Source organism: Euleptes europaea, chromosome 1 (genome assembly GCF_029931775.1).
Source record: "Euleptes europaea isolate rEulEur1 chromosome 1, rEulEur1.hap1, whole genome shotgun sequence".
In the NCBI taxonomy this organism is placed as follows: Eukaryota; Metazoa; Chordata; class Lepidosauria; order Squamata; family Sphaerodactylidae; genus Euleptes; species Euleptes europaea.
In genome coordinates, this window is record NC_079312.1 from 6,394,135 (window position 1) to 6,464,751 (window position 70,617).

Sequence of the window (70,617 nt, forward strand, 5' to 3'; positions counted from 1 at the left end):
GCCTTTCCCAGGCATCGGCTGCGCTGCTCCCTCTTTAGGATCCCTCCTTGGAGGCAAGAAGGAGCATCAGCTGGGGTGGAAAAGGGGGGGGGCGAATCCTGCCTTCCCTTTGCTGCCCTTTGGCAGGGAACTCGGAGTGGGGCTCGCAGGGGCGAAAGGAAGATGCAGCCTCTGGCGGGGCGAAGCAAGGAGGTGCATTTTGGAGAGAGACAGCCTAAGGGTTAAACGGAAGGAGTCCCCATTCCTAGAGCGGCGTCAACCAAGAAGACCACCTGACTCGGGGCAGGCACTTCCGGCCCCGTTGTGCCGCGTGCCTGGGGAGAGGAAGAGAGGCGGGAAGCGCCGGTGGGGACTTTTTAAAAAGAGCTGGTGAGCAATGAGAGAATATTTCCTTTGCAAAAACCTTCCCTGGTTTTGACAGTGGAACAGCCCAGGAAAGGGGGGGGGGCGCTTGAGGCGTTGCAAAGACCCCCTGCAACAACAACAACAACCCCCCCCCCCAAAAAAAACCACCCCATATGATTTAACCAGGCGGGGCCCCATGTCCCCCGGCGTCTTCCCGCTTTCCCCCTCCGGACGCTCCTGTGTCCCCTGCAGGCAGAGCCCAGCTCGTCCTCAGGGCTCCGCCGGCTCCACCGGGCTGTGGGTTTCTCTGGGCCTCTTCGGCTGCAGGCTGCAAACTCTCTGGGGATTTTGTTCCCACCCTTCCCCTCCCTCAGCGGCCCTGGCTAAAGGGCGACCCTTGGTTTCCGGCAACCTGCCTCCCCTCTTGCAGCGTGGGGCGCCTGGGAGGATCCGGTGAGCCCTTCCGGATGAGCCACCAAGGTCTCGAAAGTCGCCTTTGGGGTTTCCTGAAATGAGCCGCAAAGCCTCCCTTTGCATCCTTGTAGGACAAAACTTTATGTGGAGACTTTTCATGCCGGCTCTCCAGGGAACCTGCCTGAGGGGGCGTGAAAAGTAAAATAGGACCATTAGCCTACAATGTTAATATTCATTCATGAAAGTCCAGCATACCCCCTGCCACAGCATAAGAACATAAATCTTGGAGCCGCTTAAAATGGGTAACAGTTTCCAGACCAGAAGTACCCTATCTTGAAAAGGCGCCCTTCAAAATTCTTGTTTTTATTTTGCATGCAGCGCTCTTCAAACTTGCTAGCGTATTTAGATTTCTTGTCTGCGCAGTGAGTCAAAAGGTAGAAAACCTCTTGGGGGCGGGGTGGCCCTTCATAGTTGAAAACAAGGCCTTCCTTCCTCTTCTCCGCATCCTCCGCAAATGCCCTGGTTTCCATGATCTTTCCATGATGCTTGGCTCTTCTCCAGTTGTCTGCCGCAGGATCGGGACCATCCACACCTCTGGGACTCTAAGTGGCTCCACCCTACTTCTTACTCCCTGTTCCCAACTTTGCAACGGCTGTGTAAATTGGCCTCGTGCTCCCATGGGTGGAGGGAGGGTTCCTCTGGTTGGGGAATGACTGCAGGAATCTTTCCTTTATGCTTTATTGACACTTGTATTAAGCAGCAGATAACCTTTTTAAGGAGGTCTTTTTGTTTTTTTGTTTTTGCCTTTTCTAATTTGTTTATTTTTTAACATATTATAAAACATACAACTAAAGGCATACACTACGTCACAATTCTGCCTGTCAATACATCTCTAGGACAAGTTACTGTTTATGAATAACTGGAATGGGTTTATAATCTTTCTCACTTAATCTGTTATAAAACTATTAGATGCTTACACAATATAATATTGATTGGTTAAAACTGCATTGACTTGTTCTTCACAATTTACCATTAAAACCCCTTAGTGTTATACTCTACCCATATATATATATATATATATATATATATATATATATATATATATATATATATATATATATCTCCCCATATATTTATCCTTATACTTGCTGATGTCAAAAGTTAGCTTATATGGAATTTAAAAAGTAAATTCTGTTGTGGGGAGGGAAAGGGAAGGAGACTGTAACCTGATATGATTCTCCTTAAAGTGGTACAGAAAATCGGCATATAAAAACCAACTCTTCTTCTTCTAACAATACAGTGCAGCTGTGAAGAGCACATATATGATCCATTCTCCATCAGCTGCACTGGCTCCAGATGGTATACTGGATCAAGGTCATGGTGCTGGTGCTTATGTTTAAAGCCCTGTGTGTCCTGGGACCCTCATATTTATGGGACTGCCTTTCACAATAGACGCTTCAGACTGCTTTAAACTCGTAAAGAGATAATCTGCTAGTGGTCCCTTACTTGGGGCAGTCACTTCTGGCTCCGTTGTGCCGCGTGCCTGGGGAGAGGAGGAAAGCGCCGGGGGACTTTTCAAAAGAACTGGTAAGCAATAAGAGAATAGTTCCTTTGCAAAAACCTTCCCTGGTTTTGACAATGGAATAGCCCGGGGGGGGGGGCATTTGAGATGTTGCAAAGACCCCCTGCAAAAACAACAACAACCCCCCAAAAAAACCATATGATTAACCAGCGGGGCTCCATTTCCCCAGCTTTTCCCCCCTGCAGGCAGAGCCAAGCTCTTCCTTAATGCTCCGCCGGCTCCACTGTGCTGTCGGTTTCTGTACCTCTTCGGCTGCAGTCTGCAAAGGATTTTGTTCCGACCCTTCCCATCCGCCGGGCGTGGTGGTGGTGCAGGGTGGGCACTCGTGTACTCTGCTATGGCTCTTTCTTCCTGAAGAAGTTGAAGCAAATCTTTTCTGGGCGCCTTCTGTGGTTTTGGCGCTCCTCAGCGGCCTCGGCTAAAGCGCGATCCTTTGTTTCTGGCAACCTGCCTCTCTTGCAGCGTGGGGCGCCTGGGAGGATCCGATGATCCCTTCTGGATGAGCCACCAAGTTCTGGAAAGTCGCCCTTGGGGTTTCCTGAAACCAGCCGCAAAGCCTCACTTTGCATTCTTGTAGGACAAAACTTTATGTAGAGAATTTTAATGCTGGTTCTCCAAGGAACCTGCCTGAGGGGGCGTGAAAAGTAAAATATGATAATTAACCTGAAATATTAATATTCATTAATTAAAGTCCAGCATACCCCCTGCCACAGCATAAGAACATAGATCTTGGAGCCGCTTAAAATGGATAACAGTTTCCAGACCAGAAGTACCCTATAATTAAAAGGCGCCCTTCAAAATTCTTGTTTTTATTTTGCATACAGTGCTCTTCAAACTTGTTAGCAGTAGAAAAGAGCAAGAGTCTAGTAGCACCTTAAAGATGAGCGGTGGCTCACGAAAGCTCATACCCTGCCAGAAAATATTTTTGTTAGTCTTTAAGGTGCTACTGGACTCTTGCTCTTTTCTACTGCTGCAGGTAGACTAACACGGCTACCCACTGTAAACAAACTTGTTAGCGTGTTTAGATTTCTTGTCTGCACAGTGAGTCAAAAGGTAGAAAACCTCTTGGGGGCGGGGTGGCCCTTCATAGTTGAAAACAAGGCCTTCCTTCCTCTTCTCCGCATCCTCCGCAAATGCCCTGGCTTCCATGATCTTTCCATGATGCTTGGCTCTTCTCCAGTTGTCTGCCGCAGGATCGGGGCCATCCAGCACCTCTGGGACTCAAGTGGCTCCACCCTACTTCTTACTCCCTGTTCCCAACTTTGCAATGGCTGTGTAAATTGGCCTCCTGCTCCCATGGGGGGGGGGAGGGTTTCTCTGGTTGGGGAATGCTGCAGGAATCTTTCCATTATGCTTTACCAACACTTGTATTAAGCAGCAGATAACCTTTTTAAGGAGGCCTTTCTGTTTTGTTTTGTTGCCTTTTCTAATTTGTTTATTTTTTAACCTATAAAACATACAACAACATACAACTGAAGGCATTCAAACCACACAACGTAACAATTCTGCCTGTCAATATATCTCTAGGACAAGTTACTGTTTATGAATAACTGGAATGGGTTTATAATCTTTCTCACTTAATCTGTTATAAAACTATTAGATGCTTACACAACATAATATTGATTGGTTAAAACTGCATTGACTTGTTATATATTTATCCATATATTTGCTGATACCAAAAGTTAGCTTATATGGAATTTAAAAAGCAGGTTCAATCAATCAATCAATCTTTATTAAAACAGTCAAAGACCAGCACGGCTCTTCACAATTTACCATTAAAACCCTTAGTGTTATGCTCTACCCACAGGTTAACACAAATAGTAAAATAGTAAAAAAATAAAATAAAAAAAATTATCCATATATTTGCGAATATAAAAAGTAATCTACCGGTATATGGAATTTAAAAAGTAGATTTAAAAATGATGACATGCTTGCATATATCATAACTTTATATTGTTATTTCGGATTATAGCTTTCTACTTAGTTGAATTATTTTGCAATGTATTCGTAATATAGTTTCCAGTAAAATCTTCAGTAAAATTTGTAAAATCTTCTCTCGGTTTTTTATTAGCTATGTTCGTCAGCTTGGCCAGCTTGATCTCTGGAGGGCGGAAGGTCAAAAAAAAAAAGGGAAGCTGGGGAGTCATTACTATTTCAGGCAAGTGCCCTCTTGCTGTTCTCTTAGGTCTGATCGTCATCTGTTTTTAATGTTTTTAAATCTCATTTAAATCTCATTTAAATGTTTTTAAATCTCATTTAAATCTCATTTGGGCCCCCAGTGGGGGCCCAAAGTGGCCTGCCATGTTCTGCCCTTCTCCCCTTTCTCCTCACAAGACGCCTGCAAGGTATGTCAGCCTGAGAGGGTGTGACTGGCCCGAGGACACCCAGGTAGCTTTTGAGGCAGGGTGGGGATTCAAACCTACGTCCCCCAGACCTAATCTGACAGTCTAACCACGTCACTTCTTGCTCCCTCCTGCTCTTTATTCACTCATTTCAGTGTTTGTCTAACGTAGCAAAATAAAGCAAAAGTTCAGAAGACTAACACCCTTGATTCTAGTATGAGCTTTCATAATTCAGAGCTCCTTTCTTCAGATGCAGATGACACATGTGTGTGTGTGTCAGCCCTTGGCCCACAGAACCAGAAATCACCACAAAGTCGTATAGAGTCCAAACAGGTGGATTTTACTGATCAAATAGGCATACAGTGCAAACGAATAAAATGACAGCTATGAAAGGCTCACTAGCTGGGAGATATTATAAGGCAGGAAAGGCGGGAGATTACACGCAGGAATACAGTTTCCCAGGAGCTGAGTTCCCAGGCTTAGGCTTAGGCATGCGACCTTGGGGGGCAGACAATACAGCACAGAGACAGAGGCAATAACGGAACCGAGATAGCAGCCTGACATTCTGCTCCCCTCAAGGCCCCCTCCCAGTTCGCAAGGGGGCTGGCCTGTTCGGGTAAGCAATGTGAAAGGCGTCAATGAGGTCGGGGGCGGAGACATCTCGTGCGCGCACCCATTCGTCATAGGCAGGGGGGAAATGTTTCCAACGAACTAGATACTGGAGAGTACCATGGTGAATACGGGAGTCAAGGATCCTGGAGACTTCGAAGTGTTCTTCCCCCCCCACCATGATGGGTTGCGCAGGCGGTGGGTCCGGATGCCAACGTGGAGAAGCAATATGGGGTTTGAGGAGGCTTATGTGGAAAACTGGATGCACACGCCTCAAAGATTTGGGGAGAGCCAGTTCCACTGTGACAGGGTTTATGACCCGAGTAATGGGGAAAGGGCCAATGAATTTGGCGCTGAGTTTATGGCATGGTTGGGTGGACCGGAGGTTTTTGGTGGAAAGGTAAACCAAAGCACCCACTTGCAGATCACCCCCGGGGGAGCGATGTTTGTCAGCTTGCGCTTTGTATTTACGTTTGGCCCGGTCGAGGTTGCTAACGAGCCAGGGCCAAGTGGTACGGAGGGCGTGTGCCCAGGAGGCAATGTCGGGGTTCTCCTCCCCCTCTACATCATCTGTAGGAACGATGGGACTGAAATCTTGACCATACACAGCAAAAAACGGGCTAAAACCCGTGGATTGATGCATGGCATTATTGTAGGCATATTCTGCTAAAGGTAGCAGTTCCACCCAGTTATCCTGGTGGTAGTTAACATAACAACGCAAATAACATTCGAGTACAGCATTGACACGTTCAGTTTGACCATCGGTTTGAGGATGGTATGCACTAGACAATCCCTGTTCCACCCCCACCAACTTGAGGAAAGCTTTCCAAAACTTAGAAACGAAACCACTTCCGCGGTCACAAATTATTTTACGCGGAAACGAATGTAAACGAAATATATGCGTCACGAAGAGGCGGGCTAGTTTCTGAGCAGAGGGGATCCCTGCACATGGAATCAAATGTATTTGCTTAGAAAACAAATCAGCAACAACCCACAACACAGTTTTACCCCCACTGAGAGGGAGATCAGTCATGAAGTCCATAGCGATCACTTCCCAAGGTTTGCTGGGCGTTTCAAGAGGTTGTAGCAGTCCCGGGGGTTTGCCCTGCGATCGTTTCGCAGCGGCACAAACGGGACAGCTGCGGATGAAGGAGTCAATGTCGGAACGCATTCCCCCCCACCAGAACTGTCTGCGCAATAAGTGAAGGGTCTTCAGAAACCCAAAGTGCCCAGCTGTTTTGGCTCCATGAGCTAAATGTAAAACGTCCTTCCGGAGAGCTTTGGGTACATACAATTTCGAGTCTTTGTACCAGGACCCCCCTTGTTCCAAAACACCAGGAGGTAGGGTATGAGCGGAACGTTCTAAAAGGCACTGGTCCCGAAGGACAGTTAAAAAGGATTCGGAGATGGGGAGTTTGGAGGGAGCCCCCCCGTCGGTTTTGGAGATCTGAGAAATAGTTATAGGGCTAGTGCTTACGTGTGGCGGCGCGCAGACTGCAGGCGGCTGAGCGGTCGGAGGGGTAGGAGGGGCGGGAACTCCGGTCTGTTGCGGTGGCGGCTGGGCAGCCGGTTGGGCTGACGGAGCTTGCGAGGTGTGTTGATGCTGGGATCGGGTTTGCACAGCCAGCATAGGTAGGGCCCCACGTTGCATAGGGGTGAACAGAGAGTTGGTGGGTCTTTCGAGTTTTACCGGATATTGTGGTAAACGGGAGAGGGCATCCGCGAGAACGTTCTGCTTCCCAGGGACGTGCTTCAGGGTGAAACGGAACTGAGCAAAGAACTCCGCCCACCGTTGTTGTTTCGCCGATAGCTTATGGGACCCCGTGAGGGCAGCTAGATTTTTGTGATCGGTCCAAACTTCAAAGGGTATTTTAGACCCTTCCAAGAATTGCCGCCATAAAGTCAGTGCATGATGAACTGCAGAGGCCTCTTTCTCCCAGATGGGCCAGTTTAATTGAGCGTGCGCAAATTTTTTTGAAAAGTAAGCGCAAGGGTGAAGAAGACCGTCCGGTCCTTGCTGGAGGAGAGCCCCTCCCATGGCTACATCGGAAGCATCGACTTGCACAATGAACATTTGATTTGGGTCTGGGTGCCGTAGCACCGGCTCCGAAGTGAAGAGGTGTTTGAGGGCCAGAAAGGCGGCTTGGCATTGCTCAGTCCATAGGATCTTTGCGGAGGGCAAGGCAGCCGAGCTTACTTTTCCTTTAGTTTTCAGCAGGTCCGTAATGGGTAGAGCCACTTGGGCGAAGTTAGGGATGAATCCCCGATAGAAGTTTGCAAATCCCAGAAATTGCTGTACTTGCTTACGGTTGGTGGGGGGAGTCCAATCGAGGACGGCTTGGACCTTGGCGGGGTCCATGCGAAGACCTTGGTGGGAGATGATGTATCCCAAAAACGTGAGTTTGCTTTGGTGAAATTCACACTTAGCTAGTTTAGCGAACAGTTGATGGTTACGCAGGCGTTGTAGAACTTCTCTGACCAGAGTCACATGCTCGTCCATAGTTTTCGAATAAATGAGAATGTCATCTAAGTAGACCACCACCCCACGATATAGAAGGTCATGTAGGATTTCATTGATGAGTTGCATGAAGACCCCCGGGGCCCCTTTTAATCCGAACGGCATTACAAGGAATTCATACATTCCGAAACAGCTAGAGAAGGCAGTGAGGTGTTCATCTCCTTCGCGGATACGGACTCGGTAGTAGGCTTCCACCAAGTCTAATTTAGAGAACACACGGCCTTCCTGTAATTGTCCCAAAATATCCGATATTAATGGGATAGGATAGGCGTTGGTCTGGGTAACCGCATTGAGCTTTCTGAAGTCAATGCACAGGCGAAGGTCGCCCTCTTTTTTCCGGACGAAAAACGCGGGGGCCGAGTTTGGGGCATTCGAAGGGCGAATGAACCCTCTGGCGAGGTTTTTGTCCAAAAAGTCCCGGAGGACAGTGCGCTCGGGAGCGCTCATAGGGTAAATCTTACTTTTGGTTAATGTGCAGTCCTTTACTACTTCAATCGCACAGTCTGAGGCCCGGTGGGGGGGTAAGGCATCACATTCCTTAAGGTCGAAGACATCTTCAAAGTCCCGGTATACAGCGGGTAGAGCCGGTGGTACTGGGGCAGTAGAGGTTAACGCTGGAACGGGCGGAAATGGCAGAGCAAAGTTTTGCCGATGCTGGTCGCAGGTGGGACTAGCGAAAGAAATAGTGTCTGTTTCCCAATTAATACTGGGACTATGTCCTTTAATCCAGTTAATTCCCAAGACCACTTCAAATCGGATAGGGGCTATAGTGAAGTCTATTTGTTCCCAGTGGGAACCAATTCCCATTGCCACCCCTATGGTGCGATGATCAACTGGACCCCCCTGGAATTGGCTCCCGTCCATTTGAGCAAATTGGACGGGGGCGGGTAAAGCCTCTGAGTCGGCTCTGAGGGCAGCAAACGTGGCTTCGCTTATGAGAGTGCGACAGCAACCGGAGTCAATTAGTGCTTTGACGGGGATTTGTGGACCTCCGTTAAGTTGTTGTAAAACTGCATCTACGTAGACGGTGGAGTCCACTTCTTTGATTTTGGTAGGAGCATTCGGTTTGATAGGAAGATCCTGAGAGGTCTGTGGAGATGCTCCATTCACCACAGACCGGAGCCGTTTTTTGACAAGTCGAGGGGAGATTCCAGGTTTAAGGCTGGAGAAATCCAAGGGTTTTCCTCATCCGAAGAGGGAAAGCTGTCCCCCAATGGGGCACTTGTAATCCGAGACCCGGCGGGGTCGTTGGAAGCAGGCAGGGAGGCTGGGTCCCCGGCATGGAGTGCAGAGGGTGTGGGCCTTCCCGGAGCTGCGCTGCGGGTGGCCGCGGTGCCTCTGCGTGGTGGACGACCTCGGGCGCGGGTTGTCGTGCTGGGACGAAAAAATTCCTGGCGGCGTGGGCAAACGGCTGCAAAGTGGCCCATTTCTCCGCATGTAAGACAGGCACCCCTCTGAAATCGGACTTCACGTTCCTGGAGCGGACGTGAGGGATTTCGTGGGACGAGCAGTGGTGCCTTGGGTTGAGGCTTTTGGGTGCCCTTCTCCTTGTGCTTTTGACGGACGAGAGAAATAAAGCGGCGGCGGCTTTCCACTTCCTCGGCTAATAGGATCCAGCCTTCGAGGGTATCGGGATCGCCCCGCATGTAAGACCAGTTCAGAATGTCAGGATGCAAGGCTTCCCTGAAATGATGGATTAGGGTGGTCTCGGGCCAACCTACAATTTTACTTGCCAGTCGCTGAAATTCATCGGCAAATTCCCGAACTGTAGCAGAGCCTTGTTTTAATTGTAAAAGTTCCGTTTTGGCTCTTTCTCCCAGGAAGGGGTCCTCAAACCTCCTTCTCAGGGCAGTCATGAAGTTGTTGAGGGAACGAATCGCACGAGAGCGGGTGTCAAACTGGAGGACCATCCAGTCAGCCGCTTTGCCTGTCAGGAGGGAAGCTACGTACCGCACCCGGCTATCTTCCGTGGGGAAAAGTTGACCTTGTTCTCGCATATAACTGTCCACTTGATGCAAGAAACAAGGCAAAGTCTCAAGAGATCCGTCATACGTAGTCCTCAATTTGAGTTGCTTCCAAGGGCCGGGCGCGGGCTGACCCGGTTGCACGGGTGGTCCGGGCGGAGGAGCAACAGGAGCTCCAAGAGGCAAGGGTGGAGCAGGCACATTAGCAGGTGGTTGCACGGGTGGTCGGAGCGGAGGAGCAACAGGAGCTCCAGGAGGTAAGGGTGGAGCAGGCACATTAGCGGGTGGTTGTACGGGTACCGCCTGACCCGGTATCGGAACGGGCTGTCTCTGAGCTATCAGGGTTTGTTGTAATTGCCTGTTCTCGTGAAGCATAAGTTCCATTACTTCTTGGAGTTGATCCACACGGTCGGAGAGCTCCCGATTCTGGGCTCGTAAAAGATGAACCTCCTCACTTGGGCCCCCAGTAAGATGAGGCTTACTGGTTCGGAAGCTCGTGGCCCATTGAGAGCTATCCCCATATAAATCCTCGTCTTCAGACTCATCTGAGTCTCGACGTCGGTCAGCCAAACGGCGTGCGCGTTGGGTCGTACGCGACGGGACAAACGCCGGGGAAAAGGTGAGACCTGATAATCCCAGTACATAGTCCTTGGGGCGCGTGTCCACGTTCGCCTGATTCCTTGCTGCAGCCGCCCTGGCTGCTTCCGCCGCCTCTCTCTCTCTTGCGACCCTAGCCGCTTCGGCGGCTTGCTGATCCGCAAGAACTTTGGCGTTCTCAAGTCTTAGGGCAGCCTCTGCCGTAATACGTGGCAAAAGTTCTGTCTCGAGGAGCAAGAGTATGGGGTCAGGTTCCCCGCCCAGCAGAGGTTGTACTCGAACCGCCAGTGCGGATGCCTCGGCTCCAAACGTCGGGGTCAAAACTTGAGCCAAGGTGGCTACCGGGGTGTCTTTTGTACATTCCACAAGGAGAAGAGCGGTGCTAATAGCGACTCGCTTGGCCTCAGCCTGGCAGCTGGCCGCATCCGGGATCAGGGAAAAACCCTCCGGTGGGGCTCCCGCCATGGTAGAAAGAGTTTGTCGAGAAATAAGATTATCCAGAAGTCCAGTTAATATTTGTAAATCCTCAGTCGCCAATCGGGCATCGTCCAGTAATTGATCCAAGTCCTGAAGATCTAAACGAGCATCAGTATCCTCCGATGTTAACATCCAGAGACGTCCTGTAAGAGATTGCCACTGCGCGTGTACCAGTCCCCTCAAGCGGCAAACCTCTCGGTTCGTCCGGAAAAGTTCAGCAATTAAGTCCTGTAACAGAGTAGGGTCCTCTGAGAAGGGCTCCAGGGTAGTAGATCACCTGGAGAGCTGCACAGCTCCCATCCAAGTGGCAGGCGAACCCCCCTGGGCTCCAGCCTGGCTAGGAGAATGGTGAAGATGTGAGATAGCTGTCATAATGTCAGCCCTTGGCCCACAGAACCAGAAATCACCACAAAGTCGTATAGAGTCCAAACAGGTGGATTTTACTGATCAAATAGGCATACAGTGCAAACGAATAAAATGACAGCTATGAAAGGCTCACTAGCTGGGAGATATTATAAGGCAGGAAAGGCGGGAGATTACACGCAGGAATACAGTTTCCCAGGAGCTGAGTTCCCAGGCTTAGGCTTAGGCATGCGACCTTGGGGGGCAGACAATACACAGAGACAGAGGCAATAACGGAACCGAGATAGCAGCCTGACAGTGTGCATAAAATCTCAATGCAAAAATCAGTCTTGGCTTCTCAGGAGGTTACAGATCCAGCACTTGTCTTTATAGAAGAATCCGGCAGTGGAAGAAGGCAATCTGCTAGTGCAAGTGGAGTCTCTTTACAGCAGAAGGGAGGATGAGGAGAGAGCCGGACTCAGCTGTCCCTGAATCAAGAAAAGGCCTTGATGCCACCGAGGCTGGGAGCAGAGCGGAGATATGGGAAGGAGCGGTGCAGAAGACCCAAGAAGAGAACAACGTCCTCTCTCCAGATGTGCATCGCCAGCAATTCAGGCAGTTCTGCTATCAGGAGGACAAGGGGCCCCGAGAGGCCTGCAGCCGACTCCACCATCTTTGCCATCAATGGCTGAAGCCGCAAAAGCACAGCAAGAAGGAGGTGCTGGACCTGGTGATCTTGGAGCAGTTCCTGGCCATCCTGCCCCCGGAGATGGAGAGCTGGGTCAGGGAATGTGGGCCAGAGACCAGTTCGCAGGCGGTGGCCCTAGCAGAAGGCTTCCTCCTGAGCCAGGCAGAGGGCAAGAATCAGGACCAGCAGGTGAGAAGTTTGCATCTAGGTAGTGTGCTGGAGCATAGGCTATGATCAAAGATTCCCGCAAAATCGACAGGGATTGCCGGAACATTTTGGAAACCCTCCTTTGCATGTCTTCCTCTTCCTTTTCTCATCAGCCTCCTCTTTCACCAATCCCTACTTCTGTTTCAGGTGCAGGAGAGGATGGCGCAGGAGCTTTACCACAGACCAGCTTTTCCAGGTAAGACCCAAAGGGGTGTCGTTCCCACTGGATGGCCTCCTTGAGCGTCTTGTGTGGGAAAGATGCTCCACTGCAGCCTCTCAGTTTAGAAATTCCGCTTGAGGGAGTAGAAACCTAGAATCAATTTAAAATCCCTGCAGGATAACAGGACAAATACATTAAAGGAGTTGACGACAGAAACGCCTCCAAACTCAAATGATGATGAATAATGTCAGAAATTGGGAAAATAGTGCATTGGGCCAATAGAAAGAGCTACAAAGTCATAAGCTTTCAGGAGCTCTTAGGCCGTAGTAACTTCCAATACTTTAAATTCAAGACCTTTTTGCTACCCAGTTATCGACAGGGCAAGGAGAGTCTTGAGTTGACAAACCTGAGAAGGGTGGTGGTGGAAGGTGGCAGTTGGTGGTATTAAAACTTTGTTGCATCTAAGTGGGTGTTAAATGCCGGAGTGGGTGAAGTTCTGTCAAAAAAATATCTTGGATCATTCTGTAAATAGCCATGTTTGTCAGTATGACATCCCTGGTCTCCTCATTCTTAGTGAATATGATATTCTGTTGTTGTTATATCAGTGGTTAAGAGCGGTGGCCTGTAATCTGGAGAACTGGGTTTGATTCCCTACTGCTCCACATGAGTGGCGGATTCTAATCTGGTGAACCGGGTTGGCTTCCCCACTGCTACACATGAAGCCAGCTGGGTGACCTTGGGCTAGTCACAGTTCTCTTAGAGCTCTCTCAGTCTCACCTCACAAGGTGTCTGTTGTGGGGAGGGAAAGGGAAGGAGACTGTAAGCTGGTATGATTCTCCTTAAAGTGGTACAGAAAATCGGCATATAAAAACCAACTCTTCTTCTAACAATACAGTGCAGCTATACGGGTCCTCACAGGGACCCTGTGGAGAGCACATATATGATCCATGCTCCATCAGCTGCACTGGCTCCAGATGGTATCCTGGATCAAGGTCACGGTGTTGATGCTTACTTTTAAAGCCCTGTGTGGCCTGGGACCCTCGTATTTATGGGACCGCCTTTCACAATGGACGCTTCGGAGAGCGTTAAACTCGTGAGGAGATAATCTGCTAGGGGTCCCTGGCCCAAAGATGTTCCTGCTGTGCTTAACCAGACCCCTACATGGTGGAACTCTGTCTAGGGAGATCCGAAATCTGAGAGGCCTAACTCAGTTTCTCAGGGCTTGCAAGACAGATATGTTTCACTATGCTTGCAGTTGAGGATAGCAACGGACAGTTCTATGCTAAGGTGGGCTATTCGTTGGGACCACTTCCTGAACCCACCCTGGCTTTCTTTTTCTGGCCTCCTCATCAGTCACTATATTACATCATTCTGATTCAGACTTCGTTATTGTTTTTGTGTGGTTTATTTTGACCCCCGTTTTGTTGTAAAAAATTGTATTTTAATCAGTTTTTACAAGTTGTCATCTGAGATATGGTGCTGTCATCAGGTTTTCTAAATTTGGGGATGTGACATTGTATTATATATATATTTTTTGTATTTAATTTTATATTGGTATTAGTGTGCAGGTTTATATATTGATGTTTTTGCTTATATGTTGTAAGCCAACCTGAGGCTTGTTTTAGGAGGGAAAGAGCGGGATAGAAGTCTAATAATAAACTCCAATAAACCAAATTATTAATAATATGAACGCTATTTTCATTTCTACTCTGCCTTTCTAACTGGGACTCAAGGTGGAGTATCTATATCGAATAAAAATAAACGCAATCAGTAAACATTAGATGAGAAAGTCAGGAAACCAGTGGATTACAAGATATGACAACAGTTTAAGATTCAATAAAAATATTTGAATTTAACAACACAGAATCTTTAGAAGATGGAATAAAGTACTGGAAGATGGAATAGAGTATTTGGGCTAGGATTGTAGACTGGGGGTGAAATCCGGAAGAAGGCGTGCAAATGGAATAAAGGTGATGTGTCAGTAGCATCTACCTCCGTGTCATCTCAGTGCCATGTCAAGAGGGTAACTGCTGGTCCTTCATCAAAAGCAAGGCTGCCTTTTTCTGTGTGAGCTAATAGTCTTGCCGCAAGGAAGGAGATTCTGGGATTTGGTGGCTGCATTTGTGTACTTGTTTACCACTGCCTGTCCATTGCACTGCATTGCAGAGTTCTTCCTTATATCTGTGACTTCTGACCCATCGGACAAACAGACAAATAGTTTTGTATATGATAACAGGACCAAGATTATCTTCTCAGGACCTTGTCTCTTCGGGACCGCCTCTCCTGGTATACCCCCCGATGGACATTATGATCGTCAGATGATAACTTGCTAGGGGGTTCCTAGCCCTAAGAATGTGCGGCTGTCCTCAACAAGAGCCAGGGCTTTTTCAGCCCTGGCTCCGGCCTAGTGGAATGCTCTGCCTAGTACCCTGAGGGCCCTGCGGGAGCTTACAAAGTTCCACAAAGCCTGCAAGACAGAGGTTTTCCTCCAGGCCTATAGTTGAGGATGGCCACGGGTACCACCTTTACTGGCCTCCCTCCCCTCCCATATGTATATTGTATAGTTTTGGAGGGGTGACTGCCTGCTCTACAATCAGCACAAGGGGCACGGCAGGCTCTCTTTTAGTTCTGATTTTTAATTTCAATTATTTAATGGCTTAGGGTTTTATATTAACTGTTATTCAGATGTTTTATGGATGTTATGAATTTTGGTTGGTTTTAGATTGTTACCCACCCTGAGCCTGCTGCGCCCGGGGAGGGCGGGTTAGAAATACGAGCAATAAATAAAATAAAGTTTAGATTTGGCAAAAGTGTGGAGGCAAAAAAGTATGTGAAATAAGGGTGCAGGGACAGTTGTGATCATGAGCCCAGAGAGGGAGAATCTAATCCCCCCCTTATAAAGTATAACGCAAAGTACTTGGAAAGTATAGAACGCCTTCCATTGACCACCTTATCCTTCCAGGTGATGCCATAAAACCAATGATTCCTTCTTTGCCATCTTTTTGTGATGGAGAAAAAGCAGCTTCCGTGCAGCCAGATCAGGTATGTGTGGAACTCTGGATCATGCCCTTGAGTGTCTCCCTACTCCCTCCCTAGGCTGGGCGGAATCACTATCACTTTCCCTCAGCTGCTATCTGTGCTGCTCACTGAATAGAAAATGAAAACATCTGATGAAGGTTTGAACCCTGAAATCAAACATCTAATTATATTCCTTTTGGAATGCCCCTAAGAAGGGGAAAGGTTGTTACATTATCTGTGATGGCAGAGGAGTTTCTTCTTTCTCTTTTCAGGGTCTGGTGACCTTTCAGGAGATATCTGTTCATTTCACCGAGGAGGAGTGGGCCCTGCTGGATCCAGACCAAAGAAGGCTTCACAAGGAAGTCATGGAGGACAATCATGAGAATGTGGCCTCCCTTGGTAAGGCTCTCATTTCCCTTGATTCAGAGATGCTGAAGGCAGAAACCATTCCTCTGACATGAATAGGCCAGGTTAGCCCATTCTCAACAGCCCATGGAAGCTAACCAGGGTCATTCCAGGTGGGTACTTGAATGGGAGATCCCCAAGAAAGTGCACGGTTGCTATGCAGAGGAAGGCAATGGCAAACCACCTCTGTCCCTTTCTTGCCCTGCAAACCCTAGAGCAGGGATGGGGAACGGCCCGTGGGCCGTTTACGGCCCCCGAGGCTATTTTTGGTGGCCCTTGGGAGCTTCAGGGCCCTGCCACAGAAACACAGCACAGCATGGCCCTCCCTGAAGCCGCAGCATGCAGGAATGCTGCGGCCCCTTTAAACCCCCTTCGCCGACTGCCAGCTGTTAATCTGCGAGAGGAGGGAGGAAGGAGAAATATGCTTCCCCCAAGGGAAGGTGAAGCATTCCTGTACGCCGCAGTACAACAGTTTAAACCTCTTTTGCTGCTGAGGGAGGGGGGAGGAAGAGGAAAAAGCCAGCCGCTCCTGGCAGCAGAGCATGCGTGTGGGAGCCGATCAGGTGGAGGACTTTTGTGAACGGGGGGGGGGGGGATGTGGGAAGGCTGAAGCCCAGTCGCATGGAGCCAGCTGTGTGTGTGTGAAGGCATTTCTCTCTTTTCTTCCTTTTTCTGTCTCTCTCCTTTCCTCTTTTTCTATCTCTTTCTCCCCCCTCTCTCTTTCTCTTTTTCTTTTTTTCTCCTTCCTCTTGCTTGCTTGCTTGCCTTCTTGCCTTCCTTCCTTCTTTTCTTCTTTCTTTCCTTCTTTCTTCCTTTCCTTCTTTCCTTCCTTCCTTCTTTCCTTCCCTGCAGATTGACCGCAGGCTGCAAGCTGCACCCCACTGCACCTTGGTTGCTTGGGCCCACTGCTGGCTGCCCTCCCACATGGGAGGAGGGGGAAGACCTGGGGGAGCAGAGGCACCCTCCAAGCCTTCTCTGTGTAGCCTCCATTAGGGTTGCCAACCTCCAGGTGGTGGCTGGAGATCTCCTGCTATTACAACTGATCTCCAGCCAATAGAGATCAGTTCCCATGGAGAAAATGGCCGCTTTGGCCATTGGGCTCTATGGCTATGCAGTCTTCCTCCCCAAACCCCGCCCTCCTCAGGCTCCACCCCCAAAACCTCCCGCCAGTGGTGAAGAGGACCTGGCAACCCTAACTTCTCCCCCCCCCCCCAAGAAAAATACCAGGAGATCTATGCCCGGTATGGCCCTTGAACAATGTTATAAATATGCAAATAGCCCTTGGCAGAAAAAAGGTTCCCCACCCCTGCCCTAGAGGGTTGCCATAACTCAGCTGTGACCTGACAGCACTTTCCACCACCACCACCACCCCCAGGAAGGGCCCTGGGAGGGCTCTTCCAGTGGAGACTCTGGATAATGGAATGCAGGAGATTTCACGGCAGGCCAGGGAGGGGTTCTCTGCATACTTCCTGGACTCCGTTAGAATTAGTGTGGAAGCGAAAGGAAAAATGCATTTGTAAAGAAAAACGACTACGACAGAGGAGGAAGATCCACCCTCACCCCCCCCCAACTGCCCATTGAGGAACTGAGCGACTTCATTGTTCTTCAGGGGGGGAAATCCATTGAAAGGAGGGCAGGAGGGGAATTGGCCGCAATAACAGTTTGTGGGATGTCAATGAGGCCTCCTCTTGGGCCTTTCAGCTCAGCCATGGAAAGGAGCATTTGAAATAATAACAACAATAATAATACTTGTATAGGGCCCTTAATATGCATTTTCCAAAAGTTCGAAAAGACCTTTGCTTGCCTTGAGGACATTACACCCCTCCCCTGGGACTTGAGGAGCATAAGTGTGGGGCAGAGGGGGAAGAAGGATGAATTGGGGCCCTTCTGCTGTGTTCATTCCTGTTACGCCAGTATAAGCTTAGGCATGGTTCCTGATTCAGTTAAAAGAGATGGCAGAGCACTGAAGTCACAAAACAATAACAAAAAAAGAACAGGATTTCAGCAGGTGAGGTTTGGCTCTATTTCCTGATGAGCTTCGCTTGCTGAATTCCTGCCTCTGAGGCTTCTCTGGAATTCAGTTGGGCGGGTGCACTTTTCCCGTTCTAGGCTGGAGGGAAACGGTGGCTCTGTCTACGCTCGAGTCTGGTTTAAACATCTGAATATTTCTTAGAGTTGGAATGTCTGGAAGTCACTGGTCTGTTTCTTTTCCCTGTAGAAGGACTTCTGCTTCTCCAACCTGATTCCATGTCCCAAGTGGAAGAAGCAGGAGATCCACTTATCCAAGATGCTGAAGAAACAGAGAGATCAGCAGGTAGCTGCCTATTTGTGTGGTGGAAGCGGGTAGGACTTCTCTTGGGCTAGATTTCACCAGTTGGGAAACGGAGGGATTTCTCTAGAGGCAACAGCCTGAGAATGGCCAGGAATGCTTTCTCAAGTGTGAAAGAGAAACTTAAAACAGGAACAAAATGCTGGCTAGTTTGTATCTAAGATTGGCAGGAAATATTTATTGTGCTCGGCTTTAATACACATTAATTTATTTGTATGCTGCCTGTTCGCAATCCAATCCAAAGAAAAACAATTTTCTTCAATAAGTACTGGCTTGTAATGATTAAGTCAATTAAACAATTAAAGATTCAACTGTTCACAATATATGCACATCTAGTACGATAAGAATAACCCTTAGATAAGCAAGTAGTACTGCTGTACATAAATCTAACAACAGTGCAGATAATAGTCATAAGAACATAAGAAAGGCCCTGCTGGGTCAGACCAAGGCCCATCAAGTCCAGCAGTCTGTTCACACAGTGGCCAACCAGGTGCCTCTAGGAAGCCACAAACAAGACGAGTGCAGCAGCACCATCCTGCCTGTGTTCCACCGCACCCAAAATAATAGGCATGCTCCTCTGATACCCACAAGTTTTTGTTTTGTTTTTGCTAGTGTGTTCACAAAACAATAGCATAAGATCCTAAATACTGCCTAAAAAACAATCGGTTTAAAAATCCAGGAGCACAAGAATAGCATAAAAAAGCCACAAAGTTGCCTCAAAAATCTCCTGAGAACACTCCTCAAGTTTAAGGAAGACGCTAAAGCAGCTAAAAAGATAAACCCCCAAGTTAAGGGCAGGTTGAAAAGAAATGTTTTCACTGGGCAAGGTCAGCTCCAGGTGAGTTTAAAGGTGGGGAATATTCCCCAGATGAGGGGCACCCCTGGAAATTCCCAGTCTCCAGTCACCACCTGCTTCTGCTCTGCAGGCAGGGCCACAGAACACAGGGCTTGGGAGGCCGAACTTTTCGGGGAGTGGAGAATACGGTAAGCTTTTACTAGTTTGGAGCTCTGATGGGGTCTCCCTATTTCAGGGATAAAGCTGCTCAAAACTCACTGTCCAGTGAACGCAGTCGGTTCTGAGTTCAAATATAGAAAGAGATTTGCTAGAGGTCCCTCTAGTCCAGCCTTCTATTTCACACAGTGGTCAACTTGAGTCCTGGGAAGTTTCACAAATAAAGGAGCAGCTCCAAAGCCTCCCTCTTCAGAGAGACGGCCTCTAAGCATGGATGTTCCGCTGGGCAACCTTGTCTCTGCTGGAACTATCCTCCAAGGAAGCAGAGAGAGACAGCCTCTAAACATGGAAGCTGCACTGGGCTACCTTGTCTCTGCTGGATCTACCCTCCAAGGAAGCATCAACAGCTGATTCATACAGGGCAAGATTTGTCTCCCCTTTAAGTGATTCCAGTTCTTTCACTGTGAAGAGCAGTTAATGATCTTTACTTGATTCCACTTTTGCTTGAAGGTCTTACAAGTAGTTTCTCTTTATTTCAGCGGCTGATGGTTGCCAGAAAAACTCTGAGGGTGAACCACAACACCTCTTATTTGACGAAAAACAGCAGAAGAGAAATGCTGGAACGAAAAGGAAGAGGGTGAAAGATTGCTCTGCTTCTCAGGCTGCTGAATCCCAGGTGTTTGATACACACTGGAGAATCCACACAGGGGAGAAACCTGGTAAATGCTTAGAGCGTAGAAGGAGCTTTGCTCAGAGTTCAAAGCTTACTAGACATCAGTGTATCTACACTGGAAAGAAACCTTATAAATGCTTGCAGTGTGGAAAGAGCTTTACTCGGAATTCAGAGCTTACTATCCATCAGCGTATCCACACAGGGGAGAAACCTTATAAATGCTTGCAGTGTGGAAAGAGCTTTACTCGGAATTCAGAACTTACTAAACATCAGCGTACCCACACTGGGGAGAAACTTTATAAGTGCTTGCAGTGTGGAAAGAGCTTTGCTTGGAGTTCTCTGCTTACTATCCATCAGCATACCCACACTGGGGAGAAACCTTATAAGTGCTTGCAGTGTGGAAAGAGCTTTGCTTCCAGTTCAGAACTTACTAAACATCAGCATACCCACACTGGGGAGAAACCTTATAAGTGCTTGCAGTGTGGAAAGAGCTTTGCTTCAAGTTCAGAACTTACTATCCATCAGCGTACCCACACTGGGGAGAAACCTTATAAGTGCTTGCAGTGTGGAAAGAGCTTTGCTCAGGGTTCACATCTTACTATCCATCAGCGTATCCACACAGGGGAGAAACCTTATAAATGCTTGCAGTGTGGAAAGAGCTTTACTCGGAATTCAGAACTTACTAAACATCAGCGTACCCACACTGGGGAGAAACCTTATAAGTGCTTGCAGTGTGGAAAGAGCTTTGCTTGGAGTTCTCTGCTTACTGTCCATCAGCGTACCCACACTGGGGAGAAACCTTATAAGTGCTTGCAGTGTGGAAAGAGCTTTGCTTCAAGTTCAGAACTTACTAAACATCAGCGTACCCACACTGGGGAGAAACCTTATAAGTGCTTGCAGTGTGGAAAGAGCTTTGCTCAGGGTTCACAGCTTACTATCCATCAGCGTATCCACACAGGGGAGAAACCTTATAAATGCTTGCAGTGTGGAAAGAGCTTTGCTTCAAGTTCAGAACTTACTAAACATCAGCATACCCACACTGGGGAGAAACCTTATAAGTGCTTGCAGTGTGGAAAGAGCTTTGCTTCAAGTTCAGAACTTACTAAACATCAGCGTACTCACACTGGGGAGAAACCTTATAAGTGCTTGCAGTGTGGAAAGAGCTTTGCTCAGGGTTCACAGCTTACTATCCATCAGCGTATCCACACAGGGGAGAAACCTTATAAGTGCTTGCAGTGTGAAAAGAGGTTTGCTCTGGGTTCACAGCTTACTGTACATCAGCGTACCCACACTGGGGAGAAACCTTATAAGTGCTTGCAGTGTGGAAAGAGCTTTGCTCAGGTTTCACAGCTTACTATCCATCAGCGTACCCACACTGGGGAGAAACCTTATAAGTGCTTGCAGTGTGGAAAGAGCTTTGCTCAGGTTTCACAGCTTACTATCCATCAGCGTACCCACACTGGGGAGAAACCTTTTAAATGCTTTCAGTGTAAAAAGGGCTTTGCTCAGAAAGCACATCTTACTGTCCATCAGCGTACCCACACTGGGGAGAAACCTTATAAATGCTTGCAGTGCAGAAAGAACTTTGCTCAGAGTTCAGAGCTTACTATCCATCAGCGTATCCACACTGGGGGGAAACCTTATGAATGCTTGCAGTGTGGAAAGAGCTTTGCTCAGGGTTCACAGCTTACTCGACATCAGCGTATCCACACTGAGGGGAAACCTTATGAATGCTTGCAGTGTGGAAAGAGCTTTGCTGAGAATGCAAAGCTTACTATCCATCAGCGTATCCACAGTGGGGAGAAACCTTTTAAATGCTTTCAGTGTAAAAAGGCCTTTGCTCAGAAAGCACATCTTACTGTCCATCAACGTATCCACACTGGTGAGAAACTTTTTAAATGCTTGCAGTGTGGAAAGAGCTTTGCTGAGAATGCAAAGCTTACTGTCCATCAGCGTACCCACACTGGGGAGAAACCTTATAAGTGCTTGCAGTGTGGAAAGAGCTTTGCTTGGAGTTCTCTGCTTACTGTCCATCAGCGTACCCACACTGGGGAGAAACCTTATAAGTGCTTGCAGTGTGGAAAGAGCTTTGCTTCAAGTTCAGAACTTACTAAACATCAGCGTACCCACACTGGGGAGAAACCTTATAAATGCTTGCAGTGTGGAAAGAGCTTTGCTTCAAGTTCAGAACTTACTAAACATCAGCGTACCCACACTGGGGAGAAACCTTATAAATGCTTGCAGTGTGGAAAGAGCTTTGCTCAGAGTTCAAATCTCACTGTCCATCAATGTATCCACATTGGAGAGAAACCTTATAAAGCAAGGGAAGCAAACCTTGCACACTTGGGAGAAACCTTATAAATGCTTGCACTGTGGAAAGATCTTTGCTCAGAGTTCACAGCTTAATAGACTGTTTTTCCCCTTTGGGTGTCATCACGTTCCGTTTGGATTAAGTTATAGGAGGTAAGTTCTGTTGTAATTTGGGAGCTCTTTCTGTTAGCTGTTATCATGCCGATGCCATCTTGTCTCCCCAGGCTGCCCCAACTAATAATTAGAAAGTTTTGCAGGATTCAGAGAAAGTAGATAACTTGTTCTCCATTTCCTGAAATATGAGAACTGAGGACGCACCTGAAAAAACTGATGGGTTGTATGTAGATTCAGAACAAACGAAAATCCATCATGGGAAGCATAATAAAGGAACTCATTGCCACCCTTAGTAGACATCAGCGTATCCACACTGAGGAGAAATGCTTGCAGTGAGGAAAGGGCTTTGCTCAGAGTTAACACCCATCGATGAATTCACACTTCAGAAACTAGATCGGCACTTGGATTGTAAAAATTGTTTCCTCAGAGTGACAGGCTCATCGCTTGGAATGTGGAGGAAACCTTATAAATCTTAAGGAACCATATGAATTTTGCCAGTTTTACAAGATCTTCAGCCTCCAGCCCAACCTTGCCAGGCATCACTATCTAGACTTTTGGTGCTAAATTCAGCTTTTGCTTGGTAGGCTGGAAGTAAGAATAATTGTTAGTGTCGTTTTCTTTACAAGAAACATTTTAAAATGGATACTGCTGGAGGAGAGAGAGGAACCTGTGAAAATATACAAAGTAGGCCAAAGAGCTTTTTGTCACCGAACTGGTAATTGTAGTCAAAGGCCTTCATCTTTTGCCAGACACAGAATAGATTCTACAGCGACAACATTTCTGTTGTCATCTTTGCATTGATTAGCAACAGGATGGGAACATTATACCTGCTCCTGCTGCCCTTCATAAAAAAACATTAAAAAAGGGCTTTTTTGCTCAACACAGCAGTAATTTAACTCTATATGAGAGCGTAGCAAAAATATCTGTTTCAAGTTGGGGTTAAACAGTAAAGTTGGGGTTAAACAGTAAAATAGACAAGTTTGCAGATGACACCAAATTATTTACGGTGGTTAAAACAAAATCAGACTGTGAAGAGCTCCAGAAGGATCTCTACATACTGGCAAATGAGTTTCAATGTGAGTAAGTGTAAAGTGATGCATATTGGGGGGAAAAATCCCAACTTCACATATGCACTGATGGGATCTGTGCTGGCAGCGACATACCAAGAAAGGGATCTTGGGGTGGTAGTGGCTAGCTCAATGAAGATGTCAACCCAGTGTGCGGCTGCTGTAAAAAAGGCAAATTCTATGCTGGCCATGATTAGACAAGGAAAAGAGAATAAAACTGCTGATATCATACTGCCCTTGTACAAATCTGTGGTGAGACCACTCTTGGAATACTGTGTACAGTTCTGGCCACCACACCTCAAAAAGGATATTACAGAGCTTGAGAAGGTGCAGAGGTTCCCAACCTTTTTTTGGCCATGCCCCACCTGAGCATCTCTGAAATCCTGATGCCCCCCCCCCCCGGTGACATATAATTCTTATTATTCAAAAAGTGAACAACTATTCACGTGGAGGAGGCTTTCCCCCTCTCCATTGTCACCAGCTGAGCGCCGCGTACATTCTGATTTTAATTTTAAAAATGTGTATGTTACAGTATATATTTATATACTGTATATGAGGCCCCTAGAACCATATGAAATGCAAACAATTCACTGTTAATAACTCATTCTCGAATTGCCCCCCTGTGGGGCATGTGCCCCACGTTGGGATCCACTGCCTTAGAGTATTTATAGGCCGCCTCTCCAGAGACCTGCTGAAGGCAGCTCAGCATTAAAAGTAAAACCAAACTCAACTGGCAATTGTCAACCAGCCAGGAGATAAAGCAAGCATTGAGCTGCCTAAAGCATATCTAGAAACAGTCCTCGGGCCAAGAGCAGATCATAAATGGAGCCCTTAGTGAAAAGCCAGGGTCAAGAGAAGCCTCTTTTCTTAAAGGCACCAGGAGGCCAAGAGAGAGAGGGTGGCCCTATAGTCAGGAGTCCTCAATCTGCAGGGAGACTTTGATGGCAAACACCTCAAGCTGGAGAGAAGCTAACTCTTTTTAAAGGGGGATGAGGAGTGGTTGGAGAGAGATTTTCCCCTTCCCACAGCGGACACACAGATTTCTTTCTCCTCCCTCCAGGCAAATAGAGTTTGCAGGTTTTCAGTAATCACCCACATCCTCTTTATTCCAGGTAAAAGCAGGACAATATTCCCCACCACCCCCAGAGTGGTCGTGGCTCAGTGGTAGATCACTGAGGGTCACCATAAAGACTCCTGGGAGTAAGATTGGTCAACTAGAATCCTGCCAATGCATCTCGTTGGGCATAAAGAAAGATCCTTCATTTTCCTCTTAGCCTTGTGTGGATTACATCTCTCTTTGGGACACCTCTTGATTTTGGGGGGCCAGGTTGGCCGGAACACCTGTTTTGGACTTTGATTTATGGCCTCAAGGGAAGCTCAAGAAGCCAAAGTCTATATTGAATTAGAAATAATCTCTAGCCTCCACTTAAGAGAAAGCAGTTTCAAATTATGGACGTAGTCCCATTTAAAATATCAAAAGAAGTTTAATTTGTGGAGAGTTGTAGCCTGCACAAATTATCTTGACGCCATCTTTGAGGGGACTCAGTCATGTCCGCTTAACATCTGGAATTAGAGAACCAATGCTTGTCAATGCGCTTAGGTTCATGATTGACCTTTTTATTAGTTCATCCTTGCTGTTCACGGCTCTTATATTGTCTATTTCTGCACATCCCTTTAATAAATGCTATTCACTGCATTTTGTGGTGTTCTTGGGTTTGGGGGCTTCCGTCTGAATCCAGTTCTTTAGCTGTCCTTGGCTGGGACCAAAGGGATCCCCAGACCGGGAAACTGGACTCCCTCCTATGCACATCTGGTTGAGGGTCCGTCCTCCTCCTCTCACCCCACATCAAGCCACAACCCATGACACAGCTTCTCCTGTGAGGTTCAGGAGGGGAGGAACGAAGCTAATGGGAGGGGGTGCCACATCCAGTAACTCCGCATTATATATTTATATATGCTGGGAAAGACCCTCTTGTGATTCCCAAGAGCTGCATGGAGGAAGGGGAGAAGCTTCTGGCCGGGCTCACTGTCTTGAGCCACACATACAGAGCCTTTCCCAGGCATCGGCTGCGCTGCTCCCTCTTTAGGATCCCTCCTTGGAGGCAAGAAGGAGCATCAGCTGGGGTGGAAAAGGAGGGGGGGCGAATCCTGCCTTCCCTTTGCTGCACTTTGGCAGGGAAAGTGGGGCTCGCAGGGGCGCAAGGAAGACGCAGCCTCCGGCGGGGCGAAGCAAGGAGGCGCATTTTGGAGAGAGACAGCCTAAGGGTTAAACGGAAGGAGTCTCAATTCCTAGAGCGGCATCAACCAAGAAGCCCGCCTGACTTGGGGCAAGCACTTCCGGCTTGTGCCTGGGGAGAGGAAGAGAGGCGGGAAGCGCCGGTGGGGACTTTTCAAAAGAACTGGTAAGCAATAAGAGAATAGTTCCTTTGCAAAAACCTTCCCTGGTTTTGACAGTGGAATAGCCCGGGGGGGGGGGCATTTGAGATGTTGCAAAGACCCCCTGCAAAAACAACAACAACCCCCCAAAAAAACCATATGATTAACCAGCGGGGCTCCATTTCCCCAGCTTTTCCCCCCTGCAGGCAGAGCCAAGCTCTTCCTTAATGCTCCGCCGGCTCCACTGTGCTGTCGGTTTCTGTACCTCTTCGGCTGCAGTCTGCAAAGGATTTTGTTCCGACCCTTCCCATCCGCCGGGCGTGGTGGTGGTGCAGGGTGGGCACTCGTGTACTCTGCTATGGCTCTTTCTTCCTGAAGAAGTTGAAGCAAATCTTTTCTGGGCGCCTTCTGTGGTTTTGGCGCTCCTCAGCGGCCTCGGCTAAAGCGCGATCCTTTGTTTCTGGCAACCTGCCTCTCTTGCAGCGTGGGGCGCCTGGGAGGATCCGATGATCCCTTCTGGATGAGCCACCAAGTTCTGGAAAGTCGCCCTTGGGGTTTCCTGAAACCAGCCGCAAAGCCTCACTTTGCATTCTTGTAGGACAAAACTTTATGTAGAGAATTTTAATGCTGGTTCTCCAAGGAACCTGCCTGAGGGGGCGTGAAAAGTAAAATAGGATAATTAACCTGAAATATTAATATTCATTAATTAAAGTCCAGCATACCCCCTGCCACAGCATAAGAACATAGATCTTGGAGCCGCTTAAAATGGATAACAGTTTCCAGACCAGAAGTACCCTATAATTAAAAGGCGCCCTTCAAAATTCTTGTTTTTATTTTGCATACAGTGCTCTTCAAACTTGTTAGCAGTAGAAAAGAGCAAGAGTCTAGTAGCACCTTAAAGATGAGCGGTGGCTCACGAAAGCTCATACCCTGCCAGAAAATATTTTTGTTAGTCTTTAAGGTGCTACTGGACTCTTGCTCTTTTCTACTGCTGCAGGTAGACTAACACGGCTACCCACTGTAAACAAACTTGTTAGCGTGTTTAGATTTCTTGTCTGCACAGTGAGTCAAAAGGTAGAAAACCTCTTGGGGGCGGGGTGGCCCTTCATAGTTGAAAACAAGGCCTTCCTTCCTCTTCTCCGCATCCTCCGCAAATGCCCTGGCTTCCATGATCTTTCCATGATGCTTGGCTCTTCTCCAGTTGTCTGCCCCAGGATCGGGGCCATCCAGCACCTCTGGGACTCTTAAGTGGCTCCACCCTTTTTCTTACTCCCTGTTCCCAACTTTGCAATGGCTGTGTAAATTGGCCTCCTGCTCCCATGGGAGGGGGAGGGTTTCTCTGGTTGGGGAATGCTGCAGGAATCTTTCCATTATGCTTTACCAACACTTGTATTAAGCAGCAGATAACCTTTTTAAGGAGGCCTTTCTGTTTTGTTTTGTTGCCTTTTCTAATTTGTTTATTTTTTAACCTATAAGACATACAACAACATACAACTGAAGGCATACAAACCACACAACGTAACAATTCTGCCTGTCAATATATCTCTAGGACAAGTTACTGTTTATGAATAACTGGAATGGGTTTATAATCTTTCTCACTTAATCTGTTATAAAACTATTAGATGCTTACACAACATAATATTGATTGGTTAAAACTGCATTGACTTGTTATATATTTATCCATGTATTTGCTGATACCAAAAGTTAGCTTATATGGAATTTAAAAAGCAGGTTCAATCAATCAATCAATCTTTATTAAAACAGTCAAAGACCAGCACGGCTCTTCACAATTTACCATTAAAACCCTTAGTGTTATGCTCTACCCACAGGTTAACACAAATAGTAAAATAGTAAAAATAATAATTAAAAAAATCCATATATTTGCTAATATCAAAAGTAATCTATATGGAATTTAAAAAATAGATATAAAAATGATGGCATGCTTGCATATATCATAACTTTATATTGTTATTTCGGATTATAGCTTTCTACTTAGTTGAATTATTTTGCAATGTATTCGTAATATAGTTTCCAGTAAAATCTTCAGTAAAATTTGTAAAATCTTCTCTCGGTTTTTTATTAGCTATGTTCGTCAGCTTGGCCAGCTTGATCTCTGGAGGGCGGAAGGTCAAAAAAAAAAAAGGGAAGCTGGGGAGTCATTACTATTTCAGGCACTGTGTGCTCTTGCTGTTCTCTTAGGTCTGATCGTCATCTGTTTTTAATGTTTTTAAATCTCATTTAAATCTTATTTTAATGTTTTTAAATCTCATTTAAATCTCATTTGGGCCCCCAGTGGGGGCCCAAAGTGGCCTGCCATGTTCTGCCCTTCTCCCCTTTCTCCTCACAAGACGCCTGCAAGGTATGTCAGCCTGAGAGGGTGTGACTGGCCCGAGGACACCCAGGTAGCTTTTGAGGCAGGGTGGGGATTCAAACCTACGTCCCCCAGACCTAATCTGACAGTCTAACCACGTCACTTCTTGCTCCCTCCTGCTCTTTATTCACTCATTTCAGTGTTTGTGTAACGTAGCAAAATAAAGCAAAAGTTCAGAAGACTAACACCCTTGATTCTAGTATGAGCTTTCATAATTGAGAGCTCCTTTCTTCAGATGCAGATGACACATGTGTGTGTGCATAAAATCTCAATGCAAAAATCAGTCTTGGCTTCTCAGGAGGTTACAGATCCAGCACTTGTCTTTATAGAAGAATCCGGCAGTGGAAGAAGGCAATCTGCTAGTGCAAGTGGAGTCTCTTTACAGCAGAAGGGAGGATGAGGAGAGAGCCGGACTCAGCTGTCCCTGAATCAAGAAAAGGCCTTGATGCCACTGAGGCTGGGAGCAGAGCGGAGATATGGGAAGGAGCTGTGCAGAAGACCCGAGAAGAGAACAACATCCTCTCTCCAGATGTGCATCGCCAGCAATTCAGGCAGTTCTGCTATCAGGAGGACAAGGGCCCCCGAGAGGCCTGCAGCCGACTCCACCATCTTTGCCATCAATGGCTGAAGCCGGAAAAGCACAGCAAGAAGGAGGTGCTGGACCTGGTGATCTTGGAGCAGTTCCTGGCCATCCTGCCCCCAGAGATGGCGAGCTGGGTCAGGGAATGTGGGCCGGAGACCAGTTCGCAGGCGGTGGCCCTAGCAGAAGGCTTCCTCCTGAGCCAGGCAGAGGGCAAGAATCGGGACCAGCAGGTGAGAAGTTTGCATCTAGGTAGTGTGCTGGAGCATAGGCTAAAATAAAAGATTCCCTCAAAATCGACAGGGATTGCCGAAACTTTTGGGAAAAACCCCTTTGCATGTCTTCCTCTTCCTTTTCTCATCAGCCTCCTCTTTCACCAATCCCTACTTCTGTTTCAGGTGCAGGAGAGGATGGCGCAGGAGCTTTACCACAGAGCAGCTTTTCCAGGTAAGACCGAAAGGGATGTCGTTCCCACTGGATGGCCTCCTTGAGCGTCCTGTGTGGGAAAGATGCTCCACTGCAGCCTCTCAGTTTAGAAATTCCGCTTGAGGGAGTAGAAACCTAGAATCAATTTAAAATCCCTGCAGGATAATTGGACAAATACATTAAAGGAGTTGACGACAGAAACTCTTCCAAACTCAAATGATGATGAATAATGTCAGAAATTGGGAAAATAGTGCATTGGGCCAATAGAAAGAGCTACAAAGTCATAAGCTTTCAGGAGCTCTTAGGCTGTAGTAACTTCCAGTACTTTCAAGTCAAGACCTTTTTGCTACCCAATTATCGACAGGGCAAGGAGAGTCTTGAGTTGACAAACCTGAGAAGGATGGTGGTGGAAGGTGGCAGTTGGTGGTATTAAAACTATGTTGCATCTAAGTGGGTGTTAAATGCCGGAGTGGGTGAAGTTCTGTCAAAAAATTATCTTGGATCATTCTGTAAATAGCCATGTTTGTCAGTATGACATCCCTGGTCTCCTCATTCTTAGTGAATATGATATTCTGTTGTTATTATTATATCAGTGGTTAAGAGCTGTGGCCTGTAATCTGGAGAACCGGGTTTGATTCCCTACTCCTCCACATGAGTGGCAGATTCTAATCTGGTGAACCGGGTTGGTTTCCCCACTGCTACACATGAAGCCAGCTGGGTGACCTTGGGCTAGTCACAGTTCTCTTAGAGCTCTCTCACTCTCACCTCACAAGGTGTCTGTTGTGGGGAGGGAAAGGGAAGGAGACTGTAAACTGGTATGATTCTCCTTAAAGTGGTACAGAAAATCGGCATATGAAAACCAACTCTTCTTCTTCTAACAATACGGTGCAGCTATACGGGTCCTCACAGGGACCCTGTGGAGAGCACATATATGCACTGGCTCCAGATGGTATCCTGGATCAAGGTCATGGTGTTGGTGCTTACTTTTAAAGCCCTATGTGGCCTGAGACCCTCGTATTTATGGGACCGCCTTTCACAATAGATGCTTCGGAGAGTGTTAAACTCGTGAAGAGATAATCTGCTAGGGGTCCCTGGCCCAAAGATGTTCCTGCTGTGCTTAACCAGACCCCTACATGGTGGAACTCTGTCTAGGGAGATCTGAAATCTGAGAGGCCTAACTCAGTTTCTCAGGGCTTGCAAGACAGATATGTTTCACTACGCTTGCAGTTGAGGATAGCGACAGACAGTTCTATGCTAAGGTGGGACCACTTCCTGAACCCACCCTGGCTTTCTTTTTCTGGCCTCCTCATCAGTCACTATATTACATCATTCTGATCCAGCCTTTGTTATTGTTTTTGTGTGGTTTATTTTGACCCCCGTTTTGTTGTAAAAAATTGTATTTTAAAATATTGTCGAAGGCTTTCACGGTCAGAGTTCATTGGTTCTTGTAGGTTATCCGGGCTGTGTAACCGTGGTCTTGGAATTTTCTTTCCTGACATTTCGCCAGCAACTGTGGCAGGCATCTTCAGAGAACACTGAAGGACATTGTCTCTCAGTGTCAAGGGTGTAGGAAGAGTAATATATAGTCAGAAAGGGGTTGGGTTTGAGCTGAGTATTGTCCTGCAAAAGTAATGTGCTAATCATTGTCCTGTAAGTATCAAGATAATGTGCTAATGAGGGTATGGTATGTTAATATGGAACCATTGTATCCTGAAGTGATCTGTTAATGTGTGTAATCCAAAGCTAATCTGCATGGCTATTGTTGAATGTTGTCTTTGTTAGTCTGGAGGTTTTTTAGAACAGGAAGCCAAGCCTTATTCATTCTTAAACTCTCCTCTTTTCTGTTAAAGTTGTGCTGATGTTTATGAATTTCAATGGCTTCTCTGTGCAATCTGACAAAATAGTTGGTAGAATTGTCCAGTCTTTCAGTGTCTTGGAATAAGACCCTGTGTCCTGTTTGTGTCAGTCCATGTTCAGCCACTGCTGATTTCTCAGGTTGGCCAAGTCTGCAGTATCTTTCATGTTCTTTTATCCTTGTTTGTATGCTGCGTTTTGTGGTCCCGATGTAAACTTCTCCGATGTAAACTTCTCCTATCAGTGACTCCTTTAATAAATGGCAAGAATACCTTTCCTATGGGAGACTGTTTTTCCTGAGTTTTCTGATTTTTGTTTGGTTTAATGGCCCTTCTGATTTCATTCTTGGAGTAGCCGTTTGCTAGCAGTGCATGATTTAGATGATTAGTTTCTTCCTTGAGAAACTGTGGTTCACAGATCCGTCTTGCACGGTCCATTAATGTTTTGATTATTCCTCTTTTCTGTCGGGGGTGGTGGTTGGAGTTTTTGTGTAAGTAGAGATCTGTGTGAGTTGGTTTCCGGTAGACCTTGTGACCTAACTGAAAGTTTGTTTTACGGATGACAAGGGTATCAAGAAATGGGAGTTTACCCTCAATTTCCTTTTCCATGGTAAACTGAATGTTTGGATGGATATTATCAGTGTCACTGATAGGATGGAGAAACTTTTGAAAAAACATAACCTACAAACAGTGTTTAAACCCACCAAGAAAATACAACAAATGCTACGATCAGCAAAAGACAAAAGAGACCCCCTCACCTCTGCAGGAGTATATCGTATACCTTGCAGCTGTGGAGAGGTTTACATCGGGACCACAAAACGCAGCATACAAACAAGGATAAAAGAACATGAAAGATACTGCAGACTTGGCCAACCTGAGAAATCAGCAGTGGCTGAACATGGACTGACCCAAACAGGACACAGGGTCTTATTCCAAGACACTGAAAGACTGGACAATTCTACCAACTATTTTGTCAGATTGCACAGAGAAGCCATTGAAATTCACAAACATCAGCACAACTTTAACAGAAAAGAGGAGAGTTTAAGAATGAATAAGGCTTGGCTTCCTGTTCTAAAAAACCTCCAGACTAACAAAGACAACATTCAACAATAGCCATGCAGATTAGTTTTGGATTACACACATTAACAGATCACTTCAGGATACAATGGTTCCATATTAACATACCATACCCTCATTAGCACTTTATCTTGATACTTACAGGACAATGATTAGCACATTACTTTTGCAGGACAATACTCAGCTCAAACCCAACCCCTTTCTGACTATATATTACTCTTCCTACACCCTTGACACTGAGAGATACTGTCCTTCAGTGTTACTACTCTGAAGATGCCTGCCACAGTTGCTGGCGAAATGTCAGGAAAGAAAATTCCAAGACCACGGTTACACAGCCCGGATAACCTACAAGAACCAATTGTATTTTAATCAATTTTTACAAGTTGTCATCTGAGATATGGTGCTGTCATCAGGTTTTCTAAATTTGGGGATGTGACATTGCATTATATATAATTTTTGTATGATTAAATTTTATATTGGCATTAGTGTGCAGGTTTATATATTGATGTTTTTGCTTACATGTTGTAAGCCAACCTGAGGCTTGTTTTAGGAGGGAAAGAGCAAGATAGAAGTCTAATAATAAAATTAAATAAACCAAATTATTAATAATATGAACACTATTTTCATTTCTACTCTGCCTTTCTAACTGGGACTCAAGGTGGAGTATCTATATCCAATAAAAATAAACGCAACCAGTAAACATTAGATGAGAAAGTCAGGAAACCAGTGGATTACAAGATATGACAACAGTTTAAGATTCAATAAAAATATTTGAATTTAACAACACAGAATCTTTAGAAGATGGAATAAAGTACTGGAAGATGGAATAGAGTATTTGGGCTAGGATTGTAGACTGGGGGTGAAATCTGGAAGAAGGCGTGCAAATGGAATAAAGGTGATGTGTCAGTAGCATCTACCTCCGTGTCATCTCAGTGCCATGTCAAGAGGGTAACTGCTGGTCCTTAATCAAAAGCAAGGCTGCCTTTTTCTGTGTGAGCTAATAGTCTTGCCACAAGGAAGGAGATTCTGGGATTTGGTGGCTGCATTTGTGTCCTTGTTTACCACTGCCTGTCCTTTGCACTCCATTGCAGAGTTCTTCCTTATATCTGTGACTTCTGACCCGTCGGACAAACAGACAAATAGTTTTGTATATGATAACAGGACCAAGATTATCTTCTCAGGACCTTGTCTCTTCGGGACCGCCTCTCCTGGTATACCCCCCGATGGACATTATGATCGTCAGATGATAACTTGCTAGGGGGTTCCTAGCCCTAAGAATGTGCAGCTGTCCTCAACAAGAGCCAGGGCCTAGTACCCTGAAGGCCCTGCAGGAGCTTACAAAGTTCCACAAAGCCTGCAAGACAGAGGTTTTCCTCCAGGCCTATAGTTGAGGACGGCCGCGGGTACCACCTTTACTGGCCTCCCTCCCCTCCCCCTCCCATATGTATATTGTATGGTTTTGGAGGGGTGACTGCCTGCTCTACGATCAGCACAAGGGGCACGGCAGGCTCTCTTTTAGTTCTGATTTTTAATTTCAATTATTTAATGGCTTGGGGTTTTATATTAACTGTTATTCAGATGTTTTATGGATGTTATGAATTTTGGTTGGTTTTAGATTGTTACCCACCCTGAGCCTGCTGCGCCCGGGGATGGCGGGTTAGAAATATGAGCAATAAATAAAATAAAGTTTAGATTTGGCAAAAGTGTGGAGGCAAAAAAGTATGTGAAATAAGGGTGCAGGGACAGTTGTGATCATGAGCCCAGAGAGGGAGAATCTAATCCCCCCCCCCAAGAAAGTATAACGCAAAGTACTTGGAAAGTATAGAACGCTTCCATTGACCTTCTTATCCTTCCAGGTGATGCCATAAAACCAATAATTCCTTCTTTGCCATCTCTTTGTGATGGAGAAAAAGCAGCTTCCATGCAGCCAGATCAGGTATGTGTGGAACTCTGGATCATGCCCTTGAGTGTCTCCCTGCTCCCTCCCTAGCCTGGGGGGAATCACTATCACTTTCCCTCAGCTGCTATCTGTGCTGCTCACTGAATAGAAAATGAAAACATCTGATGAAGGTTTGAACCCTGAAATCAAACATCTAATTATATTCCTTTTGGAATGCCCCTAAGAAGGGGAAAGGTTGTTACATTATCTGTGATGGCAGAGGAGTTTCTTCTTTCTCTTTTCAGGGTCTGGTGACCTTTCAGGAGGTATCTGTTCATTTCACCAAGGAGGAGTGGGCCCTGCTGGATCCAGACCAAAGAAGGCTTCACAAGGAAGTCATGGAGGACAATCATGAGAATGTGGCCTCCCTGGGTAAGGCTCTCATTTCCGTTGATTCAGAGATGCTGAAGGCAGAAACCATTTCTCTGACATGAATGGGCCAGGTTAGCCTAATCTCAACAGCCCATGGAAGCTAACCAGGGTCATTCCAGGTGGGTACTTGAATAGGAGATCCCCAAGAAAGTGCACGGTTGCTATGCAGAGGAAGGCAATGGCAAACCACCTCTGTCCCTTTCTTGCCCTGCAAACCCTAGAGCAGGGATGGGGAACGGCCCGTGGGCCGTTTACGGCCCCCGAGGCTATTTTTGGTGGCCCTTGGGAGCTCCAGGGCCCTTCCACAGAAACAGCACAGCATGGCCCTCCCTGAAGCCGCAGCATGCATGAACGCTGCGGCCCCTTTAAACCCCCTGTCGCCGACTGTCAGCTGTTAATCGGCGAGAGGAGGGGGGGGAGAAAGATGCTTCCCCCAAGGGAAGGCCGCAGTACAACAGTTTAAACCTCTTTCGCTGCTGAAGGAGGGGGGAAGAAGAGGAAAAAGCCAGCCGCTCCTGGCAGCAGAGCATGCATGTGGGAGCCGATCAGGTGGAGGACTTTTGTGAACTGAGGTGGGAAGGCTGAAGCCCAGTCGCATGGAGCCAGCTGTGTGTGTGTGCGTGTGTGTGTGTGAGAAGGCTTTTCTCTCTTTTCTTCCTTTTTCTATCACTCTCCTAATCTTTCTGTCCTCTTTTTCTATCTCTTTCTTTCTCCCCCCTCTCTCTTTCTCTATTTTTCTTTTTTTTTCTTTCTGTCTTCCTTCCATCCTTCTTTCTGTCTTTCTGTCTGTCTTTCTTTCTTCCCTTCCTCCCTTCTTTCTTTCTTCCCTTCCTCCCTTCCTCCCTTCTTTCTTTCTTTCTTTCTTTCTTTCTTTCTTTCTTTCTTTCTTTCTTTCTTTCTTTCTTTCTTTCTTTCTTTCTTTCTTTCTTTCTTTCTTCCCTTCCTCCCTTCTTTCTTTCTTCCCTTCCTCCCTTCTTTCCTTCTTTCCTTCTTTCCTTCTTTCCTTCTTTCCTTCTTTCCTTCTTTCCTTCTTTCTTTCTTTCCCTGCAGATCGACCGCAGGCTGCAAGCTGCACCCCCCTGGCACCTTGGTTGCCTGGGCTCACCGCTGGCTGCCCTCCCACCTGGGAGGAGGGGGAAGACCTGGGGGAGCAGAGGCACCCTCCAAGCCTTCTCTGTGTAGCCTCCATTAGGGTTGCCAACCTCCAGGTGGTGGCTGGAGATCTCCTGCTATTACAACTGATCTCCAGCCAATAGAGATCAGTTCCCGTGGAGAAAATGGCCGCTTTGGCCATTGGGCTCTATGGCTATGCAGTCTTCCTCCCCAAACCCCGCCCTCCTCAGGCTCCACCCCCAAAACCTCCCGCCAGTGGTGAAGAGGACCTGGCAACCCTACTTTCTCCCCCCCCCCCAACCAGGAGATTATGCCCGGTATGGCCCCTGAATGATGTTATAAATATGCAAATAGCCCTTGGCAGAAAAAAGGTTCCCCACCCCTGCCATAGAGGTTGCCATAACTCAACTGTGACCTGACAGCACTTTCCACCCCCCCACCCCCAGTAAGAGCCCTGGGAGGGCTCTTCCAGTGGAGACTCTGGATAAGGGAATGCAGGAGATTTCACAGCAGGCCAGGGAGGGGGTTCTCTGCATACTTCCTGGACTCCGTTAGAATTAGTGTGGAAGCGAAAGGAAAAATGCCTTTGTAAAGAAAAACGACTACGACAGAGGAGGAAGATCCACCCTCACCCCCCCGACTGCCCATTGAGGAACTGAGCGACTTCATTGTTCTTCGGGGGGGGGGGGGAGAAATCCATTGAAAGGAGGGCAGGAGGGGAATTGGCCGCAATAACAGTTTGTGGGATGTCAACGAGGCCTCCTCTTGGGCCTTTTGGAGAAGCCATGGAAAGGAGCATTTGAAATTATAAAAACAATAACAATACTTGTATAGGACCCTTAATATGCATTTTCCAAAAGATCGAAAAGACCTTTGCTTGCCCTGAGGACATTACACCCCTCCCCTGGGACTTGAGGAGCATAAGTGTGGGGCAGAGGGGGAAGAAGGGATGAATTGGGGCCCTTCTGCTGCGTTCATTCCTGTTACGCCAGTATAAGCTTAGGCATGGTTCCTGATTCAGTTAAAAGAGGTGGCAGAGCACTGAAGTCACAAAACAATAACAAAAAAAGAACAGGATTTCAGGAGGTGAGGTCTGGCTCTATTTCCTGATGAGCTTCACTTGCTGAATTCCTGCCTCTGAGGCTTCTCTGGAATTCATTTGGGCGGGTGCACTTTTCCCGTTCTAGGCTGGAGGGAAACGGTGGCTCTGACTACGTCCAAGTCTGGTTTAAAAATCTGAAAATTTCTCAGAGTTGGAATGTCTGGAAGTCATTAGTCTGTTTCTTTTCCCTGTAGAAGGACTTCTACTTCTCCAACCTGATTCCATGTCCCAAGTGGAAGAAGCAGGAGATCCACTTGTCCAAGATGCAGAAGAAAGAGAGAGATCAGCAGGTAGCTTCCTATTTGTGTGGTGGAAGCGGGTAGGACTTCTCTTGGGCTAAATTTCACCAGTTGGGAAACGGAGGGATTTCTCTAGAGGCAACAGCCTGAGAATGGCCAGGAATGCTTTCTCAAGTGTGAAAGAGAAACTTAAAACAGGAACAAAATGCTGGCTAGTTTGTATCTAAGATTGGCAGGGAATATTTATTGTGCTCGGCTTTAATACACATTAATTTATTTGTATGCTGCCTGTTCGCAATCCAATCCAAAGAAAAACAATTTTCTTCAATAAGTACTGGCTTGTAATGATTAAGTCAATTAATTAAACAATTAAAGATTCAACTGCTTACAATATATGCACATCTAGTACGATAAGAATAACCCTTAGAAAAGCAAGTAGTACTGCTGTATATAAATCTAACAACAGTGCAAATAATAGTCATAAGAACATAAGAAAGGCCCTGCTGGATCAGACCAAGGCCCATCAAATCCAGCAGTCTGTTCACACAGTGGCCAACCAGGTGCCTCTAGGAAGCCACAAACAAGACGAGTGCAGCAGCACCATCCTGCCTGTGTTCCACCGCACTTAAAATAATAGGCATGCTCCTCTGAAACTAGAGAGAATAGGTATGCAGCATGACTAGTATCCATTCTAACTAATAGCCACGAATACCCCTCTCCTCCATGAATATGTCCACTCCCCTCTTAAAGCCCTTCAAGCTGGCAGTCATCACCAGATCCTGGGGCAGGGAGGTACACAATTTAACTATGCGTTGTGTGGAAAAATATTTCCTTTTATCTGTTTTGAATCTCTCACCCTCCAGCTTTAGCAGATGACCCCGTGTTCTAGTATTATGGGAGAGGGAGAAAAACGTCTCCCTGTCCACTCTCTCCAAACCATGCATAATTTTATAGACCTCTATTGTGTCTCCCCTCAGCCACCTTCTTTCCAAGCTAAACAGCCCTAAGCGTCTTAACCGCTCCCCATTGGACAGTTGCTCTAGTCCCCTAATTATTTTGGTTGCTCTTTTCTGCACCTTCTCAAGCTCTGTACTATCCTTTTTTAGGTGTGGTGACCAGAACTGTACACAGTATTCCAAGTGTGGTCTCACCATAGATTTTTACAAGGGCAGTATGATATCAGCAGTTTTATTCTCTATTCCTCGTCTAATTATAGCCAGCATGGAATTTGCCTTTTTTTACAGCAGCCACACACTGAGTTGACATCTTCATTGAGCTATCCATTACCACCCCAAGATCCCTTTCTTGGTCTGTCGCTGCCAGCTCAGATCCCATCAGTGTATATGTGAAGTTGGGATTTTTTGTCCCAATATGCATCACTTTACGCTTACTCACATTGAATCTCATTTGCCATTTTAATGCCCATTCTTCTTGTATGCAGAGATCCTTCTGGAGCTCTTCACGGTCCGATTTTGTTTTAACCACCCTAAATAATTTGGTGTCATCTGCAAACTTGGCTACTTCACTATTTAACCCCAACTCCAGGTCATTGATGAACAGGTTGAAAAGCACTGGTCCCATCACAGATCCCTGAGGCACCCCACTGCTCACATCCCGCTATTGTGAGAACTGACCATTGATTCCTACTCTCTGCTTCCTATTTTTTAGCCAGCTCTCAATACATAAGAGGACTTGTCCTCTTATCCCGTGACTATGAAGTTTGCTTAGCAGTCTTTGGTGGGGGACTTGGTCAAAAGCTTTTTGGAAATCCAAATACACAATATCCACAGGCTCTTTCCTGTCCACATGCTTATTGACACTTTCAAAAAACTAATAGGTTAGTGAGACAGGACCTACCTTTAGAGAAGCCATGTTGGGTTTTGCCCAGCAGACCCTGCCCTTCTATATGCTTGTCTCTGCTGGAACTACCCTCCAAGGAAGGATCAACAGCTGATTCATAGAGGGCAGGATTTGTCTCTCCTTTAAGTGATTCCAGTTTGTTCATTGTGAAGAGCAGTTAATGATCTTCTTTACTTGATTCCACTTTTGCTTGAAGGTCTTACAAGTAGTTTCTCTTTATTCTAGCGGCTGATGGTTGCCAGAAAAACTACGAGGGTGAATCACAACACTTCTTATTTGACGAAAAACAGCAGAAGAGAAATGCTAGAATGAAAAGGAAGAGGGTGAAAGAATGCTCTGCTTCTCAGGCTGCTGAATCCCAGGTGTTTGATACACACTGGAGAATCCACACAGGGGAGAAACCTGGTAAATGCTTAGAGCGTAGAAGGAGCTTTGCTCAGAGTTCAAAGCTTACTAGACATCAGTGTAGCCACACTGGAAAGAAACCTTATAAATGCTTGCAGTGTGGAAAGAGCTTTACACGGAATTCAGAACTTACTATCCATCAGCGTACCCACACTGAGAAGAAACCATATAAATGCTTGCAGTGTGGAAAGAGCTTTGCTTGGAGTTCTCTGCTTACTATCCATCAGCGTACCCACACTGGGGAGAAACCTTATAAATGCTTGCAGTGTGGAAAGAGCTTTGCTTCAAATTCAGAATTTACTAAACATCAGCGTATCCACACTGGGGAGAAATCTTATAAATGCTTGGAGTGTGGAAAGAGCTTTGCTCAGGGTTCATATCTTAGGGTCCATCAGCGTATCCACACTGGGGAGAAACCATATAAATGCTTGCAGTGTGGAAAGAGCTTTGCTTGGAGTTCTCTGCTTACTATCCATCTGCGTACCCACACTGGGAAGAAACCATATAAATGCTTGCAGTGTGGAAAGAGCTTTGCTGAGAGTTCAAACTTTACTAGACATCAGCGTATCCACACTGGGGAGAAACCTTATATATGCTTGCAGTGTGGAAAGAGCTTTGCTTCAAATTCAGAATTTACTAAACATCAGCGTATCCACACTGGGGAGAAACCTTATAAATGCTTGGAGTGTGGAAAGAGCTTTGCTCAGGGTTCATATCTTAGGGTCCATCAGCGTATCCACAGTGAGGAGAAACCTTACAAATGCTTGCAATGTGGAAAGAGCTTTACTCGGAATTCAGAACTTACTATCCATCAGCGTACCCACACTGGGAAGAAACCATATAAATGCTTGCAGTGTGGAAAGAGCTTTGCTGAGAGGTCAAACTTTACTAGACATCAGCGTACCCACACTGGGGAGAAACCATATAAATGCTTGCAGTGTGGAAAGAGCTTTGCTTGGAGTTCTCTGCTTACTAGACATCAGCGTACCCATACTGGGGAGAAACCATATAAATGCTTGCAGTGTGGAAAGAGCTTTGCTGAGAGTTCAAACTGTACTAGACATCAGCGTATCCACACTGGGGAGAAACCATATAAATGCTTGCAGTGTGGAAAGAGCTTTGCTGAGAGTTCAAAGCTTACTATCCATCAGCGTACCCACACTGGGGAGAAACCTTATAAATGCTTGCAGTGTGGAAAGAGCTTTGCTTCAAAATCAAAACTTACTAAACATCAGCATATCCACACTGGGGAGAAACCATATAAATGCTTGCAATGTGGAAAGAGCTTTGCTAGGAGTTTACAGCTTACTAGACATCTGCAAACTCACACTGGGGAGAAACCTTATAAATGCTTGCAGTGTGGAAAGAGCTTTGCTTCAAGTTCAGAGCTTGATATCCATCAGCGTACCCACACTGGGGAGAAACCATATAAATGCTTTCACTGTGAAAAAGGCTTTGCTTCAAGTACTTTGCTTACTAGACATCAGCGTACCCACACTGGGGAGAAACCTTATAAATGCTTGGAGTGTGGAAAGAGCTTTGCTCAGGGTTCACGGCTTACTAGACATCAGTGTATCCACAGTGGGGAGAAACCTTACAAATGCTTGCAATGTGGAAAGAGCTTTGCTTGGAATTCTCTGCTTACTATCCATCAGCGTACCCATACTGGGGAGAAACCATATAAATGCTTGCAGTGTGGAAAGAGCTTTGCTGAGAGTTCAAACTTTACTAGACATCAGCGTATCCACACTGGGGAGAAACCATATAAATGCTTGCAGTGTGGAAAGAGCTTTGCTTGGAGTTCAAAGCTTACTATCCATCAGCATACCCACACTGGGGAGAAACCTTATAAATGCTTGCAGTGTGGAAAGAGCTTTGCTTCAAGTTCAGAACTTACTAAAAATCAGCGTACCCACACTGGGGAGAAACCTAATAAATGCTTGGAGTGTGGAAAGAGCTTTGCTCAGGGTTCATATCTTAGGGTCCATCAGCGTATCCACAGTGGGGAGAAACCTTACAAATGCTTGCAATGTGGAAAGAGCTTTGCTAGGAGTTTACAGCTTACTAGACATCTGCATACTCACACTGGGGAGAAACCTTATAAATGCTTGCAGTGTGGAAAGAGCTTTGCTTCAAGTTCAGAGCTTAATATCCATCAGCGTACCCACACTGGGGAGAAACCATATAAATGCTTTCACTGTGAAAAAGGCTTTGCTTCAAGTACTTTGCTTACTAGACATCAGCGTACCCACACTGGGGAGAAACCTTATAAATGCTTGGAGTGTGGAAAGTGCTTTGCTGAGAATGCAAAGCTTACTATCCATCAGCGTGTCCACACTGGGGAGAAACCTTATAAATGCTTGGAGTGTGGAAAGAGCTTTGCTCAGGGTTCACGGCTTACTAGACATCTGCGTATCCACACTGGGGAGAAACCTTATAAATGCTTGGAGTGTGGAAAGTGCTTTGCTGAGAATGCAAAGCTTACTATCCATCAGCGTGTCCACACTGGGGAGAAACCTTATAAATGCTTGAAGTGTGGAAAGAGCTTTGCTCGGAGTTCACAGCTTACTAGACATCTTCATATTCACACTGGGGAGAAACCTTATAAATGCTTGGAGTGTGAAAAGGGCTTTGCTCAGAAATCACATCTTAGGGTCCATCAACGTATCCACTCTGGGTAGAAACCTTATAACTGCTTAGTGTGTGGAAAGAACTTTGCTCAGAGTTCACAACTTAACACCCATCGATAAATTCTCACTTGAGAAACTATATCAGCGCATGGGTTGTAGAAAGAGTTTCTTTGGAGTAACAGGCTAATTGTTCATGAATGAATCCACACCAGAGGAGGAGCCACATCATCGCTTGGAATGTGGAAGGAGCCATATGAATGTTGCTGTGTTAATTCAGCTTTCTCTTGGTACGCTGGAAGTAAGAGTAATTGTTAGTGTTTTCTTTAATAGAGACTTTTTAAAACGGACACCACTGGAAGAGAGAGAGGAACATAAGCAAATATGCACAGTCGGCCAGGGAGCTTTTTGTCACTGAGCTGATGAATTGTAGTCAAAGGCCTTCCTCCAGTGCCAGTCAGAGAGAGAACAGATTCTACAGTGATACCATTTCTGTTGTCATCTTTGCATTGTTGGGCAACAGGATGGGAATATTCAGGTTCTCCCGCCTCCCTTAATTAAAAAAAAAAGTCAGAAAAATGGCTTTTTTGCTCAACACCGCTGGCTCAAATATCTGTTTCAAGGTGCTGAAATCCATATAGAAATCGGTAAACAGTTCTTTTGGGTGGGAATAAACAGGTCCCAAAGCTCGCAATAATATGTGACACAAGTGCTCAATGCACTATTCCTGTGTCCTGACAGATGTGTGCTGAGGATTCACAGGGGCATGGGGCTGATTTCTGTGGCATGTGGGGAGAAGGGGCTTAAGCCTCCCAATCTGATATGGCTGGAATTTGCTCCATTGTGGAAACTCACACGTCCTGAAGAGCTCTGCATGCAAGTTCCCCCTGTCCATGTCCCAGTCTCAATTGGGCTACCAGGCACCTTGGAATTCAGTTCCAAGCATTAAATTCCACAAGGTGAAACAATAACCACCTTGAAGTACATGAATGGCAGTCATACAGAGGATGGTGCGGTGTTGTTTTCTGTTGCCTCAGAAGGTCAGACCAGAACCAATGGGTGGAAAGTCAATCAAAAGAGGTTTTGTCTCAGCATGAGAAAGAACTTCCTGACAGTTAAAGTGGCTACTCTGTGGAACAGGCTTCCTCGGGAGGTGGAGGGCTAGAGATTTATTTGGCTATTTGACGACTGCAGCAAGAATAGTGTTGGCAGCACTATGGAAGCAAGAAAAGTGGCAACAAAAAATGGAAGAATGTGCGGCGATGGACAGACTAACTAATATGCTGAAAGGAAGCCTGAAGACATACAGACGAAATGGGAGAGCTTTTTTGAATCTGTTAATTGGAAAGTTTCGCTGAAGATGTTTTGAATAATATATAGATTAAGATAAATTCAGAGCCTAGACATAGATAAAAGCAATAACGGTTAATTTAAAGTAGAATATCGTTAACTATTATAGATGAAGTATACCAAGGGAACATCATAATAACAGAGTAATGTTTAAGATGTATATTGACCCCAGAAGTAAGGGTAAACTGTGTGGATGGAAGTGTATGTATATGTTTGTTTGTTATATTTTTTTCTGAAAATGTTAATAAAATATCTTTTTAAAAAAGTGAATTGTTTGCATTTCTTATGGTTCTAGGGGCCTCATATACAGTATATAAATATATATTGTGACATACACGTTTTAAAAATTCAGAATGTACACGGCGGTCAACTGGCGACGATGGAGAGGGGGAGAGCTTGTTTAGACCAGGCTAATGGCCTTTTAGACTTCCTCCACGTGAATAGGAGTTCACTTTTAGAATAATAAGAATTATATGTCACAGGGGGGCATCAGGATTTTAGAGAGGCTTAGGTGGGGCATGGCCAAAAAAAGGTTGGTTTCTGGGTGGCAGGTTAGTAAAGGGGCTGGTGGTAGCGTTACCTTGGGGTTGTGAGGATTCACATCTCAGCACTCTGTGGTTTTGTTTTTGATCAGCCGGTCACTACTCAGGAGATGCCTTTAAAGGCTCTGACACCTTCTGTATGCCAGGCCAATAACACAGTCCCAGGTTTGTGGGAGAGCAGGGAATATAGATCTCCCGTCCAGCTCACTGATATATGCCGCCGGATGAGTAATGGCAATCCCAGTCTACCGCCAGTTGCACCAGACTGTCCTAGAAAAGTCCCATAACCAACAGAGTTGAACTGTCTGCAAACAGCCACTTGGCTCCATGTTCTCAGCTAGTGAACAGAAGGGGAGCTGAACTGGCCGGTATTCGAGTTTCCCTACAGCACAGGGGAAGTTGTTCTGACACAGAAGTACATGGCGTCTACCTATAAACATACCCTTTGCAGGCTCAATAACGACCCTGCTTGCATTTCAGCTGAACTAGGTTTGATTCCACCTCAGGTATTGCTGACCAGGCTCCTAAGCAGGAAATTCTGCAGCCAACAGCAGGGTTGGAAACCGTTGAGAGTAACCTTGAAGGGCATGTAGTCCATCCCCCTGGTCAATGCAGTAGTAGTCAGCTACAGACCGTGCTCAGGAGGGCTCCCAGCCAGACATGGACGTGCTTAGCTTCCCCAGGGTTGCCAGTGCCACATAAGCGTTCCAGATGTACCCCTAACACTATATGCCAAGAAGAACTTTTGGGCAGTGAAGAACGGGACCCACCGACCATGAAGCCGGACTTGCCCCCATGCTATCTGGGGAGCTGGAAGGAACCCTGAAGGTCATCTAGTCCTGGTCAGTTCAGGCAGAGGCAACTTACGGAGCCTGCTCAGGAGGGCTCCCAGCCAGCTTAGCTTCCTGAAGGTGGCTTCATCAGCCTTTCAGTGATGCCCATGGAATAACATGGCAAGAAAAAGCTGCTCCTGCTCCTCCTCCTCTCACCCCACATCTGGCCACAACCCAGAGGAGGAGGGAGGAAGCGAATGCGCAGGCACTGAATGTGGTAGAATAATTGTCGTGGGCTAAGGCATTAATTCACCTGAGCATATGGTTTTCCTCTGGATCTATATGAGTAAAAGGCATTTCTTAAGAACTGATGCAGTAATGTGGGGTAAAGTTCATGCTGACTGAAAGCTGTTTTAAGATAAAGATAACTGCACGGCTGCAAGGTTAAGACTTTTTGATGCTGCCCGCTTGATAGCTGGGTCTGAAAAGTAGGCAAATGCTTATCCAGAGTGCTCTTCTAGGCATAAAACTAGAAGGTCATCTCTGTCTGGAGGTTTTTTGGGCTCTGCTCTGAGATACAGTGTGAAAGAAGGAATTATGTCACTGTCCGATAAGCAGTACACCAGCTGTACACACTAAGCAGTACACCACCTGGTGACCTTGGGACCTTGGTGACTTAATGTCACATTAATACATAATAGAGCTTTCTCCACAGACCAGGTAGAGGTGGACAATGCCAGTCACTATCAGGAGTGACCAAGTTGGACCCAGGACAGAAGCCTTTAGCCTCCTCAGCTCAGATAACCACTGGTCTGAGAGAATATAAGGAAGCCTCAAACAGCCAGAAGGCAGGAGGGTTGGTAGAGGACAGCTGAACGCTGTCTGGCTGCTGGGCCTCCCCAAACATCAGCTAAGATGTAAAACTAGGAAAGCAGGGAGTTGATGGAAGTTGGCTGACACTGACTGACCTCACTCCCTATATCTGTCTCTTGCGTGAGACACAAGAAATGAGTTACAGAGAGGGCAGCAAGTCTGTCTGGCCATAACTCATTCTATTATTCCATATCTTGCGTGATATGGAACTATATCATTTCACAAGCTCTCTGTGAGGATGGGAAAGACTCTCCTTGAGAGCACTTCATTTCAAGATGACCTGCTAAGGCTGGACATCTGAAATGACTGCTGGCAGACTAATGATTTAAATGGTCTGACCTGGCTTTCCTTGAGAAACATGGAAGTTGTGAAACCCAAGTTACAGAACTGGTTTCTCCAGTTCCCAGAACCAGAAACAGGGAAAAAAGAGTCAGAGGTTCCCCCAACATAACAGGGGAAGCTTCTACACTCAGAATAAGAGGCCAGAGATGTTCCTGGGGGAAAAAGGAGAATCTCTGTTCTCTATATCAAAGCTTAGGGCACATATAAAATGCTTACATAAAACATATACAAAATCTATTAGGCCTATTCATGGAGACTCTTAGTCCAGGAAACATATTCACTGAAATTGGCAAAGCCAGAGAATAACTGAGTCTTCCATACAAACCCTAATACAGCCTTAAGCTTACACATAATGAATTATACATAATACATAAGCTCTGCATTGCTGACTGTTAAGAAATACACATACCATCAGCATGTATGAAGCATTCCTGATCTTAACAATGATCAGAAGTCCATAAACATAAATATAAAATATAAAAGCTTACCACACATAGCTATAACAACTGACTAGAGTCTCAAATAGCTCTAACTTTAGCTGTATCTGATAAATAGACTTCAGAACAGTATTTTAATGAACCTAAACTGGCATGAAATACTCAATGAGCTTTTGGACTATAATTCTCAAGTAAAATAAGAACCAGAGAATCAAAGATATGGTAAAGACATAGAAACATGGGAAAAGACTATGTCCTTACAGAAAAGTTTTGCAGTATCCTAAATATCAGCTATGCATATGAGCTGGAGAGGTTTAGAAATAATATAAGGTTGTACTCAATTTACTATAACTTATAGTTTATATTTCAGGTACTCTGGATTAAGATGCTCTTAACTATGACAGGTCTTTCCCCCATTATATTTAACCATATCTTCTCTCCCATAATACTAACTTATGTTTTTACAAGATTCTGTAACTGTAGTATTCTAAATGAATCTAGAGATACAAGTTAAAATCTCATAGAGAGAAATGCATTAAAGGTTTAAGGTTAGAAAACCTTACATAGAGAAATTGCTTATAAAGACTGTATGAAACTGCTGGCATATATTAACGTAACTGAACATGTAAAAGAATGCTCTTAACTATGACAGGTCTTTCCCCCATTATATTTAACCATATCTTCTCTCCCATAATACTAACTATGTTTTTACAAGATTCTGTAACTGTAGTATTCTAAATGAATCTAGAGATACAAGTTAAAATCTCATAGAGAGAAATGCATTAAAGGTTTAAGGTTAGAAAACCTTACATAGAGAAATTGCTTATAAAGACTGTATGAAACTGCTGGCATATATTAACGTAACTGAACATGTAAAAGAATCATAATGTTTGTACTTTATGACATGTTTTGAGAGTGTGTAAATATTCACATAAATTGTCGAAGGCTTTCACGGTCAGAGTTTATTGGTTCTTGTAGGTTATCCGGGCTGTGTAACCGTGGTCTTGGAATTTTCTTTCCTGACGTTTCGCCAGCAACTGTGGCAGGCATCTTCAGAGTAGTAACACTGAAGGACAGTGTCTCTCAGTGTCAAGGGTGTAGGAAGAGTAATATATAGTCAGAAAGGGGTTGGGTTTGAGCTGAGTATTGTCCTGCAAAAGTATTGTCCTGTAAGTATCAAGATAATGTGCTAATGAGGGTATGGTATGTTAATATGGAACCATTGTATCCTGAAGTGATCTGTTAATGTGTGTAATCCAAAACTAATCTGTATGGCTATTGTTGAATGTTGTCTTTGTCTGGAGGTTTTTCAGGGCAGGAAGCCAAGCCTTATTCATTCTTAAACTCTCCTCTTTTCTGTTAAAGTTGTGCTGATGTTTGTGAATTTCAATGCACAGAGAAGCCATTGAAATTCACAAACATCAGCACAATTCACAAACATCAGCACAACTTTAACAGAAAAGAGGAGAGTTTAAGAATGAATAAGGCTTGGCTTCCTGCCCTGAAAAACCTCCAGACAAAGACAACATTCAACAATAGCCATACAGATTAGTTTTGGATTACACACATTAACAGATCACTTCAGGATACAATGGTTCCATATTAACATACCATACCCTCATTAGCACATTATCTTGATACTTACAGGACAATACTTTTGCAGGACAATACTCAGCTCAAACTCAACCCCTTTCTGACTATATATTACTCTTCCTACACCCTTGACACTGAGAGACACTGTCCTTCAGTGTTACTACTCTGAAGATGCCTGCCACAGTTGCTGGCGAAACGTCAGGAAAGAAAATTCCAAGACCACGGTTACACAGCCCGGATAACCTACAAGAACCAATTCACATAAATTTTTTGGCACTTCTCAACAGAAAGCCTACAGTCCCTGTAGGAATTATCATTGACTTCTGGCTGTGAGGTCTCGCTGAATAGATAGCTCCATTTCTCAGTAAGTGGTACATTCTAGGAGTGTAGGCCCCTTAACGCCACAAGCGGTGACAGTGCCAACCTTTTATATATGCTGGGCAATACCCTCTTGCGAGCCCTTTATATATGCTGGGTAATATATACCCTCTTGTGATCCTTAAGAACTGCATGGAGGAAGGGGAGAAGCTTCTGGCCAGGCTCACTGTCTTGAGCCACACATACAGAGCCTTTCCCAGGCATCGGCTGCGCTGCTCCCTCTTTAGGATCCCTCCTTGGAGGCAAGAAGGAGCATCAGGTGGGGTGGAAAAGGAGGGGGGGCGAATCCTGCCTTCCCTTTGCTGCCCTTTGGCAGGGAAATCGGAGCGGGGCTGGCAGGGGCGAAAGGAAGGTGCAGCCTCTGGCGGGGCGAAGCAAGGAGGCGGCCCCTTTTGCCTTCTGGAGAGAATCAGCCTAAGGGTTAAATGGAACGAGTCTCAATTCCTAGAGCGGCATCAACAAAGAAGGCCGCCTGACTTGGGGCAAGCACTTCCGGCTCGTGCCTGGGGGGAGGAAGAGAGGAGGGAAGCGCCGGTGGGGACTTTTCAAAAGAACTGGTGAGCAATAAGAGAATAGTTCCTGTGCAAAAACCCTCCCTGGTTTTGACGGTGGAACAGCCCGGGAGGGGAGGGGGGCGTTTGAGGCGTTGCAAAGACCCCCTGCAACAACAACAACAACACCCCCCCCAAAAAAAAAACACCCATATGATTTAACCAGGCGGGCCCCCATGTCCCCAGGCGTCCTCCTGCTTTCCCCCTCCGGGCGCTCCTGTGTCCCCTGCAGGCAGAGCCCAGCTCGTCCTCAGGGCTCCGCCGGCTCCACCGGGCTGTGGGTTTCTCTGGGCCTCTTCGGCTGCAGCCTGCAAACTCTTCGGGGATTTTGTTCCCGTCCTTCCCACCCCTCAGCGGCCCTGGCTAAAGGGCGACCCTTGGTTTCCGGCAACCTGCCTCTCCTCTTGCAGTCTGGGAGTCCTGGGAGGATCCGATGAGCCCTTCCGGATGAGCCACCAAGGTCTCGGAAGTTGGCCTTGGGGTTTCCTGAAATGAGCCACAAACCCTGAAAGATCTCTGCCTTGCTTTGCATTCTTGTGGGACAAACATTTAGGGGTTTTTTGTGTGTGCTGGCTCTCCAGGGAACCCGCCTGAGGTGGTGTAAAAAGTAAAATATAATAATCAACCTAAAAGAGTAATATCCCTTAAGTAGAGGTCAGCATAAGCTGCCAGAGCATGAGAACATAGATCTTGGAGCAGCTTAAAATGGGTAACCGTTTCCAGACCAAAAGCACCCTATAAAGATTAACTCCCCGTTCCTTTCTTTCCAACCACTTGTGTAAATTGGCCGCCTGCTCCCATGGGGGGTTCCTCTGGTTGGGGAATGGTGCAGGAATCTTTCCTTTATGCTTTACCAACACTTGTATTAAGCAGCAGATAACCTTTTTAAGAAGGCCTTTCTGGTTGACTCATGACTGGCATATTAAGATTGAGGGGTACAACTTGTTTAAAAGGGATAGACAGAAAAGGAAGGGGGGAGGAGTAGCATTATATGTCAAAGATGTGTACACTTGTGAAGACGTACGTGAATCTGAGCATGGTAGTTCAGTCGAGTCTATGGGTAAAAATAAAAGGAGTAAGAAATAATAGTGATATTATGGTGGGGGTCTGCTATCCACCACCAAACCAGGTAGAGGACTTGGATGGGACGCTCCAAGACCACATTACAAAGTTCTCAAAGAGACGGGACGTGGTGGTCATGAGAGATTTTAATTACCCGGATATCTGTTGGAAGTCCAACTCTGCTAAAAAAGCCAGATCCAATAAATTCCTGAATTGTCTTGCTGACAACTTCCTATTCCAGAAAGTGGACAGGTAAACAAAGGGATTTGCTATCTTAGACTTGATTCTCACCAACAGGGAAGAACTGGTCGATGAGGTTAAAGTAGTAGGCACTCTGGGTAGTAGTGACCGTGTACTCTTGGAATTTACAATCTTGGGGAAAGGGAAAACTGTACATAGTCAGATCTATGGGTTGGACTTTAGGAAAGCAAATTTTAACAAGCTTAAACTTATGCTGGTAGCATTCCAGGGTCAGAAATACTTAAGGAGAAGGGAGTTCAAGAAAGGTGGGAGTTTCTTAAAAATGAAAGACTGAAGGGGCAATCTCAAACCATTCCTATGAGAAGGAAAAATGGCAGGAGCCTAGAGAGGCCAGGGTGGCTCCATAAACAGCATTTTAAAGAGTTGAGAAATAAAAAAGACTCATTTAGGAAGCAGAAGGAGGGCCTTATAGCCAGAGCGGAATACAAACAAATAACTAGTGCTTGTAGGGAGAGTGTTAGGAAAGCTAAAGCTCAGGATGAGATTAGGGTAGTGCGAGATGCTGAACACAACAAAAAAGGGTTCTTTTCCTATGTGCAGAGTAAGAATAAGAACAAGGACAAAATAAGCCCATTGTGGGGACCGGAAAGTGAAATGTTAACAGGAGATGAAGAGAGGGCAGAACTGCTCAATTCCTACTTTTCCTCAGTCTTTTCTTTCGAGGGAAATGGTGCTCAACATGGCCTAAACAGAACACATGATGAGGGAAGCGAGTTGCAGCCTAGGATTGGCATTCGGGTAGTGCACAAACACCTAGTTTCTTTGAATGAAACAAAGTCCCCAGGGCCAGATGAATTGCATGCAAGGGTACTTAAGGAACTTGCAGATGTAATTTCTGAGCCTCTTACCATTATTTTTGAGAATTCTTGGAGAACAGGTGAGGTGCCAGAAGACTGGAGGCGGGCAAATGTTGTCCCCATCTTCAAGAAGGGGAAAAAGGAGGATTGCTAAGAGCCAGCACGGGTTTCTCAAGAACAAGTCATGTCAATCTAATCTTATCTCCTTTTTTGAGAAAGTTACTACCTTGCTGGATCAAAGGAATTCTGTAGACATAGTTTGTCGAGATTTCTGTAAGGCTTTTGATAAGGTTCCCCATAATATTCTTGTTGACAAATTGGAAAGATGCAGTTTAGATCCTGTTACTGTTAGGTGGATCTGTAATTGGTTGACAGATAGCCCCCAAAGAGTGCTTATGAATGGCTCCTCATCCACTTGGAGAGGAGTGACTAGTAGAGTCCCTCAGGGATCTGTCCGGGGCCCTGTGATGTTCAACGTCTTTATAAATGATTTGGATGAAGGAATAGAGGGGATGCTTATTAAATTTGCAGCTGATACTAAATTGGGAGGGGTAGCAAATACTGTAGAAGACAGAGCCAGGATACAGGATGATCTTGACAGGCTGGGGAATTGGGCTAAACCAATAAAATGCATTTCATGTAAATGTAAAGTTCTGCATTTAATTCTAGGATGGGGGAGACTTGTCTTAGGAGCAGTGTGTGTGAAAAGGATCTTGGGGTCTTAGTAGACCAAACACTGAACACTGAGCAGTGTGATGTGGTAGCTAAAAAGGCAAATGTGATCTTGGGCTGCATCAACAGAAGAATAGTGTTCAAATCACATGAAGTGATGGTATCGCTTTACTCTGCTCTGCTTAGACCTCACCTAGAGTATTGTGTTCAGTTTTGGGCACCACAGTTTAAGAAAGATGTAGACCAGCTGGAACGTGTCCAGAGGAGAGCAACAAAGATGGTGAGAGGTCTGGAGACCAAGTCCTATGAGAGAAGGTTGAAGGAGCTGGGTATGTTTAGCCTGAAGAGGAGAAGACTGAGAGGTGATAATGATAACCATCTTCAAGTACTTGAAGGGCTGTCATATAGAGGAGGGTGCTGAGTTGTTTTCTGTTGCTCAAGAAGGTCGGACCAGAACCAACGGGTTAAAATTAAATCAAAAGAGTTTCCATCTAGACATTAGGAAGAATTTTCTAACAGTTAGTGCGGTTCCTCAGTGGAACAGGCTTCCTGGGGAGGTGGTAAGTGCTCCTTCCTTGGAGGTTTTTTAGCAGAGGCTAGATGGCCATCTGTCAGCAATGCTGATTCTATGACCTTAGGCAGTTCATGAGAGGGAGGGCAGCTTGGCCATCTTCTGGGCATGGAGTAGCCTCGCTGGGGGTTTGTGGGGGAGGTAGTTGTGAAATTCCTGCATTGTGCAGGGGGTTGGACTAGATGACCCTGGTGGCCCCTTCAACTATGATTCAGTGATCTCTGTAAGGCAGAAGGTCAGAAAAAATGGGAACCTGAGGAGTCATTACTACTTCAGGCACTGTGTGCTCTTGCTGTTCTCTTGGGTCTGATCTTCATCTGGGTTTAATGTTTTAAATCTCATTTAGAGTCCACTTTTCTCCCGAGTGGGGGCCCAAAGTGGCCTGCCATGTTCTCCCCTTCTCCACTTTCTCCTCACAAGACCCCTGTAAGGTATGGTCAGCCTGAGAAGGTGTGACTGGCCCAAGGACAACCAGGTAGCTTTTGAGGTAGGGTGGGGATTCGAACCTACATCTCCCAGACTAATCTGACATTCTAACCACTGCACTATTTGCTCCCTTCAGCTAATTATTCACTCATTTCAGTGTTTTGTCTATTGTAACAAAATAAAACAGAGGAGTTCAGAAGACTGACACCCTTGATTCTAGTATGAGCTTTCGTGAATCAGAGCTCGCATCTTCAGATGGAGATATCACGTGTATGTGGGTGTTTGTGTTCATATAAAATCTCAATGCAAAAATCAGTCTTGGCTTCTCAGGAGGTCACAGATCCGGCACTTGTCTTTACAGAAGAATCTGGCAGCAGAGGAAGGGTAACTGCTAGTCCTGGTGGAGGCACTTTGCAGTGGAATGAAGGATGAGGAGAGAGCACGACTCAGCTGTCGCTTAATCAGGAAAAGTCCTTGATGCCACCAAGTTTGGGAGTAGTGCGGAGATGTGGGGAGAAGCCATGCAGAAGAGCCTGGGAGACAATGACGTCCTCTTTCAAGATGCGCATCGACAGCAATTCAGGCACTTCAGCTACAAGGAGGCTGAGGAGCCCCGAGAGATCTGCAGTCGACTCCACCATCTTTGCCACCAGTGGCTGAAGCCAGAAAGGCACAGCAAGAAGGAGATGCTGGACCTGGTGATCCTGGAGCAATTCCTGGCCGTTCTGTCCCCAGAGATGCAGAGCTGGGTCAGGGAATGTGGGCCGGAGTCCAGTTCCCAGGCGGTGGCCCTGGCAGAAGGCTTCCTCCTGAGCCAGGCAGAGGACAAAGACTGGGACCAGCAGGTGAGACATTTTCATCTAGGTAGTGTGGGGGCACATAAGATAAGATCAAAGTTCCCCTCTAAATCGACCGGGACTGCTGCAGCTTTTTGGAAAACCCCTTTTGCCTGTTTTCCTCTTCCTTTTCTCACCAGACTGTCCTTTCACGTATCGCCACTTCTGTTTCAGGTGCAGAAGAGGATGGTGCAGGACTCTTATCACAGAGCAGCTTTTCCAGGTAAGATCAAAATGGGTATCGTTCCCACTGGATGGCCTCCTTGAGCGTAGAGGGGCTCCTCTGATTCCCCACCCCTCGGTCCTGGTTGGGAAAGATCCTCCACTCCAGCCTCTCAGTTTAGCAATTCCGTTTGGGGAAGTAGAAACCTATAATCTGTCAAAATTCTCAGCAGGATAATTGAACAAATACAGTAGTGGAGTTGAAGACAGAACGGCGTCTGAGAGCGGGATATAATAATAGATAAATAAATAAAGGATGGTTAACGTCAAAAATTGGGGAAATGGTGCATGGAGCGAATAACAAGAGTCACAAAGTCATAAGCTTTCAGGAGCTCTTATGCTGTAGTACTTCCAATACTTTTAAGTCAAGAGCTTTTTGCTACCCAATTATCAACAGGGCAAGGTGCGTCCAGAGTTGATACACAAGAGAAGGATGGTAGTGGAAGGTTGCCGTCGGTGGTTTTAAAACTATGTTGTATCCAACTGGGTGTTAAATGCCAGAATAGGTGAAATATGACGTCACTGGGCTCTTCATTCTTAGTGAATATTATATTCTGTTATTATTATCAATGACAATGCAATGCAGCTATTCCGGTCCTTACTGGGACCCCATGGAGAGCACGTATATGACTGGTGCTCTGTCAGCCTAATGGACTCCAGGTTAAATACCAGATCAACTTCATGGTGCTGGTGCTGACTTTTAAAGCCCTACCCAGCCATCTAAATCTAATAATAAACTGTAAATAAATGAAATTATTAATAATACACTATTTTCATTTCTACTCTGCCTTTCTAACTGGAACTCAAGGCAGAGTTCATTGGTTCTTGTAGACCACGGTTACACAGCCCGGATAACCTACGAGAACCAATGAACTCTGACCGTGAAAGCCTTCGACAATATCAAGGCAGAGTACTTCTACAATAAAAAGAACCACAATCAGTAAACAGATTAGATGAGAATGTCAGGCAATCAGAGGATTACAAGAGAGGACAACGGTATTAGATTCGATAAGAATATTTAGTTTTAACCACACAGAACCTTTGGAAGATGGAATAAAGTATTTGGGCTAGGATTGTCGATTGGGGGTGAAACGTCAAGGCACGAAAATAGAATAAAGTTGATGTGTCAGTGGCGTCTCCCACTGTGCCGTCTCAGTACCATGTCAAGAGGGTAACTGCTGGTCCTTCACCAAGAGCAAGGCTGCCTTTTTCCGGATGAGCTCATAGTCTTGCAACATGGAAGGAGATTCTGGGATCTGGTGGTTGTTTTGGTGTCCTTCTTTACCTCTGCGAGTTCCTTGCATTGCAGAGTTCTTCCTTCTGATATCTGTGAATTCTGAGCCATCAGACAAACACAAAAATACTTTTGTATATGGTAACAGGACCAAGACTAGGGCTGTTACCGCACTTTGTATTCCCAGTGATGTATTAAGAGTTTGAAAATGTTATAAAAAACACCGCTTAAAAAGGGTTTTTGGATACCACGGCTAACAAATGGTTAGAAGACGTCTTCACAGTTAAAGGGGCCAAACAAAAGTGCGAACAGATTTTTTTATAACATTTCTGAACTCTTGATACATCGCTGGGAATACCTAGTGCGGTAACAGCCTAGCTTTGGCAAAAGCACAGAGGCAAAAAGGGTATGCAAAATGAGGATGCAGGGACAGTTGAGATCATGAGCCAAGAGAGGGAGATTCGAATCCCCCCACCAAGGAAGCATAACACAAAGTACTGGGAAAGTAAAGAAAACCTTCCATTGACCTTCTTATCCTTCCAGGTGATGCCATAAAACCAATGATATCTTCTTTGCCATCTCTTTGTGATGGAGAAAAGGTGGCTTCTGTGCAAGCAGATCAGGTAAGTGTGGAACTCAGGATCGTGCCCTTGGGTGTCTCCCTGCCCTCCCCCAGGCCAGGGAGAATTTCTCTCTCTCTCTCTCTCTCTTTCCCTTGGCTGCTAGTGGTGCTGTTCACTGGATAGAAAATCAAAAAGATCTGATGACGTTTTAAACCCTAAAATCAAACATCTAATTATAGTCCTTTTGGACACAGTCCCTATGAAAGGGAAGGGTTGTTACATTATCTGTGATGGCAGAGGAGTTTCTTCTTTCTCTTTTCAGGGCCTGGTGACCTTTCTGGAGGTATCTGTTTATTTCACGGAGGAGGAGTGGGCCCTGCTAGATCCGGACCAAAGGCGGCTTCACAAGGAAGTCATGGGGGACAATTATCAGAATGTGGCCTCCCTGGGTAAGGCTCTCATTCCCCTTGATTCAGAGATGCTGAAGGCAGAAACCATTCCTTCTGAGAAGGACCCCAACTCTGACCTGAATGGCTCAGGCTAGCCCGATCTCAACAGCTAATGTTGGTCTTTCCAGTTGGGGTACTTGGATGGGAGACCACCAAGGAAGTCCAGGGTCACTATGCAGAGAAAGGCCATGGCAAACCACCTCTGTCCGTCTCTTGCCTTGAAATTTTTACAGGGTTGCAGTACTTTGGCTGTGACTTGACAGCAATTTCTACCACCACCACCACCACCAAGCAGGACCCTGGGAGGGCTCTTCCAATGGAGACTCTGAATAGGGGGATGTAGAAGATCCAAAGGCCAGGCAAGGGGATGGGGGTTCTGCATATACTTGCTGGAGTCCGTTAGTATTAGTGCGGAAGCGAAAAATATTGGTTTGTAAAGAAAAAGCTCTCCCCACGTCCCTGACTGCCCACTGAGTACTGAGCAATGTCATTGTTCTTTCTTTTTTTGGGGGGGGGGGATATTTTTTATTTTGAAATTATGGGATACAAAAAGGAAAAAATGGGAAAGGGGAAAAGGAATCCGTCTGCAAGTAATATACGTCTGCAAGTAATATACGTCTTAAGTAATATACATAAACACAGAGATAAAAAAAAAGAAATCTTATCAATCTAGTAAGTTCATAAAACACTTAAAAAATCCTTCTACTGGGTGTATTTTTTTTTTGCTGCGTGTGGGTTAAATCACATTAAACATTTATTACCATACTAATATGCTATCCAGTTACATATATCTATGAACTAAGTAGAAAATAGTTGTAAAATGGTTGCCATTTATCATTAAACTGTTCTAATGATTCGTTTGCAGTAGGACTCATCCAGAAAGTCAATCTGGCCATGTTTGCATACTCAAGCATTTTATCTTTCCATTCCTCAATATCGGGTATAGATGTTTGTTTCCAGGTTTTTGCTAGTACAGTTCTTGCCGCTGTTGTAGCATATTTGAAAATATCTCTAAATCTCGGTGGCAAATCTGATGGTGTTATACTCAATAAGAAATATTTAGGATCAAGTTTTATTTTCATTTTAATTATGTTCTGTAATTCATGTTGAATTTTTCCCCAGTAGATTTGTATCTTTGGGCATGTCCACCAGACATGAAAGTAAGAACCGTCTCTCTGTTGACATTTCCAGCAAGCTCCTTTTTTTTCCTTTGGATTGAGCATTTAAGAGATCATGTTGGGTGTCAAATACCACCTATAAAAAGTTTTGTACCAATTTTCCTTGACTTCTTGACTTACAGTATATTTTAGTTCTGTGGTACAGAGTTTTTCCCAGGTTTCCATTGTTATCATCTCTCTGAAATTTTGCATCCATTTTATCATATTCGTTTTAACCTGCTCATCCTCTGTGTCATATTTCAAGAGTAGTTTATAGATTTTTCCTAATAGATGATTGTCTTTTTAGTCACAAGTGTTTCAAATTCCGTTAGTTCTTGGAATGAGCCGGATTGTAAGCAGTCTACTTTTAGATGGCATCTCAGTCGAAGATACGTTAACCAAGCTGTTTTTTCTATTTTGTCTTGGAGTGTTGCTAAGCTTTTGATCTCTCCCATTGAGTCTACCATGTCACAGTACTTTAGTGGTGGATCATCGTTTAGGTTAATGTCTTCCAAGTAGGCCTCAGTCGGAGATATTATACAAGGCGGAGAAGGACTAATTCTTTTGATGTCACAATCCTCTAAAATTTTGCCCTGTTGTGACTTTCTTGTAGGGTTCCAAAGAACTCGGTGAAAGCCCTGTTGAAGGTCTGCTCTTTCCAATGTTAAATTTCTATTCGTAGGACTTTTAATCCAATCTGTAATCCAAGTCAGACAAGCTGCATAATAATATAATTTAAAATTCGGTAACGCAAGCCCACCTCTCTTCTTATCATCCTGTAGAACCTTGAATCTAATTCTTGCTTTTTTGCCATTCCATACAAAACGGTTTATCTGTTTCTGCCAGGTATCTAACGACTTGTCTGGTATATTAATTGGTAAAAACTGGAACAGAAAGTTTGTAAAGGAAAAGCTCTCCCAATGTCCCTGACTGCCCACTGAGTACTGAGCAATGTCATTGATCTTCAGGGGGGAAAATCCATTGAAAGGAGGGCAGGAGGGGATTGGCCTCCATAGTGGGCTCCTCTTGGGCCTTTCAGAGCAGCCATGGAAAGGAGCATTTGAAATAACAACAACAACAATAATAATATTTGTATTTATATAAAGCCCTCTATATGCATTTTCCAAAGTTCGAAAAGATCTTTGGTTGCCCTGAGGACATTACACCCCTCCCCTGGGACTTGAGGAGGATATGTGTGGGGTGGAGGGGGAAGAGAGGATGAATTGGGTCCCTTCTGCTGTGTTCATTCTTGTTACACCAGTATAAGCTTAGGCATGGTTCCAGATCCAGTAAAAAGAGATGGCAGAGCACTGAAGTAACAAAACAGTAAAGCTTTTGATAAGGTTCCACATAGTATTCTAGTTGACAAATTGGGAAAATGTGGGTTAGATCCTATTATTGTTAGATGGATCTGCAACTGGTTGACAGATCGTACCCAAATAGTGCTAGTTAATGGTTCCTCGTCCACTCGGAGAGAAGTGGAGTTTCTCAGGGATCTGTGCTGGGCCCTGTGTTGTTCAACATCTTTATAAATGATTTGGATGAAGGAATAGAGGGGATGCTTATTAAATTTGCAGATGATACTATATTGGGAGAGGTAGCAAATACGGTAGAAGACAGAGCCAAGATGCAGGATGATCTTGACAGGCTGGAGAAATGGGCTAGAACTAATACAATGCACTTCAACAAAGATAAATGTAAAGTTCTGCATTTAGGTAGGAAAAATGAAATGCATACTTATAGGATGGGGGAGACTTGTTTGAGCAGTAGTGTGTGTGAAAAGGATCTTGGGGTCTTAGTAGACCAAACACTGAACATGAGTCAGCAGTGCGATGCTGTAACTAAAAAGGCAAATGCAGTCTTGGGCTGCATCAACAGAAGTATAGAGTCCAGATCACACGAAGTGATGGTATCGCTTTACTCTGCTCTGGTTAGACCTCCACTAGAGTACAGTGTTCAGTTTTGGGCACCACAATTTAAGAAAGATGTAGGCAAGCTGGAACGAGTCCAGAGAAGGGCAACAAAGATGGTTGAGGGGTCTGGAGACCAAGTCCTATGAGGAAAGGCTGAAGGAGCTGGGTATGTTTACCCTGAAAAGGAGAAGACTGAGAGGGGATATGATAACATGTTCAAGTACTTGAAGGGCTGTCATATAGAGGAGGGTGCCGAGTTGTTTTCTGTTGCTCAAGAAGGTCAGACCAGAACCAACGGGTTGAAATTAAATCAAAAGAGTTTCCGTCTAGACATTAGGAAGAATTTTCTAACAGAACGGTTCCTCAGTGGAACAGGCTTCCTCAGGAGGTGGTAAACTCTCCTTCCCTGGAGGTTTTTAAGAAGAGGTTAGATGACCATCTGTCAGCAATGCTGATTCTGTGACTTTAGGCAGATGATGAGAGGGAGGGCATCTTGGCCATCTTCTGGTCACTAGGGGTGTGGAGGGGGGAGGTAGTTGTGAATTTCCTGTATTGTGCAGGGGGTTGGACTTGATGGCCCTGGTGGTCCCTTCCAAATCTATGATTCCATTCTATGAAAAAAGAACAGGATTTCAGCAGGTGAAGTTTGGCTCTATTTCCTGATGAGCTTCACTTGCTGAATTCCTGCCTCTGAGGCTTCTCTGGAATTCAGTTGGGCGGGTGCACTTTTCCCATTCTAAGTTGGAGAGAAACGGTGGCTCTGTCTGCTTTAAAATCTGAATATTTCTTAGAGTTAGAATGTCTGGAAGTCACTGGTTTGTTTCTTTCCCCTAAAGAAGGACTTCTGCTTCTCCAACCTGATTCCATGTCCCAAGTAGAAGAAGCAGGAGATCCACTTGTCCAAGAAGCAGAAGAAACAGAGAGATCAGCAGGTAGCTGCCTACTTGTGTGGTGGAAGTGGGTGGGACTTCTCTTGGGCTAAATTTCACCAGTTGGTGAACGGAGGGATTACTCAGGCCACAGGCCGAGAATGGCCAGGAAAGCTTTCTAAAGAATGAAAGCCAAGTTAAACAGGAACAAAATGCTGACTAGTTTGTAGCTAAGATTGGCAGGAAATGTTAATTGGGTGCTCAGCTTTAATCACATTAATTTATTTCTATGCTGCCTGCTCACAGACCTGCTCAAGTTGGTGCAAAACTCAAAATGATAGCATAAATTCCTAAATATTGTCTAAAGCAGGCTTGTCCAAACAGCGGACCCTGGGCCGCATTCAGCCCAGGATGGCTATGAATGCGGCCCAACACAGAATCACACACTTACTTAAAACATTATGAATCAGCTATCGTTAGTGTATTTTATGTGCGGCCCAAGACAATACTTCTTCCAATGTGGCCCAGGGAAGCCAAAAGATTGGACACCCCTGGTCTAAAGAATCAGTTTAACAATCCAAGGTCACAAAAGCATAAAAAACTACCAACTTGCCTCCAAATTGCTAAAACAGCTAAAAAAATAAATCCCAAAGTTAAAGCCTGGTTGAAAAAGAAATGTTTTCACCTGGCTAGGTCAGCTCTAGGTGAGTTTTTTTTTGGGGGGGGGGCATTCCCCAGAAAAGGGGCCACCACTGGAAATGCCCAGTCTCTAGTCACCACCTGCAGGCAGGGCCACAGAACACAGGGATTAGGAGGCCGAACATTTCAGTGGGGGGTGGAGAGTACAGTGAGCGTTATAAGTTTAGAGCTCATATAGGATCTCCATAGTTCAGGTGTAAAGCTCTGCTCCAAAATTGCTGTCCAGTCAACGCAGTCAGTTCTGTGTTTGAATATAGCAAGAGATTTGCTAGAGGTCCTTCTTGTCCAGCCTCCCATTTCACATGGTGGTAAACTAGAATCCCTGGAAGTTTCACAAATAGAGAAGCAGCTCCAAAGCATCCCTCTTCAGAGAAAGACTGCCTCTAAAAATGGAGGTTCCACTGGACTACCTTGTCTCTGCTGGAACTATCCTCCAAGGAAGCATCAACAGCTGATTAATACAGGACAGAATGTCTCTCCTTTAAGTGATTCTGGTTCTTTCATTAAGAAGAGCAGTTAATGGCCTTCTTTACTTGCTTTTGCTTGAAGGTTTTACCAGGCGTTTCTCTTTATTGCAGTGGCTGATAGTCCCCAGAAAAAGCCTGAGGGTGAACCACAACACCTTCTATTTGATGGAAAACAACAGAAGAGAAACGCTGGAACAAAAAGGAAGAGGGGGAATGAATGCTCTGCTTCTCAAGCTGCTGTATCCAACGTGTTTGATACACCCTGGAGAATCCACACAGGGGAGAAACCTTATAAATGCTTGCAGTGCGGAAAGAACTTTGCTCGGAGTTCAAAGCTTACTATCCATCAGCATATCCACACTGGGGAGAAACCTTATGAATGTTTGCAGTGTGGAAAGAACTTTGCTCAGAGTTCACATCTTACTGACCATCAGCGTATCCACACTGGGGAGAAACCTTATGAATGCTTGCAGTGTGGAAAGAACTTTGCTCGGAGTTCAAACTTTACTAGACATAAGCGTATCCACACTGGGAAGAAACCTTATACATGCTTGGAGTGTGGAAAGAGCTTTGCTCAGAGTTCACATCTTACTGTCCATCAGCGTATCCACACTGGGAAGAAACCTTATAAATGCTTGCAGTGCGGAAAGAACTTTGCTCAGAGTTCAGAGCTTACTATCCATCAGTGTATCCACACTAGGGAGAAACCTTATAAATGCTTGGATTGTGGAAAGAGCTTTGCTTCGAGTTCACATCTTACTGTCCATCAGCGTATCCACACGGGGGAGAAACCTTATATATGCTTGGAGTGTGGAAAGAACTTTGCTCAGAGTTCACATCTTACTGTCCATCAGCGTATCCACACGGGGGAGAAACCTTATAAATGCTTGCAGTGTGGAAAGAGCTTTGCTCGGAGTTCACAGCTTACTATCCATCAGTGTATCCACACTTGGGAGCAACCTTATAAATGCTTGGATTGTGGAAAGAGCTTTGCTTGGCGTTCACAGCTTACTAGACATCAGGGTATCCACACGGGGGAGAAACCTTATAAATGCTTGCAGTGTGAAAAGAGCTTTACGCAGAGTTCAGAGCTTACCAACCATCAGCGCATCCACACTGGGGAGAAACCTTATGAATGCTTGCAGTGTGGAAAGAGCTTTGCTGTGAGTTCAGACTTTACTAGACATCAGCGTATCCACACTGGGGAGAAACCTTATAAATGCTTGAACTGTGGAAAGTACTTTGTTCAGAGTTCACAGCTTACTAGACATCAGCGTATCCACACGGGGGAGAAACCTTATAAATGCCTGCAGTGTGAAAAGAGCTTTACGCAGAGTTCAGAGCTTATTAACCATCAGCCCATCCACACTGGGGAGAAACCTTATAAATGCTTGCCATGTGGAAAGAGCTTTGCTCGGAATTCACAGCTTACTAGACATCAGCGTATCCACACGAGGGAGAAACCTTATAAATGCTTGCAGTGTGAAAAGAGCTTTACGCAGCATTCAGAGCTTACCAGCCATCAGCGCATCCACACGGGGGAATAATAGAATCATAGAATAGAATCATAGATTCATAAAGTTGGAAGGGACCACCAGGGCCATCAAGTCCAGCCCCCTGCACAATGCAGGAAATTCACAACCACCTCCCCCCTCCACACCCCCAGAGACCAGAAGATGGCCAAAATGCCCTCCCTCTCATCATCTGCCTAAGGTCACAGAATCAGCATTGCTGACAGATGGCCATCTAACCTCTTCTTAAAAACCTCCAGGGAAGGAGAGTTTACCACCTCCTGAGGAAGCTTGTTCCACTGAGGAACCGCTCTAACTGTTAGAAAATTCTTCTTAATGTCTAGACAGAAACTCTTTTGCTTTAATTTCAAACTGTTAGTTCTGGTCCGACTTTCTCGAGCAACAGAAAACAACTCGGCACCCTCCTCTATATGGCAGTCCTTCAAGTCCTTGAACATGGTTATCATATCCCCTCAATCCTTTCCTCTTCAGGCTAAACATACCCAGCTCCTTCAACCTTTCCTCATAGGACTTGGTTTCCAGACCCCTCACCAAGATCCTTTTCACACACACTACTGCTCAAACAAGTCTCTCCCATCCTATAATTATGCATTTGATTTTTCCTACCTAAAGAAACCTTATAAATTCTTGCAGTGTGAAAAGAGCTTTACGCAGCATTCAGAGCTTACTAACCATCGGCGCATCCACACTGGGGAGAAACCTTGTAAATGCTTGGAGTGTGGAAAGTACTTTGCTCAGAGTTCACATCTTACTGTCCATCAGCGTATCCACACGAGGGAGAAACCTTATAAATTCTCAGCCAAGGTGACCTTTGGTAAATATAAACATAGATTAAAACGTTATTTTTTCATCTCTTTGAAGCCTGGAGTAGGGGTAATTTGAATTCATAGGGATTCATTATTCTATGTATATCAGCATCCTTTACGTGACTTTCTCACCATATTATAGTTAGCTTGACACTGAAAATCTGATTATCTATCTAAAAGGTAAAGGTCCCCTGTGCAAGCACCGGGTCATTCCTGACCCATGGGGTGACATCACATCCCAACGTTTCCAAGGCAGACTTTGTTCGCGGGGTGGTTTGCCAGTGCCTTCCCCAGTCATCTTCCCTTCACCCCCAGCAAGCTGGGTACTCATTTGACCGACCTCAAAAGGATGGAAGGCTGAGTCAACCTTGAGCCGGCTACCTGAAACTGACTTCTGCCGGGATTGAACTCAGGTCGTGAGCAGAGTTTTTGACTGCAGTACCGCAGCTTAACACTCTGCGCCACTCTGTCTATGTATATCTATATCAGTCAACCTTGCTAAAAACCTTGCTGATAAATTTGAAGGCTGAATTTTGTTTTGAGAAATTTTTAAATCCTTGAAGAGATGTAGTGTAAAGATGGTCATCGATAATTACAGATTAAGATTCCCATAGAAAAGGTATATAAGGGGTTAGAAATTGTTCAGTTGTGGGGAGTTCTTTAGCAGACTATGCTGCAATGCTGTCTTTCTGTCTAAAGAATTTCCCCCAGCATGGCTTATCCAGAGATATGTGAACTTTGTATTTTTACAGTAATTTTTACTGAACACATCTGTTAACATTCTGCTTATTTTCTATAACATTTTGTTCTATTCTGTTAGTGTTTTTCCTTCAATGTAACTTTCATATAGGAGCCCTGGGGCGCAGAGTGGTAAGCTGCAGTACTGCAGTCAAAAGCCCTGAGTTCGATCCCGACAGAAGTTGGTTTCAGGTAGCCGGCTCAAGGTTGACTCAGCTTGCCATCCCCCCGAGGTTGGTAAAATGAGTACCCAGCTTTCTGGGGGTAAAGGGAAGATGACTGGGGAAGGCACTGGCAAACCACCCCGTAAACACAGTCTGCCTAGTAAACGTCAAGATGTAACATCACCCCATGGGTCAGGAATGACCCGGTGCTTGCACAGGGGACCTTTACCTTTTAACTTTCATATATTTTCAATAAAAAGGAATTTTTTAAATTCAAAGCTTGTATAATTACTTATGGGGTAACTACTTAAGTAAGATAACATGTTTTCCAGTAAAATAAAACATCTAGAAACCTAGTTACCTATCATAGTATTGACCGCTTCAGGTTGTTGTGATTTTCCTGACGTGGGAGTAAGTGGATTAGCAGTTATCCAGGACATACCACCAGAACTCCTTGGCTTTATAGGAAACAGTGTTGTTTAATTTACAGTGCACAGATACAAAAAGACAAACCGTCACGTACACTTCTCTCCACCAAACTTCCCAACACAGAGTTATAATCACTCAGACTTATATGCATTCCAGCACCAGAAACCAATTAGGCCACTATTTTTCCTCCCCTCCTGTGCTTTAAAGGTATATCCACCCACGCCTTGGCACCAAACACTCTCAAATGCTTCAAGGATGGATTCCTTTTATACAAAGCTGTATAGGGGATGTTATCAATGCTTGACGTCCACAGTCTATTAATGAGGTAATTGAAACCTTAACTGCCTCCGCCCAGAACCTAGGCTTTAGATTAGCATCCTCCAAAGAGATTGCATCATGGATTTTAAATATCCTATTTGTCTTTCTGCAGTTCCATTTTCCTGGGGGACACAAGGGTTAGTAAGTCCGTGCTAAATCCCTTTGCTCTCTAACCACTGGGTTAACTCATGAGATACAAACTCTCCACCACGATCCGACTGGAGATTGGCAACTGGGAAACCTAGCTGCCTTTCCACCCTGTTCACCCAGTACTTGATTGTTTTACAAGCTTCACTCTTGTGCTTGAGCAGATAAATTCAGCCAAATCTCATGTGGTCATCAGCCAGTACAAAAGCCCACCTATTCCTAGAAACACTCTCTGTGAATGGGCCACAGAGGTCTAAATGAATAAGTTGTAAGGGTCTGTTTGTCACTCTTTGGCTGACTTTGGCCACTGGACACCTTCTGCTTTTTACTGATTTACACACAGTACAATCAAGGAAATTATTACATTTGTTTAGCTTCACCTCATTTTCCCCCAGCAAACTCAGGGTCTTCTGTATAGTTGCAAATGAGGCGTGGCCTAAACGCTGATGTAATAAATGCACGCAATCTGGATGAGGATTTTCATTTAAAGTTCCCACTGTGCTTGTGACATCTCCAGTCCCTCTGTTCACAACATAAACATCCTGCTTTAATTGCCCTTGCAACAGCGTGTCTCCCTCTCTGCTTATCTGGCAGGAGTTTCCCTTAAACTGCACAGAAAAACCACCCTTTGTCAAAGCTGACACGCTCAGCAAATTATTCTCCAGGAGAGGTACGCAGAGCACATTCTGGGATGTATTGCTTAATTCTGGAAAGTTTAGGCTGCCCTCACACTGGACCCCTAAACGTTTCCCGTCTGCCAAGCTAACATGAGTTCTTGCAGACACCTTTGTGCTTGACAGTAAGGAGCTATCTTTAACAAAAATCTTGCTAGCACTGCTGTCAACCAGCCATAAATTCTCACCCTTATCAGTCTCTGCCAGCACTACAGCTGTGTGTGAGGCAGTCTGGAATTGTTTCTTTGCCATCTTCTTTCATTGGGGGCAATCCCTTCTGAGGTGCTGAGTGCTGCCACAGGAATAACATTTCCTCACAAAGAGCACACAGTCCTCCTCCTCTTGCTTGAAGACGTCACTCCTCCGGTCCGTTCCACGACCTTGCTTCAACGACTTCTGCGCAGAGTAGAATTCATTCCCACTTAAAGGCTGAGTCCGCCGCTGGGCTGAGGTCCTCGGCGTTGACTGTAAATTACCTCGCTGCCAGGGGTGAAAGTCAGGGTTGTTAAACTCCTGGGCTGAGGTCTCCGAAGATGGACGAGATGCTGCTCTTTCCATCATGGGGTGACTCATTCGCAGCTGGGCTGTTGTCCTCTGAATCCGTCCCTCCTGCCGACGCTCCTCATCTTCCAGGATTTTGCCGGTAACATAATCTACAGCCATGTATTCCAAAAAGGCCACCAATACATCAAAGCTTGCATCCAGGGAACCCAGCATGATATATACTTTATCTTCATCTGAAACAGTTTTTCCTCTTAATTCCAGCTGCCGAAACAACTCAGCCAGAGACCTCAAATGCTCAGAGGCAGGAATGTGAGGCGATTTATGAGTCCTGTACAGCCTCTTCATTAGTGCAAGTATAGTTCCAGCCAAGTCCCTGCGATAAACGGCTTGCAAAGACGCCCACACATCTTTTGCGGAGGTTTTGCTGGCAACGTATACAAGCTGGCTATCCCCCACAGTCAAAATTATATTGGCAAGCGCCTTCTTATCTTTCTCCTGCTCCTCCTCCTCATCATCAGCGGGGGCTTGCACCACAACATCCCATAAACCTTCACATTTCAGGTAATGCTCAATTCTCACCGACCAAATACTGTAGTTGTCAGCGTTGAGCTTCTCCACAGGGATAGCAGATTGAGCCATCTCTCCACTCGATCACTCACTGTTCCAAAAGCCTCTGGACGTCCTGGAAACTGAATTGTGCTACCACTACACGTAACCTGCGCAGTGTAGCGAATCTGGGACCATAACCCTGACGGAGTAAGTGGATTAGCATCTATCCAGGACACAGCACCAGAACTCCTTGGCTTTATAGAAGACAGTGTTGTTTAATTTACAGTGCACAGATACAAAAAGACAAACCGTCACGTACACTTCTCTCCACCAAACTTCCCAACACAGAGTTATAATCACACAGACTTATATTCATTCCAGCACCAGAAACCAATTAGACCACCTGTAGACCTGGCCACAGTATTGCATCAGCTTTACTGCCTTAATCTGGTTTGCTGCAGTTCGCTCTGGGACCTCAAGGCACTTGCAGCCTCTTGCATCAGCTAGATGTCCCAAATCTGATGTCAAATCTATTTATGGCCAACTTGTAACTGACATTTCCTGCACTGTGCAAGGGGTTGGATCAGATGACCTTGGAGGTCCCTTCCAACTCAGTTCTTCTGTGTTTCTAAATGAGGCCCCGATTATACAGCTGTTGAACTGGTATTGGTTTATGGCATGTTCAGTTCTCATCTAAGATATTTGGAGTAAAATTTATTACAAAATGGGAGTTATTTGTCTTACCCTGTGAAGACATCTTATTGAGGGGTGTCACAGACCTTGAGGGTTAATAGATCATGTTGTTTAGGACCAGGTTCTCTGCCCTGCTTGCTCCACTCGCCAGATTTAGTGATCGTTTGACTACTGAAAGAGCAGTTCTGCCTCTTGCCAAGAGAGTGGCAGGATGAACTTGTGGCCTGTGCATTCGTCCTTTTGGCCAAACTATATCCAAAATGTTATTAATAACAAACATCCTACCCCGCCTTTCCCCCCAATGTTTACCCATTTTTCTCCCCTCTCCCAGCAGCAACATTTGGAAAACTGAGAGCCAGTGTGGTATAGTGGTTAAGATCAGTGGTCTGGAGCGGTGGACTCTGATCTGGAGAACCAGGTTTGATTCCCCTCTCCTCCACATAAGCAGCAGCAGAGGCTAATCTGGTGAACTGGATTTGTTTCCCGTCTCCTGCACATGAAGCCAGCTGGGTGACCTTGGACCAGTCATGCTCTCTCAGCCTCACCTACCTCACAGGGTGTCTGTTGTGGGGAGGGGAAGGGAAGGTGTAAACCAGTTTGATTCTGCCTTAAGTGGTAGAGAAAGTCAGCATATAAAAACCAACTCTTCTTTTGAGTGCTGTACTGGTCAGGCATCTCAAAATGGATATTGCAGTGCTGGAAAAAATAGAGATGAGGGCAAGCAAGATGATTTGGGGGGGTGGAGCACCTTCCCTATGTGGAACGGCTGCAGAGTGGGGGCCTTTTCAGTCTAGAAAAGAGATGACTGAGGGCAGGATCTGATAGCGGTTTCTGAAATTATGGCCAGTTTTGAATCTCTTGGTTTCGTCTGGAAGCTTCTGGGAGTAAGCCCCATTGAATACTCTTGAGTAAGGTTTTGAGTGGACCCACTTGGGTTTGCTTCAAGTAAACTCTAGTGCCTATAAAATTGCTTTCTATTTTGACCACAACTATGTACTGCAAAGATCAGCTTGGCCATTATTTCAGTTTTGTGCACCCTCTTCCTCTAATTTCAGCCTCTCTCTACCCCCAATACTTCTGTGTGATCCTTCTACAATCTTCATTCCTCTAATTTTTCCTTCCATTTGGTGTTCTCTGGGAGTCAGCTGTAGTCAGATTCCAATTTCCCCATTTGTTAGGAAATGTTTTAGGTGTTTTTGTTAGAATTGTTAGGAAGGCCAGCGTGGTGTAGGGGTTAAGAGCGGTGGACTCTAGTCTGGAGAACCAGATTTGTTGCCCCACATGAAGCCTGCTGGGTGATAGTCGGCTAGTCACAGTTCTCTCCAAACTCTCAGCCCCACCTACCTCACAAGGTGCCTGTTGTGGGGAGAGGTAGGGAAGGTGATTGTAAGCCACTTTAAGACTCCTTAAGATAGAGAAAAGCGGGATATAAAAACCAGCTCTTCTGCTGCTTCCCTTAGAGTATTTATAGGCCGCCTCTCCAAAGACCTGCTGAAGGCAGCTCAGCATTAAAAGTAAAACCAAACTCAACTGGCAATTGTCAACCAGCCAGGAGATAAAGCAAGCATTGAGCTGCCTAAAGCATATCTAGAAACAGTCCTCAGGCCAAGAGCAGACCATAAATGGAGCCCTTAGTGAAAAGCCAGGATGAAGAGAAGCCTCTTTTCTTAAAGGCACCAGGAGGCCGAGAGGGTGGCCCTATAGTCAGGAGTCCTCAATCTGCAGGGAGACTTTGATGGCAAACACCTCAAGCTGGAGAGAGGCTAACTCTTTTTAAAGGGGGATGAGGAGTGGTTGGAGAGAGATTTTCTCCTTCCCACAGCGGACACACAGATTTCTTTCTCCTCCCTCCAGGCAAATAGAGTTTGCAGGTTTTCAGTAATCACCCACAGCCTCTTTATTCCAGGAAAAAGCAGGACAGTATTCCCCACCACCCCCAGAGTGGTCGTGGCTCAGTGGTAGATCACTGAGGGTCACCATAAAGACTCCTGGGAGTAAGATTGGTCAACTAGAATCCTGCCAATGCATCTCGTTGGGCATAAAGAAAGATCCTTCATTTTCCTCTTAGCCTTGTGTGGATTACATCTCTCTTTGGGACACCTCTTGATTCTGGGGGGCCAGGTTGGCCGGAACACCTGTTTTGGACTTTGATTTATGGCCGCAAGGGAAGCTCAAGAAGCCAAAGTCTATATTGAGTTAGAAATAATCTCTAGCCTCCACTTAAGAGAAAACAGTTTCAAATTATGGACGTAGTCCCATTTAAAATATCAAAAGAAGTTTAATTTGTGGAGAGTTGTAGCCTGCCCAAATTATCTTGACGCCATCTTCGAGGGGACTCAGTCATGTCATTGGTTCTCGTAGGTTATCCGGGCTGTGTGACCGTGGTCTTGGTATTTTCTTTCCTGACGTTTCGCCAGCAGCTGTGGCAGGCATCTTCAGAGGAGTAACACTGAAGGACAGTGTCCTTGAAGGAGATACTCTCTAAAGGAGACACTGTCCTTCAGTGTTACTCCTCTGAAGATGCCTGCCACAGCTGCGGGCGAAACGTCAGGAAAGAAAATACCAAGACCACGGTCACACAGCCCAGATAACCTACGAGAACCAATGAACTTTGACCGTGAAAGCCTTCGACAATTTTTCAGTCATGTCAGCTTAACATCTGGATTTAGAGAACCAATGCTTGTCAATGTGCTTAGGTTTGTGATTGACCTTTTTATGAGTTCATCCTTGCTGTTCAGTGCTCTCCTATTGTCTATTTTTGTACATCCCTTTAATAAATGCTATTCACTGTATCTTGTAGTGTTCTTGGGTTTGGGGGCTTCCGTCTGAATCCAGTTCTTTCGCCTTCCTTGGCTGGGACCAAAGGGATCCCCAGACCGGGAAACTGGACCCCCTCCTATGCACATCTGGTTGAGGGTCCCTCCTCCTCCTCTCACCCCACATCAAGCCACAACCCATTACGCAGTTTCTCCTGTGAGGTTCAGGAGGGGAGGAACGAAGCTAATGGTACCACATTCAGTAACTCCGCATTACATATTTATATATGCTGGGAAAGACCCTCTTGCGATTCCCAAGAGCTGCATGGAGGAAGGGGAGAAGCTTCTGGGCAGGCTCGCTGTCTTGAGCCACACATACAGAGCATCGGCTGCGCTGCTCCCTCTTTAGGATCCCTCCTTGGAGGCAAGAAGGAGCATCAGCTGGGGTGGAAAAGGAGGGGGGGCGAATCCTGCCTTTCCTTTGCTGCACTTTGGCAGGGAAATCGGAGCGGGGCTCGCAGGGGCAAAAGGAAGATGCAGCCTCTGGCGGGGCGAAGCAAGGAGGTGCATTTTGGAGAGAGACAGCCTAAGGGTTAAATGGAAGGAGTCTCAATTCCTACAGTGGCACCAACCAAGAAGACCACCTGGCTTGGGGCAGGCACCTCCGGCTCCTTTGTGCCGCGTGGTGGGGAGAGGAAGAGAGGAGGAAAGCGCCGGGGGACTTTTCAAAAGAACTGATAAGCAATAAGAGAATAGTTCCTTTGCAAAAAACCTTCCCTGGTTTTGACAGTGGAACAGCCCGGGAGGGGAGGGGGGC

The 70,617-nt window shown here is 45.7% G+C and overlaps 3 protein-coding genes across 3 annotated transcripts; all 3 read left to right on the forward strand.

Annotated features, from left to right (window-relative positions):
- Positions 1 to 11,650: 11,650 nt before the first annotated feature.
- On the forward strand, positions 11,651 to 21,983 carry LOC130475541 (zinc finger protein 431-like). Its single transcript, XM_056847379.1, has 5 exons — positions 11,651 to 12,067; positions 15,536 to 15,667; positions 19,152 to 19,180; positions 20,114 to 21,047; positions 21,468 to 21,983. The coding sequence occupies exons 1-5, from the start codon at positions 11,651 to 11,653 to the stop codon at positions 21,981 to 21,983; spliced, it is 2,028 nt and encodes a 675-aa protein (XP_056703357.1).
- Positions 21,984 to 28,256: 6,273 nt separating this feature from the next.
- On the forward strand, positions 28,257 to 41,507 carry LOC130475633 (zinc finger protein 271-like). The gene is made up of 5 exons (XM_056847497.1): positions 28,257 to 28,526; positions 28,839 to 28,887; positions 38,647 to 39,384; positions 39,469 to 40,614; positions 41,035 to 41,507. Exons 1-5 carry the CDS (start codon positions 28,257 to 28,259, stop codon positions 41,505 to 41,507), a joined length of 2,676 nt encoding a protein of 891 aa, XP_056703475.1.
- An 11,080-nt stretch (positions 41,508 to 52,587) lies between these two features.
- Positions 52,588 to 64,443, forward strand: LOC130475734 (zinc finger protein 345-like). Its single transcript, XM_056847615.1, has 7 exons — positions 52,588 to 52,733; positions 53,058 to 53,140; positions 54,917 to 54,996; positions 55,259 to 55,385; positions 60,602 to 62,032; positions 62,633 to 62,836; positions 64,367 to 64,443. Exons 1-7 carry the CDS (start codon positions 52,588 to 52,590, stop codon positions 64,441 to 64,443), a joined length of 2,148 nt encoding a protein of 715 aa, XP_056703593.1.
- Positions 64,444 to 70,617: the final 6,174 nt, after the last annotated feature.

Excerpts from the sequence above, each read along its gene's own strand:
- LOC130475541 (XM_056847379.1), top strand. The coding sequence starts at position 11,651 with ATGAGGAGAGAGCCGGACTCAGCTGTCCCTGAATCAAGAAAAGGCCTT. Across the intron at positions 19,181-20,113 it reads GTTTCACAAATAAAGGAGCA|CTTTGCTTCAAGTTCAGAAC; the intron begins GCTCCAAAGCCT and ends GTGTGGAAAGAG. Across the intron at positions 21,048-21,467 it reads GTGGAAAGAGCTTTGCTCAG|AAAGCACATCTTACTGTCCA; the intron begins GTTTCACAGCTT and ends GCCTTTGCTCAG.
- LOC130475734 (XM_056847615.1), top strand. The coding sequence starts at position 52,588 with ATGTGGGGAGAAGCCATGCAGAAGAGCCTGGGAGACAATGACGTCCTC. Across the intron at positions 55,386-60,601 it reads TCAGAATGTGGCCTCCCTGG|TGGCTGATAGTCCCCAGAAA; the intron begins GTAAGGCTCTCA and ends TCTTTATTGCAG. Across the intron at positions 62,033-62,632 it reads TCAGCGCATCCACACGGGGG|AGAAACCTTATAAATTCTTG; the intron begins AATAATAGAATC and ends TTTCCTACCTAA.
- LOC130475633 (XM_056847497.1), top strand. The coding sequence starts at position 28,257 with ATGAGGAGAGAGCCGGACTCAGCTGTCCCTGAATCAAGAAAAGGCCTT. Across the intron at positions 28,888-38,646 it reads CCACAGAGCAGCTTTTCCAG|CGGCTGATGGTTGCCAGAAA; the intron begins GTAAGACCGAAA and ends TCTTTATTCTAG. Across the intron at positions 39,385-39,468 it reads GAGTTCAAACTTTACTAGAC|ATCAGCGTATCCACACTGGG; the intron begins ATCAGCGTATCC and ends AATTTACTAAAC.